Raw genomic sequence first — 72,089 nt, forward strand, 5'->3', positions numbered from 1 at the left:
TTATCATCCCTTTTTCTCTATTCCAATATGGATACTTATTTATTGGGAAATGTGATTAATATTCTAGCTAATGGTCATTTACAAATTCCCTCCCCATAAATAATCTTTGCTATTTTATAGATTCTCATGGGAAAGGGCAGTGCTCTTCAGGTAGAATAGAATAGAATAGAATAGAATAGAATAGAATAGAATAGAATAGAATAGAATAGAATAGAATAGAATAGAATAGAATTTTTTTATTGGCTAAGTGTGATTGGACACACAAGGAATTTTTCTTGGTGCATATGTTCTCAGTGTACATTAAAAAAAAAAGATATGTTATTTGATAACCCTTTTAGTCATCTCTGTTTTACTGCCCACAGCTTCTAACCGGAAAAATTCACACAAGGAGGAATTTAATAATTAAAGGGCATGACACAGTCTTTTTCTTGTTTCCTTATTGTCTATTTCTTGCCTATCCTCAGGGCAGTTGCAAAAAAGAAGAGAGGAGAATTAGGCTTTGCTTTGTTCCCAGTTCCCAACCCTCCCCCTGGCCTATTCTAGGTGAAGTGACACTGTGAATATGCCTCTTCTAACCTTCTCTATAACAATTAAAGAAGATATTTGAATACTGGGAAGACTCTTGCTGAATGTTTTAAATGATAAATAAAGGAGAGCCTTGATAATTTTAGAATGAGCAGAGGGACAATTGTAGCTGTAGAATGAGCAGAGGGACAATTGTAGCTGTACTTAATAAGGGAGTGTTTATGGCTTGTCAGCTTTTGACAAAGTTGTGGATAGAGAGAGACCAGGGTGAAATCCAGCAGGTTCTGACAGGTTCTGGAGAACCAGTAGCGGAAATTTTGAGTATTTTGGAGAACTGGCAAATGCCATCTCTGGCTGGCCCCAGATTGGGGTGGGAATGGAGATTTTGTAATATCCTTCTCCCAAGAGTGGGAAGGGAATGGAGATTTTACAGTATCCTTCCCCTGCTACGCCCACAAAGCCACGCCCACAGAACCGGTAGTAAAAAACACCACTGATAGAGACATACTATTCATTTTGTCTCACCATGCAAATTTTATTCTCTACTGGTGAATGAAATGTCCTATCTTCATTCATGATAAATCCGTGGTGGCTCAGGCTGTAAGGGCCGTGGTGGCTCAGGCTGTAAGATAGCCTGTTATTAAAACACAGCTGCCTGCAATTATTGCAGGTTCTAGTCCCACCAGGCCCAAGGTTGACTCAGCCTTCCATCCTTTATAAGGTAGGTAAAATGAGGACCCAGATTGTGGGGGGGGGCAATAAATTGACTTTGTAAATATACAAATAGAATGAGACTATTGCCTTACACACTGTAAGCCGCCCTGAGTCTTCGGAGAAGGGTGGGATATAAATGTAAACAAAAAAAAAATTGCACAGGAAGTGGTATTGCATTCTCAATACCAACAACAAAGGCACAATTACATCACAGATTTATGGCAGGAAGTAGGCTTCACTCCAACCTGCCTGTTGTTTCCCTTAAAGAAAATGAATAGAATATAGTATGGCTTGTTTCTTTCATTTGCACTAGGAAAAGTAGGCCTCACCATCTATTGTGCTCACATGGCTTACCTTCTTTGTATCTCCATCTGAAAATCTATATTGTTGCCTTGGCCATCTATAGCCCCAAATGTATGTCATCTTGCAGGATTAGTGGCTGATGAATTAAGATAAGACCCCACCTTTTCCCATGTACACTCTGCTCCCTTCCTCCTCGTTTTTTAAATTGTAAATTAATATATTTATGAGGTTTTATTGTTCAATGTTTTATCAGCTTTTAATGTTTGTAAGCAGCCCACAGTCGCTTCTAGGTGAGATGGGCAGCAAACAAGTTAAATAAACAAACAAGTAGTAAATAAACAAATTAGTCCTGATATCTAGGCTGGGTTTCTGAACTTAACCTGGAATCCAGTAAACTGGGCTTTGTAACACATCATGATTCCTGTTCACAACAGAGATCATTTTCAGCCATATCCCAAGGATTACAAAGTCTACTCTTCAGTTATAAGCAAAATGGAATAAAATTGTGTGTCCAATTTACATTTCTCTGAATATTATGAGAGTAATATGAAGGAGAATAGTGTTTCAGGGTCTTAGCTAAATATTTTGCTATGTTCAACATCATGACCATTATGGCCCTCATTTTGGAATATTTCAGTTCAAATGGTTACCCAAGCAGTTCAATTATATTCCTCCCATGTATGCATATGTACTAAAGACTATAGACCTATTGGCCTCTTACTGCTTTTTTCCTCCGTTTATAATTATGGGTGAGATGGACACATTTATGTCCTAGGCTAGTAGCCTCAAACAATTCTATTCTTTCTCCCCCTTATAAGGAAGGTTCTCTGACAAATACCTCTTTGGTATGTTACATTGTCTGAGCCCATGGCTTCCTCAAACGTTACGGAAATTAAAGGAGAATATTTGTAGCTCAGGGTTAAAATGAGGGATGCCTGATGCTCTCTGAACTTGATTGTGTTCTTGCAAATGTTTCATTACCCTAATTAGGTAAACATCAGTATTAGGACTAGCACTGATAATGTTACCTAGTTTGGGTAATGAAACGTCTGCAAGAAAACAACAAAACTTAGAGATCACCAAGGTCCCCTCATTATAGAAACTAGATTTGGGTTAAACATTATTGGAACATTTCAGAAACAAAAACTATCTGCAATGTGGAAGGAGTCAATGTTCTTCCTTTTGCTAGAAGCATTTCAACAGAGGCCAGACAGCCTTCTGTCACCAAGGAGGTTGTAGCAGCTCCCTGCATTGCAGTCCCTGCATGGAAAGGCCAATTGGCACTAGATGACTCTAGAATCTCTTTCAATGTTATCTTTCTGGGTATTATTTAAGCAGTGAATTGTGCTTGCTCTCCAACAATGCCTACTCTCAGAGACTTTGTGCTATCAGGGTGCACTGCATCCAAGCATTGTTGTGAGATTAGCATTTATTTGTTTGTTTTGCAACCTTTTAAAGCTGTTCCACTTTACCCAGATTCTGGTTGGCAAACAAGAAAATAATAACCACCCAATCAAAACAATGAATATAGTAAAGCTCCTACTTTGGTGGCGGGCAGGGTGGGGTGAGGGAAGAAACTCATAATGGCAACTCTATTCAAAAGCCCAATGAAATAAAATAATCTTAACTGTTTTATGAAAATTGTAGCGTGGGAGGAGGGAAAAAATATAATACTGAGGCCTACCAGATCTATCTCTTCCATAGCTAATGGGCCTCTGTAGGTGGGCAGGACTCTCAGTAGATGTTCTCACAATGATATGGTAAAACCACACTTGGAAACTTAAACCAGTTTTGGTCGCCATGATACAAAAAAGATACTGTGATTCTAGAAAGGGTTTCTAGAAAAGCAACAAAGATGATTAGGGGGCTGGAGGCTAAAACATACAATGAATGGTTGCAGGAACTGGGTGTGTCTAATCTAACAAAGAGAAAGAGTAAGGCTGACATGATAGCAGTGTTCTGATATTGCCACAAAGAGGGAGTCAAACTATTCTCCAAAGCATCTGAGGGCAGGATAAGAAGCAATGGATGGGAACTAATCAAAGAGAGAAGCAACCTAAAACTAAGGAAAATGTGTATATAGTGATTTTTACTTGGCTGTACACCGCCCTGAGTCCTTCGGGAGAAGGGCGGTATAAAAATCGAATAAAATAAAATAAATAAATAAAAAATTTCCTGACAATGAGAACAATTAATCAGTGGAATGGCTTGCCTCCAGAAGTTGTGAATATATCTTGCTTTACCTGCCTACCAGCAGGAAGTCAGAACCAATCAGCATGCAGGGTGCACATCTCTGCACAATGCAGAGTTGGAATCAGGAGGTGTGAGCATGCATCCCTCTGCAACCTCCACTTACCCATCAAGCTTTGCAGTGTAGGTATGTAGTGATGGCTAAAGGCAGTTGTAGGCATCTCTAAATCGGCTTTAAGACTGGAAGACTTAAGTCTCCCATTAGATTTTTATACAACATGTCTCAGTAACTATCTAGCAGCCTAATACAGAGGTTTGTAAACTATGGGTTGGGACACCAGGAGGAAGGGGGCCTTGCAAGCAACTTGGAGGGTATTTGCAATTAGTTTTTAAACCTATTCAGGTTTGCATAGGTAAACCGATTATGAACACTTTCTCTTGGCTTTGCTCTTCATTTGATCTGTACAAGCTCAGACTCCCTAAGTCTCAGCCTGTACAGTAAATGTAAATGATTTCTCTTTCTTTCTTTCTTTCTTTCTTTCTTTCTTTCTTTCTTTCTTTCTTTCTTTCTTTCTTTCTTTCTTTCTTTCTCTCCTCTCTCTCTCTCTCTTTCTCCTAATTCCAAAGAAATTTTTAATTTTATTTATGGTGCAAAAGGGGAATTGGCCACATTCTTTTATTATTTTAGGAGGTGGTTGTATGGCAGCCTCTGACCTATCCAATCTCACAAACCATTTAAATAAATAAAATGGAGGAGAGAAGATTAGTGTATCCTTTTTTGAAATCCTGGATTGTGTGAGAAGGAAGGATGCATTAAGCATGGAATGGATAAATGAATGACTAGAATAATATTCCTACAGGAAATTACATCTTCCTAAATGCTAGAGAAAGACAAGGACATGACCCAACATTATCAACTACATGAATTACTGACTAGGAACCAACAACAAACAGAAATAAACAAAAGGAACTCTGATAGTGTTTCCAGTATCAGAGCAAAGTAATGTATTCAAAATAAGTTCCTAAAAACATGGACACAAATGTTTACTCGTGATAACAAACATTTTTAAATCTTACAGAACTACCTTTATAGTTGATCTTCTTTACCGTCATTGCTCATGATAATCATCTACACAATATATTAGATTTTTAACCCTTTAACACCTTATTACACTCCAGGCAGCAAATGTACCTAATACTCCTTCCTGCTCTGATTTTTTCAAGGACAACAACCCTGTGAGGTGGGTTGCACTGAGAGAGAGACTGACCCAAAGTCACCAGGCTGGCTTTCAGGCTTAACGTGGGGCTAGAGCTCATGTTTTGAAGTTCTCAAGATTTTAGATAATCATTATTACAACCCAAGGTATATATATAGCATACATAAAATACTTCCCTTAAAATCTTGTAATTGATTTATTACAGAGAATGTGTAACATCTCTGTAACATCAAGGCCATCTCAAGATTTTACAACAAGCTAGACATTAAAAGAAGGGACTTCTCATTTTGTGCTTCATTTTTTAAGTTTTTCTACTGCTTCTCTCATAAGTTTTTTTTTATTTTAAAGTTTTAGAAAGATTACAAAACTCTGCAAAACCTGTTGATGTAGAGGCAAAAAAACAATGAAAACCGTATCCCTTGCTAAAGATGGAAATGTCCCACAGTAAATACTGGCAGAAGATGAAGACTGCCTGTAAAAAAAAAAGAGAGAGAGAAGAAGCTGTTGCTTATCTAAAAAAGCAAGGCCCCTCCCCTTTTCATGCGAGCTGAATGTGCTGTTTCCTTTTCCAGTGGTAAATGGTCAAGAACCATGCTGGAAGCATCTGAACAAGCGAGGCTTTCTCCCGTTTGCTTCCCCGGTCTTTACTGCAGCTTTGCTTCATTCATCTTTGGACGTGAATAGGAAAGCACAGTCAGTGCACAAAAAAAAAAAAAAAAAAGCAAAGGGGGAGCATTTCTGAATGCTTACAGGATGAATTTCCCTAACAGTACAACAACCTCTCCTCCGCGTGAGTACTCAAAACCCCTCTTTGTGAAAAATGACACACGTACAACTCTTACGTTTCGTGTGTTTAAAAAAGAAGGGGGGGATCGCTGCCTTGCTCTCTCTCTTTTCTCTGAAAAAACTTTCTAAAGTAAGTTCTGGAAACTTTACTCCTCTCTTGCCTGCATTTACGAGTGTTGGTGGGTGTGAAAAAGCAAGCAGGGCAAAAAAAAAATGAAAGTTGTGCATGCGTTCCTGGGACAAGGCAGGACTACAACGCTCGTTTGCGAAGATCAACCTTTTAATTATTATTTTTTCAACGGCGTAGCTGAAAGTGTAATTGAAAGGGGAGCTGAAAAGGAGCGATTAAGGGGTCGATTTCCCTTTTCACCAAAAGGTGGGGGAAATGCAGTTGTTTAACTGTGTTGTGCTTCTTTCTCTGCGCCCTCTTTGAGGTGTTAGCACCTTGCTCAAATACAGACAGCGAACTGTCTCTCGGTAACATGAGAACCAAGCCCCAAACTGACGGTCTATATTTAGCCACAATGCATTTTTGTTTCTCAGAACTGGTGTCGCAGCCACTGAATGACAGCCGATTGAGTGGGGGGGGGGAAGCGGGTGGGCGTGTTTCCTGTTTCCAGAAGGTTATGTATTTTGCTGAAAAGTTGTAGCGGGGACCGAGTTAGCCCAGGGAGATTCATTGTGGGCGGTGAACCAATACTTGATCCTCAACCCGACCCTGAGAACTGAGAAGTTAGGCCGAGATCATATTGCCAGCTAGAGAGGGACTGGGAACTGGTTTCACAATGTTCAACACCATTAATATTTTTACCTAGAATATCAGGGAATGTGGCTTGTACAGAAGTACCTTACATCAAAATTAGGCCCTGCCTCCCACTTTAAAACCAACAGAAAAAAAAAGATGTAGGGGAAGAGCAAATCCAGTACAGTGGAGACTGTCTGTATCTTTCGTTCCTGTCACATGTTCAGGCCACAGACGGTTATCAAAGGGTGTGAAGGTCTGTGAGCAGACATATTAACATAAACTAATTGTTGTTGACTAAGTTTAGACTTCTGAAGTTGTCAGATTTCCAAATGATGGGATGGCATTGAGACACACACATTCTGCTTTAATGGAAATATGTAAACATATTTTTTGGTTTGTTATGTGGAAGGAGGCAAGATATTTTGCTGTCTTTCCTCCTCGGCGATAAATATTTGCAAGTGCACCACTTTTGCAGTTATGCCTTTGATTTTTGGTAGCCCTCACTCAACGGCTTTTATTTTGACTTAACTAAAATAAAATGCAAGTAGTTGCTACTCTGATCCTATGGGGACATCCTAAATCAGTTTGCCTATAAGCAATGGCACCAACCTGTCCCATTTCTAGAACTGTGTTGGATTAAAAAAAAGGAGTAAAAGGTACAGATTGACAAAAAAGAAATGGGAGATTTAAAAGGTGTCAGACAAGGTGCACCTTTGGCTTTGAATCCATCCACTGCTCACTTAAAGCCCCACCTAAGGTTTCCCCAAGAAATTCTTTCCAAAGGAACGTAGCCAATGAGAGAAAGTAATTGATTCAGCTGTCTGCTGAAAATAGAGATTTTACTTGTTCTAGGGGAAATAAATTTTCTTTGTTAGGTGGGACTTTAATGGTAGTAGAGCTAATAACAAAGTTAGAGTCACCAGTGCTTAGGAGAGACCAGTGACCCAGTGACTTCTATTGGATTTCCTCTTATTTTGCAGTGTTTCATTATAGCTGATTGGAATCCAAAATAAATTGGATTGTACATTTATTGGAATCCAAAATAGATTGCACCTTTTCAATAATTGTCAGTGTAGCTATCAAAAGGTTATAGTATGTGTGCAAAATATTTCCCTAGGGGTTTGGATTGATTGAGAAAAAAGTACACAACACACAGGCTTCCTTTTATAATGTAAGAAGGCAGACAGCATCCCCCTTAACACTTGAATTTCAAAGCTTGCAGCTGATATCAGCTGATACCACCCCTCAGGCATAGCTTTTCTTGAAGCAGCTGTGTCAGCTCCAGGTTTGAAGAGATCCAAGCCAAGCTGCCTTGCTTCCCCTTCACCAGGTTTTCCTGATTTATGTGGGCTTCCTGAACTTTGAGCACAGAATAGGCCTGGCAGTGGGGGTTTACGGAGGTGTGTTATGCAGCTACCACAAAGGAACTGCCATTTGCCTTCCCCAATTCCTAAATAACAAATTGCTCCAGAAGAGAATTGGTCAAGTAGTCCTTGACTTAAGGCCAGTTACTTGGTGATCGAAGTTCTGCTGGATTCTGAAAAAGTTACGAACATCTGCCTCTCTCTGCCTGCAGTCAAATGGCCACATTTTGGGCCCTTGGCCGTTTGCAGTGCCCCATGATCACATGACATTTTTGCCAGAAACCAGTGTTTACTTGCAGTGTTCGGCAAAAACCACCTCATAGCAAACAATGGATTCGCTTAATGGCCGCCACATTTACTTTACAGCCAATTTGCTCGCTTAACAACTGCCCCCATAAGTTGTAAAATTGATTAGGGTCATGTGACCCACTTCATGGCCTTAATTGGGGTCTCAATTATAGTCCTAACTCGAGGACTGCCTGTGAAAAGATTTCTTCTTCAAGCTTTCTGATGGTTTGAGGAATTTTTGAGAGGAAGTGGGGAGGATCCTTGAAGTTATAACTTTTTGAACCCCCAAAACTCATTTCACTAGGACATATGGGGCCTTTCAAAATACTGTTTTCTCTTCTCCCTACCCCCATTTCTGATACAAGCTTCAGTATCTATAAAAAATCAAGATGCATCCCTTTGATCCTTCTATAGTGCCTTCTCTGCCTGCGTGGCATTAACATTCTTCTACTGTCTTGCTAAATACGGAATATTGGGAGGGTCAGGTTCCTGGCTTCCTTGCAAAAATGTGCCACTGATAGGAGAAAATATTTCAAGGGTCCCTCCCATAGATTATTAGGTAAATTAAATCTATCTATGCCAATATATAAAATATAAAGATGTTTCCCAGTATTTGTCAGGCCATGCCATGTACTGATGCTATTCATCTTTGGAATAATTATTCCAGCATCCATATGATTAGGTGCATCATAAAACTGCAAGCACAGAAAAGAAGAGCAGGTCATCTAATCCAACATTATCTAAAATCCAGCCCATTTCCATTTGAAGGTAACATTCACCCCAGAATACAAGTAGTCCTGGATTTACAACAGTTCGTTTAGTGACTGTTTGAAGTTACAACGGCACTGAAAAAAGTGACTTGAATGTTTTTCACACTTACAACTATTGCAGCCTTCCCGTGTTTGTATGATCAACATTCAGACACTTGGCAACTGGCTCGTATTTATAATGGTTGCAGTGTTCTAGGATCATGTGATCATCTTTTGCGACCTTCTGACAAGCAAAGTCAATGGGGAAGCCAGTTTCAGTTAATAACTGTGTTACTTGGGTTCAATTATGGTTGTAAGTCAAGGACTACCGGTAGTGTTTATAATCAAAGAGGGCCATGTACATTCATTTTGTTCAGTGTCAGAAATTTCACCATAACCGAAGGACTGCATTTAGAAAACAAATACAGAATTAATGCTCTGATATTGTGAAAAGCATATTAGAAAAAAAATTTCTCTTCTGGCGTCCATTTTTTAATGTCCTTGAGAGATTTTATGTCTTATCTTGCATTAAGGAAAAAAATAAAGAACGAACAAAAATGTTGACCTGGAGGCAATAAAGCTATATTTTTATGAAGTTTTTCATATGTTGGCTATCCCCAAAAGGCAATCCTTTAGGACATTTTTATTCCAGTGGGTTTTAATATGTGTTTAGCTGTTGGTTAGTTCTTTTTTAAAGCACAAATATACAAAACTACTGCTGGTAAAATTCTTTGGAAAGACCTCTTGCCTCACAGTTTGGTCCTAGCAGTGTGATAGCCTCCACCTCCCAACAGGGTACAAAAAAAATTCAAATCAGCAACACATTTTGTTGTGAATTGCTTTAAAAAAAAACATATTGCAAGTTGCCTTGGAACTTTCATTTTGAAGCCAAAGACAATATAGACATCTTTGAGAAATATATGAGAAATCATTAAAGAATTGCCTTCTTGGATGGGACTACAGGCCTATCCAAAAGGCCGCAGAGTGATGCGCACATAGGAAACCATGCCTGTTGCTGCCCCTCATTTGGTAAAAATAGGGGTGTTATGAGCCCCGCTTAGTGGTGACGCTATTTTGAAGGCAGTCATTATGAAATGTTCACTGAATAATAGCCTGCTGTCTCCCCCTCACTTCCCATTACTTAAAGGGAGAAAAAAACACACTCAATCATTTCCTGTCTCATGATAAACAGGAGAAGTCTGGATTCCTTTTGCTTCCTTTCACAAAAGGAAGGAAGGGAAGATACATTTTCTCCCTCCCTGCCTGCTTGTTTCCCCCCTTGAAAAATAAATAATTTTCTTGATCTTGTAGAAACAATGTCTGCCTTCTTGCCTGCCACCGTTTCTCCAAATTTCCTGCAGGCACTACAGAGAAATGGAGCCATTCCTCCAATGGAGAAAGCAAGCTGTTTCATAGGATGTTTTTATAAGGAGGGAGGAAAAAAAAACGAGAGGGAGAGAGAGAGAGAGAGGAGAGAGAGAGACAGAGAAAGAAAGAGAGAGAGAGAGAGAGAGAAAGAAAAGAAAGAAAGAAAGAAAGAAAGAAAGAAAGAAAGAAAGAAAGAAAGAAAGAAAGAAAGAAAGAAAGAAAGCAGTCCGATGTTATACTGTTGTTTGGAAGCCTTCTGGCTATGTGGACCTAATCCTGCAGCTTGTTATCTTGCCTCTGCAGTGCTATATTCTCAATCTCAGAAGAGCAGAGAAATCAAAACCATTGTTGATAACAATGGAATATAAATGTGGGTGTTTTATAACAAACAAAACAATTGCAGTGTTATTGAACTGATATTTCATTGTGATTAGACAGTGTCATATGTATGAAAATATCATGAATTTTTCATTTTAATTAACTATGTTTACATTAAAAGATGAGTCTTCTCAGCTAGACTTTTGATTAGGCCACTTACTGAATGCGTAAAGTTCATATGTATAAAGGTTACCTTAAAACAGCAAATAATTTCAAATTATTTTGTCATTCAACACAGATAAAATGCTGGATAATGTGATCTAGTACATGTGTGATCTAGGATCCACAACTATTCATTTTTTTAAATAAATACAACATATCAACAGATAGAAGAATCGCTCTGCAGGCTTTCTAAAAAAGGTTTCTGTATCCAGGTATTCCTTGTTTAGTAATCACAATTGGGAGTGGCAATTGGATTATTAAGCAAGATGGTTACTAAGTGAGACCACGATTTAGGATCTTACTTCAGCTTTCCTTTGGCTTTACAGACCTGAGATGGTTGTACATGAGAGGATTGGTAATAAAGTTACATTTTCATCGTGGCTTATAACTGCATGGTCGTTAAACAAGTGTTCCAAGTAACACCCCCAACAGAATCAAAACTCAAAACTCTGAGGCAGGCATTTTCCTCAATGCATGAATTTATTAGAGATGTCATATTGGAACATCTGAGAAAACCCAAATCTGAAAGCCCGGGTTTTCCCCACCCAAAGTAAAGTCAAAGTTCCTTCCCCTCCATCCACATATGCATCACATGGTCCAATCAGGTCACTGTCCCAACTTTGGTTGACTTCCAGCCACGCCTCCCTAGGCTGAATGTCTTTGGTGCAGGTGCAGGCTAAACGTCCTTGACTCCCAAGGGAAAAATGTTATGATTACACACACCCCACACTATTTTCACCTCCCCCCTCCCGTTCCCACAGCTTGCCCATCCACCACTGACTCCCATTAAAGATGGCTCTAGGACTGGCAACTACCTTTATAGATAACTTGAGTGAAATGTCCTAGTTCTCCTCTCTGCAAATCAAATAAAGATCAACTCAAATGCATTCATTATTTACCAATTGCAGTTTTAACAAGCTAATCAGGATATTTCAAGTCTGTGATATGTACCAAGTTGCCTTTTAAGCTTTTGACTTTTCAAACATACAATGGGAAAGAGAATTGATGAATTTTTTGTTGGTGCACAGCACTTGTAGCTTCATTGAGGGAGGTTTCCCGAAAAATCTGTATTTAGAAAGCTACATCCCTTTATATCCCTAAGTCAAAGTGTTCCAAATCCAGCCTGCTGCTTTTATTTAATTCTGTTTTCTGAAGATATTATAGAGCCAATCAGGAAGAGTACATAATACATGTTCACTTGCATAATTGGAATGCAATTATTCCTGATTAACATAGAACAGATATGAGTGGTTGGACACCAATTGGCTATGATTTGACGAATCATAGCTTTTCCCCAGAGAAGAACAGAAACACATCATCTAATTTAGATGACCATCAGCATAATTTTTAAAATCCAGGCAAATGTACAGTATTGTCTGGTGAAGGAATAACAAAGGCTTTCTTGTAGATTAGGACTCTGTGAGGGTGATAAGAGCTACAGAAGCATCTTTGGATAATTATTTATTTCCACACACCCCCAACCCAGATCATCTCTAGTGCCAACCACCTGGCATATAAAACCAGCAGAAAACAGTATGAGGAATCCATATTAATAAGCTGTCCCAAGACATTGCCATAATTACTGTCATTAAATCCGTTTCTGAAACAATGACTGCTTGTTTGCTGAATGAAGGTACATGGACAGCCAGATAAGCCAGTTGACTTTGCAAAATCTCTAAAGCAGGGCAGCCTCTCATATAATTTGTTCTGCAACATATGTTTCGCCGCAGGGATCTCTCCAAATTAAAATGACAAATTCTGCTGAAAATTACTGTCTGTAAAACTTTTCTGAAAAAAATACGCCATTACTGCTGAAAAGTGGATTTCTACCATAAACATCATTTCCCATTTCTTTTTCATGTTAAGCTTACTTAGAGAGAGCCTCATTCCTTGTCCTCCATCCCTTGAGCCCTAAACATGTTTTTAAATGTCCATTATTTTTTATGTATTATTTAACTTAGTTTTTAGTTATGTTTTAATTAATTTTTCTTTATATTATCTTCAACTGACCACCTTGAGTGTCCCTTTTGGATAAAAAGATAGAATGTTAAGTATTTAAAGGGGGAATATATACTAAGACGCTGAGCTTGTCAATCGAAAGGTCAGCAGTTCAGCAGTTCGAATCCCTAGTGCTGCGTAACGGGGTGAGCTCCTGTTACTTGTCCCAGCTTCTGCCAACTTAGCAGTTCAAAAGCATGTAAAAAATTCAAGTAGAAAAATAGGGACCACCTTTGGTGGGAAGATGACAGCGTTCTGCGATCCTTTGGCATTTAGTCATGCCGACTACATGACCATGGAGACATCTTCAGACAGTGCTGGCTCTTCCGCTTTGAAACGGAGATGACCACTGCCCGGGAACGACTAGCACATATGTAGAGGGGAACCTTTATCTTTACCTATATACTTAGAATAGAATAGAATAGAATTTTTATTGGCCAAGTGTGATTGGACACACAAGGAATTTGTCTTGGTGCATATGCTCTCAGTGTACATAAAAGAAAAGATACGTTCATCAAGGTACATTTACAACACAATTGATGATCAGTATATCAATATAAATCATAAGGATTGCCAGCAACAAGTTATAGTCATACAGTCATAAGTGGAAAGAGATTGGTGATGGGAACTATGAAACGATTAATAGTAGTGCAGATTCAGTAAATAGTCTGACAGTGTTGAGGGAATTATTTGTTTAGCAGAGTGATGGCCTTCGGGAAAAAACTGTTCTTGTGTCTAGTTGTTCTGGTGTACAGTGCTCTATAGCGTCGTTTTGAGGGTAGGAGTTGAAACAGTTTATGTCCAGGATGCGAGGGATCTGCAAATATTTTCACGGCCCTCTTCTTGATTCGTGCAGTATACAGGTCCTCAATGGAAGGCAGGTTGGTAGCAATTATTTTTTCTGCAGTTCTAATTATCCTCTGAAGTCTGTGTTTTTCTTGTTGGGTTGCAGAACCGAACCAGACAGTTATAGAGGTGCAAATGACAGACTCAATAATTCCTCTGTAGAATTGGATCAGCAGCTCCTTGGGCAGTTTGAGCTTACTGAGTTGGCGCAGAAAGAACATTCTTTGTTGTCCTTTTTAATGATGTTTTGATGTTAGCTGTCCATTTGAGATCTTGCGATATGATAGAACCCAGAAATTTGAAGGTTTCTACTGTTGATACTGTGTTGTCAAGTATTGTGAGAGGTGGAAGTATGGAAGGGTTTTTCCTAAAGTCTACCACCATTTCTACGGTTTTGAGTGTGTTCAGTTCCAGATTGTTTTGGTTGCACCACAAGGCTAGTCGTTCGACCTCTCGTCTATATGCGGATTCGTCATTGTCTCGAATGAGACCAATCACTGTTGTGTCATCTGCGAACTTCAGTAGCTTAACAGATGGATCATTGGAGATGCAGTCATTGGTATACAGAGAGAAGAGAAGTGGGGAGAGCACACAGCCTTGGGGGGCCCCTGTGCTAATTGTACAGGTATTTGATGTGATCTTGCTTAGCTTCACCTGCTGCTTCCTGTTTGTTAGGAAGCTTGTGATCCACTTACAAGCCTGTTCCGGTACCTGTAGCTGGTTTAGCTTAGTTAGAAGAATGTCTGGAATAATGGTATTGAATGCTGAACTAAAGTCTACAAAAAGGACCCTTGCATAGGTCTTTGGAGACTCAAGATGTTGTAGGATGTAGTGCAGAGCCATATTAACAGCATCATCTGTTGATCTATTTGCTCGGAATGCAAATTGCAAGGGGTGTAACAGCGGATCCGTGATGGTTTTCAGGTAGGAAAGCACTAGCCTTTCAAAGGTTTTCATGACTACAGATGTTAAAGCAACTGGTCTGTGTTACATTAACTTAATCAGGGAAACCTTTTTCTAATTGCTAATGTTTATTTATTATTTCTACACATGCAATTGAAAGTACACACACTTTTAATGCTTACACTGAATCCTCTAGATATTATCTTGAAACAGAAATAGATGAAATTATATTATGCACTAAAGTTCTGTTGGGATATCACAACATGAGCATGTAATATTTGTTTTTGCTAGAGTTCACACTTCCTTTGGAAAGAGGGCTGGGTTAATGATGTGAAGTAGTTGAGGGCATGTCTTATTGAGCAGTGTACGAGAAATAATGAAAATGCAAGGCAGGAAATTTCTCTTTTTTTCCTTTTTCCTCTGTTTGGGTGAACTGGGGATTTTCGATTTTATTATGTTTATTTTGTATTGGCTTAATTTGTTTAAATTTCAACTCCAGTGTTCATGTGCTTCTCACTCCACAATGGGAGAAAACTGAAATTCGGCAGTTTAGTCTTTCCAAAGCTACATTCAGCTAAAAGGCTGCAAGTTGCCCATCCTGGTTGAAGACAAACAGTACAGATTGATAAAATGAATGACATTCAGTTCAGTGCTCTTGTATGAAATAGCACATGTTGCATATCCAAGACCCTGATTTCCTTTCTAATTGACTTATTCTCTCCTGACTTCAAATGTAGATAGTTTTTCCAACTTGTGTATATGGCTGTCCAGAATCACTGAGGAAACTAGAGTAGAATATTAAGAGGCCATTCTTAACTTTTTGCTGAGAATAATCAATTGCCTGTTTCTGATATACAGTTTATGCCAGTAGATAAACAAAATCCTTCTCAAACCATGCTATCTCTAGTTTATGAAAGTATTTAATCCCATATGCTTCAGAAGGTGTATTATGCTAATACACCACTATGTACCTTTTTTTTTAGTTTATACAAATTGTTGAACTACAGTTCTGAAAAATGGCAATATTAGCCAGGAATAACAGGGCCTTGAAATAGCTAAGCAGGATTTGACCTGCTAGTACTTCAATGGAAGGTTGCTAGGAAATCCCAGGGCTTTGGTTTACACTGGAATGTTTTTTAAAAAAATCAGGAGAAAGTAAAAGTCACCACCATTTCCCATGCTGTAATTCTGCATGGATGTAAATTCTGTTATATCCATGCTGTCTCCAGACTTAAGGGGGATTTATTTTATTTTATTATTCCTACAAAATCTGAGGAACCAACACTGAGAACAGCTGAAACCTAATGCTGCAGGATCCAAACTGGCTCAGTTACTGGGACCAGAGGTTTTGTCTTCTGAGCTTTCAGAGTCTCATGCTGGAGCCCATCTTCAGGGAACTTCTCTTTGCTGGTGATCTACCCAGATTGGATCCTGCAACATTATCTTGGGACATGTATATTTGCAGTAGTTGGATTCAAATAATTTAATAACCGGTTCTCTGCCCTGATGACCAGCTGGGTAGGTGTGGCTCAGTGGTCATGTGACTGTGTGGGCGTGGCGAACTCAGCGTCACTCACATTGATGGGCGCTTCGCCTTAGCTGTTAATAAGGGTTAACCAGAGAGGCAGTTTCTGTAAGCAGGGCAATAAAGATTAGGCTAGAAACAGCACCAGAATGTTTCCTTCCTGCCTTCTTTACAGGATTAGCCCTGTAAAGTGGGGAAAAAACAAAATAAGATTTCTTCCAAAAACCGGTTCTCCGAACTGCTTAGAAAGTTAAGAACTGGTTCTCCCGAATAGGTGCAAACTGGCTGAATCCCATCACTATATATTTGTCTTCATTTGTAAAATCTAATGTTTCAACCATCTTCACAGCTTTAAGCAGACTTTTTCCCATTGCTTACTGGTTATTTGGTCAGTATTTTTTGACGATCGCAGCTCTTGAAACTGTGTTAAAGTCTGCAGCCACTCTTGTGGCTGGCTCCCCAGTCTCAAAGGCTCACATTTAACAAAGTTGGCATAAAGGCTGTGGTTCTCTTAACTTCCAAATAATGCCAAGCGGTTTTTCTCTTCCACTCACTTAACATTTTCAAAGATTGTCCAGACACATACCTTCAACATTGAGAGTCTGGGATTCTGTAAGGTTTTGAAATAGGAATATGCAACTTTTTATAGGCTGAGGTTTACTTTTGGCCTTTGAATGATATGCTGCAGGCTGCTTTCAGGAAACGAAATCCCTCACTTTTCAGCAGCTGTTGAAATTGCCCCTTCTTCCTTCAACTGAATTTTGGGGGAAAGAAGTGCTTTCAGGAAAGTATAGACAGTGTAGAAGTATAAAGAGTGTATTTACTTCTGTAACATAATTGAAAGTGATTTTTGAACTCCAAAATGAAACAATAAAAAGTACAAAAAGTATGGAACTACATACTTTTAATATGTTATAGAAAAACAAGCAAATAAGATTTTATGAACAGATATAATACAGGTCATAATCTGTATAGGTAAAAGTACAACTTGATCCCTGAAGAGTGATTTACCAGTTCAGAACTCCTCATGAGGAAATTCATCTTGGACAGTTCAGATGTTAACACAACCGAGTAAAGACTCAGTATGAAGCTGATCTTTGGATAAAGTGATCTTACTGAAAACATTGCATGATTGAATGATTGTAGGCTGCCTAGAGTCGCCTTTGGTGAGATGGGTGGCATGTAAGTTTAATAAATAAATAAATTCTGATACCCCAAGATCAGCCTAATCAACTGTATTTAAAAATCCAACCCAAATGACTCCATACATGTGTAGGCAAAGGTATGTTCATAATACTACAAATGTTAACATCTCTAGTATGTTAACATCAGGGTAGAACTGGCTCTATAAAACATACCTATATTTGCAGATTTATTAAGAGCTAGAAAAAAAAACCCAGTAGAAAACAGAAGGCAAATCTAAATCAAGAACCAAATGTTTAGATACTTCCCCAAATCACTAGGCACTACACTGCATAGAAGAATATCAAAAAGCAATCTCCAGACACAATTATCAACAAAATAAATGACCATAAAATCCAAAACATAAATCAGATGACTATCTTCCATCCTCATTAGATACTAAAATTGTCCAACGTTTGGCTAAAAAGAAAAGACAGTTTTCTGAAAGCCAGGAGCAAAGGGGTATAAAGCACTAAAGGTAAAGTTGTAAAACTCTGCGGAAAAGGAAGGAGTATTGATTTTGCTTGCTGCTTTGAGTTATTCATAAAAGTAATAAAAGTGGGGGAAATATATAAAAAAAGCATACCTTTGAGGGCAAAATATCCCATAATATAAGGCCTACTTCTGAGAAGGTCTGATTTCTAGTTTGTAGTCCCTTCACTTCATGGGGAGGTGGGATCTGTCTACTTCATTTGTCTCTGCTTGTGATAGGATAGGCAGAATCATTATGGACAAGATAGTTATTACACTGTCAGCATCCAAGGCAGGGGTGTTAAACTCAGGTCAGCACAGCAGCGTCACGTAACATATCAGGACTTTTTTCCCCTTCGCTAAACTGGGTGTGGCCAGCACATGACACATCCTGCAGGCAGGAAGTTTGACAGCCCTGATCAAAGGCATCTTCAAAAATCCTCTCAGGTAGAATTTATTGCAGTAGGCCAACTGTATGATTTCATTTTGCTTATGAATTTCACTTGTATACCACTAATAAGTCAACAATTCCCAGTGGCTGATGATAATTAAATAAAAGCCAGAGTTAAATCCGTGGCTAGTGTAGTCTTAAACTTGAAATCATCAACATGTCAAACTTGGTTTAAAATGTGTGTTTTTAGTTTTCTTGTGAAAGCCAGTTAAGAGATCTGGTTCATCAACTTAGCAAGTACATTCCTATAATTAAAATTGCTTATAGTTAATGGGGCTTTGCTTCAGAACCATTTGGGAAAGATGCCCCAAGGCACCTGGAAGTGTGAACCTAACACCTGTCTGTATTCTTTTCCCAGAATTGCACAGCTGGCCTATGCTGCTGCCAAGTGATCCCAAGAGCAGACATGACTGCTCTAAAGAGTTGCAAACAGTTTCTACATTCATGTCCTACATGTTCTGAAGCCCTTTTCAGACCCAAATCCAAAGCACTACACAACACTTAAAGCTAATGTAATTACTTTCTAGTTACATATCTAACATGATTTCTTCAAATTCACATTTTTGAAAATGTATCATTTAGCAACAACATATAGAAGTTTCTGGTTGTGCATTTGAACCTTTTAAGGGATACAAAGGTCCATGGACTTGTGCCATTTCCTTTTTAAAGGTAGCTTGTGGTTAAGCCATCCGTAGTAAAACAAGGTCATTATTGTTGTACAGCATTGTTATCTGTCTGGAGGTGGGGGTGGGGGAGAGTAGAACCCATTAAACATTCAAACTATAGCCTGAGCTTTGTGGGGCTTTCTCTCCATATCTCCTGTTTTATTCCATCAAATCCCCAGAGGGTTTATTTTGAACATTGTATGCACTTTTTAAAACTGCCTTTTCCTCCAAGGTACTCTAGAAGTACAGTAAACAATAAGAAAATTAAGGAAAGTATTGCCATTGGAGAGGAAGGCATAAATCTTTCCTTTTCAATTTAAGACCTGAAGTGAGAGTTTGTTTGTTTGTTAGTTTGGGTTTTTCTCAATCTGTTCAAAAATTGCTTGCTTTGTCCAAGCATCTTTGCTGTAGATATTTATGATCTCTTACTCCTAATTTGTGCAAGTGCTAGATATGGCATTTTCCCCCTTACGTATCCTTGACGTACGATCACTTAGCAAAATTTCTGTTGCTAAGTGGGTTAAATAAATTTTGCCCCATTTTATGACTTTTCTTGCCACAGTTAAGTAAATAATTGCACTTGTTAAGTTAGTAACATGGTTTTTAAGTGAATCTGGCTTCACTGCTTGTCAGAAGGTCACAAATGTTGATCACATGATCCCAGGACATTGCAATCATAAATATAAGATAGTTGCCAAGTGTCAGAATTTTGAACACATGACCATGGGGATGCTGCAACAGACTTAAGGTCATAAGTCACTTTTTTCAGTGCCATTGTAACTTCAAACAGTGACTAAACAAGTAGTAGTAAGTTGAGTACTACCAGTATTTCTATTGTAGGACACTAATCTAAAATAATCTAAAATAATAAAATAAAATCTCTTGTCCTTCCAAGATCATCAGAATTTATAACTCTTCTTTTAATTTTTTCCAAATTGTCTTAGTGGATTTACTTCCTGAATTGTAAATGATGACAAGACACTTCAACTGGAGCTTTTCTCTGTATCCTCCGAGTAGAAACTAGACAATGAATAGCATTTATACACTGCAACCAACATAACTATTTGTTGGGGAAAACCAGCTTGCAGTAGAAATCGACCTGACGTAGGAGCTGTGTGGAGTACAAATTAAAACAAAGCCATTTGTTGTGAAAAACAGCCTACTTCCTAGTCTGTTTTGAGGTCAATACAGGTTCCTGAGTGTCAAATCAGATAGCAGAGAGAGATACAAGTGACATAATTTCCTCTAATATCACATGCATCTTCAATTTCCACATCCAGTGGTGGTTCTTTTTTCCTGCTTGTGGAGGGATGAATGTTCAGCTCAGTCCCACAATACATAAATATGCGCAGTCACTTATTCTTTACTGTCCTGGATGGTTGCTTTTCGTTTTTCTTGGCTAGGAAATAACAACTAAATAGTTGCAGAATCCTCTCAAAAGCCATCCACATTCTGAAACTTCAGGTCTTTCAGCTAATGCAGAAATGTTGTAGTTCTTTGGGAATTCTTGAAGGCCTTTAGGCAGAAGTCTGTCTTCATGAGGAAGGTGACAAGAATGAAGATTTATTTTTGGAACAAGTATATTCTGGATGGCAGCACATCCCTGATTTTCAGAAGGAAATTACTTCTGAGGAAACACTCTTCTCCATAGCCACTTAATGTGTTACTCAGCCAGTGGACCCTGGCCAAAAAAACCCCAAACAAAACAAAAAAGTAAAAATCTCTGTTATGTCTCTTGAAGGTTTTCAGTAAACCTTCTTTGCTTTGGTAACTTCAGCTTTAAAATGTTGTGAAGATACTGAGGAGACACAATGCTGCCTGCTGTGAAGATTGGAAAATAAAGAGTTGTCTAAAAATGATTTCAGAATTAATGTAAATTATTCTGTCATGTTGATCCAGACTGCCCAATTGATTGTGCCTCTGTCTCTCAGTCAAGGATTAAAGGAAAACTAATGGCAGCTTCTTGTGGTCAAAAGGACCAACAGAGAATCGGAATCAAATGCTTTTCAGTCACTGATTAAAATAATATTTAGAGGGAAATCATGTGCTCCATTCATGGTTAAGGAAGGTCTGGCTAAGGAAGTATTTCTGATTCCTCATTTTCCAGGGTAATTTTGAACTGTTTTTCTTAGTTTGGATGGGAGGGATCTTTATGAGTAGGGATGAGAATAGTTTGCATCTCAGAGTAGTCCTACTTCCCTTAAATCTGTTGTTTCTGCCGATAAAATGTATCATCTTTGTATTTTGTGGGGGGAACCCCTTCCCATCACCTCTGTTCCCTGCAAAGAGTAACTGTTAGAGACATGTGGGAGTTGGCACAAAAGTGACGAGTTGAGCCAGTTTTTCCTTCTAGCCTGAATGACCAGTCACAAGCGCAAGTGAAGAGTAGGGGATGAGTTAAAAGAGAATGCCCGGATGTTCTTCATAAGCTCCCTACTATGGCTGGTGACATGTCTTTGGGTTAATTATGAACACAGTTTATTTATTTTATTTATTTATTATTCAAATTTTTATACCGCCCTTCTCCGAAGACTCAGGGCGGTGTCCTGTTATACTGTTTTTCTGGAAGACCAGTAAACCCATCTCTAAAAATAGCTCAGCTAACAGGACTGGTAGGACTGAAAGATGTAGGAAAAGGAGGCGGCTAACATGGTGCATTAAGAGACCTCTTTCTCACTTCATCCTTGGTACCTCTGTTTCAGTGGCCTGTCAGCTGAGCTAGATACAGATCAGGCCGTGAACCTGTGTCCAAAAATTGCCCAGCTAAGGAGTTAATAAGAAATACTAGGGTGCAAGACCTCCACACTGGTGACCCATCATTCAGATAAGATTGTCAAAGATTATTGAAGGTGCCATCCCCACACTTGCTTATATGTACCTCACATTAGCATAAAAAAGGGGATTGGTGGTGGTTTTCCATATTAACTACTAGATAGTAGGAGATACAGGTAGTCCTCAGCTTACAACAGTTCGTTCAGTGACCATTTGAATTTACAATAGAGCTGAAAAAAGTGATTTATGTTTTTCACACTTATGACTGTTGTGGCATCTTCATGGTCACATGATTAAAATTTGAGTGCTTGGCAACTGGGTCATATTTATGATGGTTGCAGGGATGATTTTCCCAGGATCAGGTGATCAATTTTTGTGACCTTTGACAAGCAAAGTCAGTGGGGAAGCCAGATTCACTTAACAGCCACACTTTAACTTAACAGCTGCACTGATTCACTTAACTGCGACAAGAAAAGGTCATAAAATGGGGCAAAAAATGGGGCAGTTATCCGATGTCTCAGTTAGCAACATAAATGGTGGTCGTAAGTCTAGGATTACCTATACTAGACAATAGGAGACGCAAAGCCAAGGAAATCCATCAATCACTCTTATTAAAACATTCTTCATTATAGTAGTGGCCAAAATTGTGGAAACCTTTTGTGAAAAGTGTATTTTTGAGATTTGATAACACCACTTTTTTTGGAGTAGTACCATAAAATTATATATCAATGGAAAGATAATTTAATCAAGAATGTAATGCAACAAAGTTTGTTCAATTATCTGTATTCTATGAAATGTTATAGCCAAATAAACAGAAAAATGGAGCATAACTTGCTTAGGTTGATATCAGGTAGCTTTCCTTCATCTGATTGTAGCCAATGAGCATGAGTGTTTAGAGAGCCAATAAGGTGTCATCTTGTTTTGGCAATGAGCCAATCAGATCACAGTAGGATTCAGATGTCATATATTGAAGCTAAGAGGAGGACATTTGTCAGTGTGTTATATGATTGCTATCAAGTTGGTTGGGGTTTTTTGTGTTCTTTCATTTAGTGAGCTTGTAAAATGTAATAAAATTAAAGTAATGGTGCAAAGAGTTGACTGGTTGCCCAGAAAGCGATGTAAAATAGTATTATTAAGTGAACAATGCTACAGTTATAAAGAATTAGAAGAAAAATTGGTGGAAACTTAACCAAAGGTGGCACTTCTAAGTTTTTGAAGAGATATAAAGGAGACTCAGTCACTACAAAACCACACTGGTAAAGGCAGGAAAAGGTGCACAACAACAAGTGATGATAGAAGAATTAAGAGACTGTGATAGAAGAAAATCATCTGGGTATATTCAAGATGAAATGGTGCAATGCAATGTGAAGTTGAGTGCAAGGACTGTTAGGTGCAGACTGCCAGAATTTGGGCTAAAATCTAGAATTCCACCAAAGAAACCACTTTTATCTCTCAAACAAAGATTGAAAAGCATTACATTCTTGATTAATTTATCTTTCCATTGATATATAATTTTATGGTACTACTCCCAAAAAAAAGTGATGTTATTAGCCATTAAACCTCAAAAATACACTTTTCCCAAAAGGTTTCCGCAATTTTGGTCACTTCTGTAAAGCTGTAAGATGTTGTTTTATTATTGAGGCAGATTAAAGTTTGGCATTTCAGGGCAATGAAAATTACACAATCTTAGTTTTCTGCTGGCTCAGAGATCTGTGGAATGTGCATTAGCGTGACCCTGAGGAACAACCCTAAGTTGATTTTAATTGCAGCTTCACTGTGCTCTCCAGGTATTTTTTTTAAGGATACCTAAACTCAAATACTTTCAGTCAGAAGTCAGTGTTGCCAAGGTTGATTAGGAATAATCTCTGGGATAATCTAGTTGGCCTGACCAATTTACTTCTCCCAGAAAAAAAGCAGAAAGGGCAACAATTGCTAATTTTGTTGCTGAGATTGGAGAATAGCTATTTCCACTTCAAAAATAAGTATTGATGATGCTTGTCTCTCAACTAAATTCTGTGTTTCTAGGTCTGGAGAATGTTGTTAATTGATGGCAAAAGGGTATTGTAAACCTTACTGGAATTTGTTTTGTGATTTTTTTTTTTCCAATTAGCCTTATTGCTCTTAATTGTCTGGGGGGGGGGGCGGAAATCAGGAATTCATCTTCAGCAATGTGGATTATATCAAGACTTCCTTCTTTAGTTCATCAGGAGAACCTATTGGCATTTCTCATGATGCCAAAGGGACTCCTTCTCAGATATGATCTATACATCTTCTCCTAATGTCCTTTTTGAAGAGTCATTGATCTTTATCCTGCCTTAAAGTTCTCTGCCTTTCCAATTTAAATCCCTCCTCGGTTAGTCCTTGCTTAGTAATCACCATTAGAAGTTAAGATGGCACTGAAAAAGGATACTTAAGACAGGTCCTCAAAATTGCAGCTGTCACAACCTCTGCATGTCACATGACCACAATTTGGGTGCTTGGCACATTTACAACAGTTGCAGGTCCCATACTCATGTGATTGCCATTTATGAGCCTTCACAGAGAGCTTCTGACAAGCAAAGTGAATGGCAAAGCTGACAGGAAGTTGCATGTCATGGTCACATGATGTTTCACTTAATGACTGCAGCTGTAATTGATGTCGTTAAGTCAGTATGATCATGTGATGTTTTACTTTATGGCTGCATTGCTTAGCAATGGTCACTGCTCCCACTTGAGGTTGTGAAGACTACTTACACTTCTGTTCATGTGGCTGCAGGATACAGGATGAGGTAATAATGGAAGAATGGAAATCTTTACTGAAAATCTATTGGAAACATGACTAGGACAAAATAGCACTAGAATCAGATGTACAAGATATTAAAGCTATACAACCCTTCAAAAGGCTGTTCTTTTTCACTGAGTTCCTCTTCAAAGGATGTTGCAAAGCAATGCCCTGCTTTTGAAAATAGGATGTGAAAGCTAGTTCAGGCAAGGTCAAGAGTAAACAGACTGAAACCAGACTAGAACATTATCGAAACAATGGACAGATAGAAAATAGACTTCCTTCCCACAGAAGAGAGTCACCTCACGGGCAGGAGAAAAAATGCAGGGATTTGAACCTCTATTTCACTATATTTCACTAAATGGGGATTGCACTTGGTTCATAACAGTCACTGGAATTCTCTTTCAGTATTTTTTCAATATTCAGTATTTAACACTTTCAGTATTTTTTCTCACAATAAAGTCTACTTATCGAAGTTTTGCATCTTTGAACGCCGCCACCAAGTTTTAGTTCTGATGCTAACTAAAATAAGCCTGGCATTGGAATTAATTTAACAACGAGACTGTAAGAATAGCTACTGTGTGGAATCCACTCTTATTGATCAAGGATGCTGATTTCTCAGAACTAATTGTATCAGTACCATGAGACGTCCAGTTGGATTCAGTTGGATTAGTTACAAAGTGAAGCATCTCCACACGAAAAAATAATTGAAAAACTTAGAGGTCTAGAAAATATATTTTAAGTTGCATAGAGTGCTGTTCATTCAGCTTAAAGATTGGAAAGCTAGGAACTTGGGCAGTAGACACATAGGTGCCTGTCTTTTATTAAATAAAGGTTCGTCTTCAGCTTTGGAGGTCTTCTTCAAGCTGTCCTTGGCCATTTTAAGATAAGAAAAAATAGCTTCTAAGGGACAGATGAGAATCATAACTGGTTTTACATGTATTCATGCCAGGGCTATCTGCAAAATGGTAGGCAGGACCAGATGGGTAAAGCCCTTTTAAGAGTGTATAGTGCATATGGTACATATTAAAAAGAGGTAGGTATTTGATTACCCAATCATATTCCCTATTGGAAGCCAAAGACCATCACTCTAGGCAGCTCTGATTCAGGCTTAAATCCATTCAATGCATTCATGCTACATTACAAGTAAGAAAAATAATCTCTAAATATGCAATTTTATGTATACACCTTTCTTTTTTGTATGCTTTTTTATTACAGCACTTCTTATTACTGATTTGTAATGGGCTTTAAATATCATTTTATTGTTCAGCTACATTGTAAAAACATGCCATGGTCCTTCATTTTATATAATTTTAATTGACTTGAGTTCTCGTGGCATATTGAGCCATGTTGTATGAACTCAGCCTCTGTGATTATTTATCATTTGGTATATTCTATGATCCTAGAAAAAGGTTTAATTGAGTAAAGCACAGTTAAATTACTAATGAAGAAGCATGTCAGGAAAACACATTTCATGAAATCCTAGCACTATACCGTTTTAATATTAAATGTGCACTTCCCAGAGGTTTTGTACTGAATCACAACGCTCAGCAGATTAAATCAATCTGGTGTGCACTGGGCATATTGAAACTGTAAGTCCAGACCATTATATGACCATATAGTGGCTACTGTCCAAAAATCATAGTCCCAATAAATCCAAATGGTATAAGAATGAATAAAGGCTTGTGTGTAAATATAGAGCATGACAATGCATAAATTTGTAAATGATTATCAATATGTGTATAATAATAATAATAATATCAGAGTTGGAAGGGACCTTGGAGGTCTTCTGGTCCAACCCCCTGCCCAGGCAGGAAAAACTACACCATTTCAGACAAATGGCTATCCAACATTTTCTTAAAAATTTCCAGTGTTGGAAATGAGGGTGGAGGTTCCTACGCCTCCACCCTCATTGCGTCGGCAGATAACCGCCCGGCCGCCCTGTTTCGGGTCACCCGCTCTCTCCTACATCAGGAGGTGCGGGATGACCCTTTGCAGGGACGAGCCGAGGAGTTTAGCGGTTATCTATACGATAAAATCGCTCAGCTGAGGGACGGTCTGGATCGAATTTGGGATGATCCAAGCGAGGGAGAGGAGGCACGTCTTGTTGAGTCCATTTGGGATGAGTTTGACCCTGTGGCTCCCGAGGACGTGGACAGGTTGTTGGGGAGGCTTCACGGCATGACATGTTTACTGGACCCGTGCCCTTCCTGGCTGGTACTGGCCACTCAGGAGGTGACACGAGGCTGGCTCCAGAGGATTATCAACGCTTCTTTGTTGGAAGGGGTTTTCCCTGCCGCCTTGAAAGAGGCGGTGGTGAGACCCCTCCTTAAGAAGCCTCCTGGACCCAGCTATTTTGGGTAATTATCGCCCAGTCTCCACCCTTGGCTTTGTGGGGAAGGTTGTAGAGAGTGCCGTGGCGCGACAGCTACCCCAATACCTGGATGAAGACGTCTATCTAGACCCGTTCCAGTCCGGCTTCCGACCCGGATACAGCACAGAGACAGCTTTGGTCGCATTGGTGGATGATCTCTGGAGGGCTCGGGACAGGGGTTATTCCTCTGCCCTGGTCCTATTAGACCTCTCAGCGGCTCGATACCATCGACCATGGTATCTTGCTGCGCCGGTTGGGGGATTGGGAGTGGGAGGCACCGTATATCGGTGGTTCTCCTCCTATCTCTCTGACCGTCGCAGACGGTGTTGACAGGGGCAGAGGTTGACCGCGAGGGGCCTCACTTGTGGGGTCCTCAGGGTCGATTCTCTCGCCCTTCTGTTCAACATCTACATGAAGCCGTTGGGTGAGATCATCAGTGGTTTCGGGTGAGATACCAGCAGTACGCTGATGACACCCAGCTGTACTTTTCCACCCGGACCACCCCAATGAAGTTGTTGAAGTGCTGTCCCGGTGTTTGGAAGCCGTCGGGTCTGGATGGGGAGAAACAGGCTCAAGCTTAATCCCTCCAAGACGGAGTGGCTGTGGATGCCGGCACCCCGATTCAGTCAGCTGCAGCCACGGCTGGCTGTTGGAGGCGAGTTATTGGCCCCAAAGGATAGGGTGCGCAACTTAGGTGTCCTCCTGGACGATCGGCTGTCGTTTGAAGATCATTTGACGGCCGTCTCCAGGGGGGCCTTCCACCAGGTCCGCCTGGTCCGGCAGTTGCGCCCCTTTCTTGATCGGGATGCCTTATGCACGGTCACTCATGCGCTCGTTACCTCTCGCTTGGATTACTGTAATGCTCTCTACATGGGGCTCCCCTTGAAGTGCGCTCGGAGGCTTCAGTTAGTCCAGAATGCAGCTGCGCGGGTTATAGAGGAGCTACATGTAGCTCCCATGTAACACTGATCCTGCGCAGGCTGCACTGGCTGCCTGTGGCGTTCCGAGTGCACTTTAAGGTGTTGGTTATGACCTTTAAAGCGCTCCATGGCTTAGGACCTGGGTACTTACGGGACCGCCTGCTGCTACCACACGCCTCCCACCGACCCGTACGCTCCCATAGAGAGGGACTTCTCAGGGTGCCGTCCGCCAAACAATGCCGGCTGGCGGCCCCCAGGGGAAGGGCCTTCTCTGTGGGGGCGCCCACACTCTGGAATGAGCTTCCCCCGGGTTTACGTCAAATACCTGACCTTCGGACATTTCGTCGCGAACTAAAAACACATCTTTTTATCCGCGCGGGGCTGGCTTAAATTAGTTTTAAGGGGAAATTTTATTAATTTTAAATGGGGTTTTTAGTATGGAAATTTTTAATCTCAGGCTAATTTAATAAGTTTTTAAATGGTATTTTAATCTGTATATTGTATTGTTTTATTTTTTTGCCTGTACACCGCCCTGAGTCCTTCGGGAGAAGGGCGGTATAAAAATTAAATAAATAAATAAATAAATAAATAAAACATTTTCTTAAAAATTTCCAGTGTTGGAGCATTCACAACTTCTGCAGGCAAGTTGTTCCACTGATTAATTGTTCTAACTGTCAGGAAATTTCTCCTTAGCTTTAGGTTGCTTCTCTCCTTGATTAGTTTCCACCCATTGCTTCTTGTTCTACCCTCAGATGCTTTGGAGAATAGTTTGACTCCCTCTTCTTTGTGGCAGCCCCTGAGATATTGGAACACTGCTATCATGTCTCCCCTAGTCCTTCTTTTCATTAAACTAGACATACCCAGTTCCTGCAACCGTTCTTCATATGTTTTAGCCTCCAGTCCCCTAATCATCTTTGTTGCTCTTCTCTGCACTCTTTCTAGAGTCTCAACATCTTTTTTACATCGTGGTGACCAAAACTGAATGCAATATTCCAAGTGTGGCCTTACCAAGGCATTATAAAGTGGTATTAACACTTCACGTGATCTTGATTCTATCCCTCTGTTTATGCAGCCCAGAACTGTGTTGGCTTTTTTGGCAGCTGCTGCACACTGCTGGCTCATATCTAAATGGTTGTCCACTAGGACTCCAAGATCCCTCTCACAGTTACTACTATTGAGCAAGGTACCACATATCCGGTACCTGTGCATTTTGTTTTTTGGGCCTAAATGTAGAACCTTACTTTTTTCACTGTTGAATTTCATTTTGTTAGATAGCGCCCAATGTTCAAGTCTGTCAAGATCCTTCTGTATCTTGAGCCTATCTTCTGGAGTGTTGGCTATTCCTGCCATTTATTTTATTTATTATTTATTTATTATTTAAATTTATATACCGCCCTATCTCCCAAAGGACTCAGGGCGGTTCACAGGCATATAAAACATCGATACACAAAATTAAAATAATCTTTAAAAAACTTATTCCAATGCCCTATCATTAAAAATAGAAATATAAATATTAAAATCAATTTAAAACCCCTATAAAATTTAAAATCTAAGCCAGTCCTGCACAGATGAATAAATGTGTCTTGAGCTCATGACGGAAGGTTCAAGGTCCGGAAGTTGACGGAGTCCTGGGGAGCTCGTTCCAGAGGCGGGAGCCCCACAGAGAAGGCCCTTCCCTGGGCGCCGCCAGACGACACTGCCTAGCTGACGGCACCCTGAGGAGTCCCTCCTGTGAGAGCGCACGGGTCGGTGAGAGGTATCTGGTCGCAGTAGGCGGTCCCAGATAACCCGGCCCTATGCCATGGAGCGCTTTAAAGGTGGTCACCAAAACCTTGAAGCGCACCGGAAGGCCACAGGTAGCCAGTGCAGCCTGCGCAGGATGGGTGTTATCACGGGGAGCCACGAGGGCTCCATCTATCACCCGCAGCCGCATTCTGACTAACTGTAGCCTCCGGATGCCCTTCAAGCGGAGCCCGATGTAGAGAGCGTTGCAGTAATCCAGGCGAGACGTCACGAGGGCGTGAGTGACCGTGCATAGGGCCTCCCGGTCCAGAAAGGGGCGCAACTGGCGCACCAGGCGAACCTGGTAGAACGCTCTCCTGGAGACGGCCGTCAAATGATCTTCTAGAGACAGCCGTTCATCCAGGAGGACGCCTAAGTTGCGCACCCTCTCCATCGGGGCCAGCTTGGTATCATCTGCAAATTTGATGAGTTCCCCATCTATCCCCTTGTCCAAGTCATTGATGAAGATGTTGAAGAGTACTGGGCCTAAAACAGAGCCTTGGGGTACTCCACTGCATACTTCCCTCCATGTGGATGTAGTTCCATTGAGGACTACACGTTGAGTGTGGTTGGTCAGCCAGTTATGAATCCATTTATCTGGTGGTGGTGCTGTCTAACCCACATTTTTCTACTTTATCTAGTAGTAGGTTATGGTCTACTTTATCAAATGCTTTACTGAAGTCCAAGTAAATTATATCGACAGCATTCCTCTGGTCCACTGAATGAATAGTGGTCCCATTTTGTAGTACAATAATGGCTTTTTATTGTAGTTCCAGAATTTAGTATCTGGACTAGCTTAACTGGTGGATCCATAATTAGAAACAAACTACATCTGAACGTTGAGGGGAAAATGGTTACCAGGAAAGGGACATGTTATAAGTCAGGGCAGAAGTGGGCTGCACTTACTTTAATAAAGGGTTCATGGTTGTGAGTGCGCACGGGCCCCTTTGGGAGAGAAAAGAGCTTCAAACATGCTCCTAATCAACTCAGGCAGCTCCAGTGAGTACAGCAGGGGCAGGACAGATCATAGCTGGGGCAGCCAGTGAGCCAGAAAGTTAATTATAAATGGAAAGCATAGCACAGGGACGGATGGGCAGGCCCAGCCAGCGATCAGAGCTAGGGGTTTGACTGAACCCTTGTGACCATGCAGCAGCCCACCATTGGGTCAGGGGTATCAAACTCAAGGTCCACAGGCCAAATTCGGCCCACAGGATACTTAGATCTGGCCCATGGAGCCAGCCAGGAAACAGCAAAGGACCGGCCCGCAGTGCCTTTGCCAGTTCGGGGTGGGGCACGTGAGATGGTCTCCTGTAGGCCTCTGCCAGCAAAAACAGAGCTTGGGAGAGCCACACGCACCTCCCCAGTTCCATTTTCCCTGATGGAGGGCTAGCAAAACAAACTAAAAACAAAACAAAAGGGGACATGTTTTCTCTTTTGCATTTGAGCATGCAAGAAGGGACAAGAAAGGAGAAAGAGAAAGAGAAAAGACAAAGAGAAAGAAAGAAAGATTGGAAGAGAGCAAGTAAGGAAAAATATGGAAGGAGGGGAAGGAAGAAGAAAAAATGAAGAGGGAAGGAAAAAGAAGGGGAGGGAATGAGGAAAATTATGAGAGTGAGGGAAGGTCTCAGGGAAGTCCTGCCTTAGCATTTGGCCACCATAGGTGCCCCCGATATGAATGATGTTGAGCTGGCTATGCCTGCCATGACCACACACACACACCCACACACCCAGCCACACACCTTAGCCCTCCGAGGTTAAACACAGCCCTGATGCGGCCCTCAATGAAATAGAGTTTGACACACCTGTTATAGGTGCATAAAACTATAAATGCCATATCTCCCCCTCTTGTAACACTAGAGAGAAGGAGAGCTTAAGGCCTCCAGTTGACACATTCTCCTCAAAATATCTTTATTGTTTTATTCCAAGAACTTTTAGTTCAGCATTCCTTCTTAACCATCTGAATTTCATTTCAGGGTCTTCTATTCCTTAAATATTGTTTAAGAATATATAAGAAAAAGAGCTCCTAGATCTTTAGTCTAACCAAGACTTGATTGGCAAGAAACTGTACATCATACCTGTTAAGGAAAATTCATAGTTCTACTTTAGTTATAGCAACTAATGTTTCCCAATTCAATCTACAGCACAAGCCTCTTGCCGATTTCCCTCTGCAGCTTCATCTAGGGTTCCTTGGTATCCTAGATTTTCCTGATGTAATCCTCTATTTATAGTTGCCCTCTGTTAGAAGAATTGTCTAGTCCATATCCAGGTAAAGATAAGCAGATATAAGAAGAAAATAGCAGAGCTCTAACATTGTTCATCAACAGCGTAGAGACACATATCAAACTGAACAACAACACAGGTCAGTCATAGTTTTTATGGCATTCATAGACTAGACTAGACTAGACTAGAATAGACTAGAATAGACTAGAATAGACTAGAATAGAATAGAATAGAATAGAATAGAATAGAATAGAATAGAATAGAATAGAATTTTATTGGCCAAGTGTGATTGGACACACAAGGAATTTGTCTTGGTGCATATGCTCTCAGTGTACATAAAAGAAAAGATACATTCATCAAGGTATACGTTCATCAAGGTATGATGCCATGTATATGGCATTTCTATTTTAAATTATATTAACAAATTAAAACTGCATTATATGCAAAAATTAGCATGTGCAACTATTTCTTTGGTTCTGTAACCTTGCTTTTCCCCATGCACTGCATTTTTTTTCCTTCTGTGACAGCTTCTTAATCTTTTCATTACAGAATTTGAGGATGGGTACAAGATGGGGGTGTAGGATGAGACAAGGATGATTGTAGGCTAAAACTATTATACTAGTTAGAAACAAATCAAGCCTTAAGGCTTCAGAAGTATCTGATTCTTCTGGTCACAGACTTGTGATTGACCCAAGGGCTTATAATGATCTTGAATGAATGCTTGTTTGGTGTGTTTCCTGTCTGAATAAAGGCATGATGGATGAGATGTCAGCAAATAAATCATCTAAGATCCGACAGAGAAAGGATATGTGAGGATGGTTTAAATGAGAAGTAGCCTGAGGGGAACATTTTTCCTTTTTACTTGGAGGCTTAGCCTTTCTAGAAAGAGAAGGACAGTGTTTTCTCTCTTAACAGCATTATCCAGACAGGGATTCAACCCCTATGTTATGTTTGCAAGCTCTCTGCTAACCAACCCTAGGCAGTAACTGAATGAATAAAATTAAGAATTCCACATGTCTGCTTAACGGTATTGCTTTTCAGCAAAGCCTGCTCTTAAATCAGTGATGTTGCATGCACTAAGCACATTCTGCCCTTGCACCTCTTTTTTTTTTAAAAAAAACCCAGTGCATAGACCGGTGCTGTGACTTACATATCCTGACAGCTGCCTGGAGGTGACCAATCGGCGTATATAGAGGTGAAACAGTAGCTTGCTTGTCTGAAGCGTGACATGACTATTTTTGTCAGATGGGTAATTGTTGCTATCACCAGGGCGCATCTGCTGCACATGTCCTGTAATTAAAGATCATGCTGGTTATTAATTCCACCAGAGCTCTTCCACACACAAAAAAAATTAACTTTTTGATTGTGCACGTTAAAAGAAAGAAATAAAACCAGCCATTGTTAAATTAGAACAAGGAGAGGGAAAATGGAAAGGCCATAGGAGTGTCTCAATAAATATGTCTGCTTTAAGGGAATAATATTTTCCAGAATATGCATTTCAGCAAAGTAATAGACTCTAATAAGAATGGTATTGACCAAGCATTGGTTTGCTGTGATGACACAGCTGTACATCTCTCATTGCTAGCATGAGGACATAAGGGTCAAGCAAAAAATCATATCTTAAATAGCTTGAGCTACTTTATTTGAACTGGCACAGTGGCACAACCACAGGCTTGTATTGCAACAAGCAGAAATATACCTTGGGCAATTTTTCTGGTCTGTTTTTGAGGGCTTTTTTTTTTTATGGATTAAGTGTGGAGACTGGGACAGGAACTTTCCCAAAAGCAAGCTTTTCCTCAGTTCTTTCCCTCCCTCTTCCCCCAAACCTCTTGTGGCTCAACAGACTAATGCAGTCTGTTATTAAACACAGCTGCCTGCAATTACTGCAGGTTCTAGTCCCACCAGGCCCAAGGTTGACTCAGCCTTCCATCCTTTATAAGGTAGGTAAAATGAGGACCCAGATTGTTGGGGGCAATAAAAGTTGACTTTGTATATAAATATACAAATAGGATGAAGACTATTGCTAACATAGTGTAAGCCGCCCTGAGTCTTCGGAGAAGGGCGGGATATAAATGCGAATAAAAACAAAACAAAACCATTTTCAGGCTGTTTGAAGCCTTGAGGGTGAATGGTGATAATGAGAATGAGAGACTCCCTCAAAATCACCCCAGAAACCTGATCAGATGAGATGTATCGAAACCTAAGATGGTGAATTAGATTTAGTTCAGAATTGCATGTAGTTAGGAGGAGGCAGCAGGTCTGAAAGATCCTTGAAAAGGCCTCCATTAAATGTTTAATGTCCCTATCTCTTACCTTATCCCAGCTTTGCTGGCTAGACAAGTTGATGATTGATTATACACCAATGACAGCACTGGATCTGAGTTGTTCATGACATTGTTCCTTATCAGCGGGGAAGTCTTGGTGCATATATCAGGGTTCCATGCCATAAAATAGCACAGAATTGGGAAGCTGCAATTTACTATTGTGCCATCAAAACATCAAGCAAGAAAGTCCACAGAGGAATCTTAATCACGAATGCCAACAAATAGAGAAAATAATAGTGGGAATTTGAAAGATCTTTTTAAGATTCTCAGAGGGATCTCAGAAGAATTTATAGCTAACTATATAATAAGAATAATCATGGAAGAGGCATGTGTTAGAGGTATTTGAAGTAAAAGGAAAAGGAAACTACTGTACTAAAATGGGATTATAATATCACAGAAACCTCTATAGACAAAATGTATTCCGGAGTTGGGTGCATTAGAAAATAAAGGACAACAAGCAATAAATCAACTGTGAAATAGGAAATAGTGCACCCGGTGCATTGAATTGTTTAAAGATGTAGGTAAAGATGCAACTACACATCAGCAGAAATCTGCATAAAAAACATGAGATGAGATACAAATTGCAGAATCACTGCGCAAATTCTTTTACACAAGCAAATTTTGTTTAAGAACTTTCGAAGAAGAATAGATCCCGACAATACAGGCAGGTTTCAGAAAAGGCAGAAGAATGCAGAGTTCAAATAGCTAATTTAAGGTCGATAAGCGAAAAAGTGTGGATATTTAAGAAGGAGGCTAACCTTTGTTTATTAACTATAGCAAGGTATGCTAATAGCTGATGCCATCATGTGTGAATGTGTGAATATTTTAAGGCTAATCGCTATGCTGTTTATTATTCTTTGTGATCAACAAGAAATTTCTGTAAGAACTATACGAATATTGAGAAACCAAGGGATTTTGAAGAGGAAAGGGAGTTAAACACGGATGTATGCTATTGTTTTATTTGTTTGACTTATAAGAATGACAGGATTTATATGAGATGAGAGTAGAATCAAAATCTGAGTTCAAAATATTAATACTTTGAAATATGTGGATGACACCTTTATTAGCTGGAAGTAAAGAGGATTTAGAGAGTTTATTATGAAAGTAAAAGTAGGATAGGTTAGAGAAAAGGGTTAAAGTTAAATATGAAGAAGACAAACATAATATCAACCTATATTATGATTATTGAACTTAAAACTGACAAAAAAGAAGTGAAAATTGTTAATAATTTGTGGTGGGGGCTCAAGAATAAATAGATACGGATAGGGCAATGGTATAGTAAAGAGAGTTAATCTAGGCAAGATAGCAATGACATTATTGAGAGAAGATAATGAATAATATTTTTATGATAAAAACAATAAAAAAAAGTGGTCTTCAGCTCTAAAAAGCTGAAGGTTAGAAAGAATAAGAAGAAAAAACACCCATACTTTCAAATGTGTTTAGCATGGAATATAAGAAAAATCAGTCCAGAAGCAAATATAAATTCACTGTTCCATGGAATAGGGAATAGAAACTCATGCATTCTGAGCATAAAACATGTGATGTGAGATGGAAAAGAGATCAGGTAGGTAAACATGATCAAAAAAGTGGTCTTAAGAGCTAGAAGCTATTGTGAGAGATGTCAAGATAGTAGGCATTAACATACATCCTTGTTTAACTACCTTTCCTCTTCAAAATCCCTTGGTTTGTCAATATTCTTACAGTTCTTACAGAAATACGATCCCTGATACTATTCAAACCCAATTTGATGTCTGTCAGTGGTTATAAATGCTGAACTTGTCAGCTGGAAAAGCTGACAGCCCGGGTTCAAGACCCAAGTGCTGCGTGACAGGGTGAGTTCCCATTACTTACCCAGCTCCTGCCTAAAAGCAGGCAAATGCAAGTAGATAAATAGGTCCCATTTCAGTGGGAAGGTTGAACAGCAATTCTGTACACTATACCTTGGTGTATACCTTGGTGTATACCTTGGTGTACAGTCTTGCTGGTCACATGATCATGGAAAGGTCTTTGGACAATTCTGGCTTCCTCAGCTAAGAAATGGAGTTGAGCTCTGCCCCCTAGAGTTGGACCTGACTGGATAGGGGAAACCTTTACCTTTAAGACCAATATCAATACCAAGTATGAAAAAAAAAAGATCTGGAAAACAAAATCAGGCAATGTCCTTTATCTGCCTATTTAACAAAAATCTAAAATTTATCAAGTTTAAGATGTGATTTGAAACACCTTGAAATTTGCCCAATATTTTTCCACTATTGCCCAATTCCAGAACTTTTATGGATGAACTGAGTTCTGAATATTTACAAAAACAAAACCCTAGGATTCAATCTATACAGCCATCATGAAGAGGCAAATGATCGTGATGATGATTTATTTTCCAAGTCAAGTATCATTTTTATTCTAATAATTAAAAAAATAACTTTAAAAACAGGGGAATTAATATACACTATTTATCCTTTGTATAGGTGCATGTGAGCTTCTGTTACTTTTTTCCTGCATTCAAACCCCCAAAGATTATGCTACCAACATTCAATGCAAAATTAAAATGTCAGAGGCTTGATTATTTTTGCTTTCATGTAATGTTTGTGTTCTTAAAATAAACCACAAATCTTTACCAAATTAAATTCTATCCATCAGAGCTCATCATTAACTTAGTCCAGAAATAATGGACTGTTAAATTCTAAATTAGAAAAGAAACCTGTTCTAAAAATAGCAGAAGCATCTATTAGTTTCTAAAACATAGTTCATAACTAGTGTTTTATTTCATGTTCTGTTTAAAGCAATAAGTACACACACAGAAATATATCCCAAAATAAAATATACCATGCCAAAGACATTCAATATTATGCTCCAAATAAGAAAATCATATAAAAGACTCTGTGAAACATGATTGATGAACAACTTTCCCTAACTCTAGAAAAACCAGAAAGAATATTTGTTTGTTAATGCCTACTCCATGAGGTTGGTACAATAGTAGTATAATCCAGAAGAAAGCAGTTTATGATCCAACAACACTAATTAAATTCAGTGGCCATTGTGGATTGTCCAGTACTGCAAATTCATATCTCAGATTGAAATTCAATAGATCTTGCATTGTCTCCCCCAATATAATGTGGGAATACTTTACTGGTAATGTGAAGATTAGCCTAATATGAATTTGCTTTCATTCTTGAATTGTGACTAGTGAACAATGAAAATATAAGAGAAATCTGTAATAGCATAAGGAAAACAGTAGGAGGTAGGTCACAGATGCTGAGATAGACTTTAAACGTTCAGGGTTTGTTGAACCCTTTTAGAATTTTTAGGAAGTAGTGCAGACTTGAAGATCCATTTCTACCTATCCATTACACTTGCTGACCATGGCCTGGCTCATTTGGAATTATCCCTACTGCTTTGGCTTTCACTATTTTAGTTTTCCGAGTTGATATTTGTAGTAAAATAAATGCAGTCTTTTAGCAAGAAGTTACACCACAGTAATTTTCATTGCTGCAAGTTTCAATCTTCTTGTCTATTTCCATGTGCTTGTGTATATCCAAGAAGCCACTCACAAACAATATATGGGTGATTGGTTACAAGTCTCCTTGGTATTAGAGGAATTCTTGGAGGGAGAGAAGCTTTGAAATAGTAATTCAGGATAAATATCTTCTATTGCTGAGCTCTATTTCATCAGTGAGGCAGGTATTCAGCAGGATGAGGAATATACACATCTCTTATCTGTTATTTTAATTTTATTTGGGGGGGGGGGTTAGTTTGAGAATCAGCTATTTTTCCACAGTAAAATTTTTTCCTGTCATATTGCAGTCACGCTTCTAGATATCTTTGCAAAGGAAATCTACTTCACTAACACTGGGAAACACACCATATAATTTCAGTTGAAGTAGATATAGGAGATAAAGAGGCTAGGAGAGCACAATCTATTCTTCCAGAAGCCTGGAATGAAGATATAGCCTTGCTGTTTTCTTTTATGATAATAAGGGTGTTTTTGTTTATACCTATCTTCAAAGGACAGGGAGACTAGAGAAAGATAAAATACTTCCTATTCAGTGCAACATTTCTCAGGGGATGTAAACCTACAAGCCTCCTCTGGATTGTAAGGTTTTGTTTTCCAGATGCAAATTATCCCATAGGATTAAGCAAAAGTTTAAAACTTCCCTAAGTATTCTTATGGTATTGAATAGTAAGTCGAGAAGGATGTGGTGCCATTCCACAGAGATGCTCGAGTTAGGGAGTGAATACTACAAGCAGTGCCGATTTTTAGAATATTTGTATCCATTTGTGTGTGTGTATGGTTGTGGCGACCAATCCAGTGACATTCTCCCCATTATGATTTTTAATATTTTCCAGTTCTTTCTACACTACTGCTCTACATCTAGTTTTTCTACTAATCATTTTGGTGTCATAAAGTATCATTTGGTAATCATTTTTAACAAGGCATGATTTACTTGTGGGAGATGAAGCCTGAGAGGCATCATCTCTTTGTATCATCTATTCCACTGATTAGGAATAGAGATAATAAAGCAAGTATCTGCACCACTTTTTTCTAATTGGAAGATTGATACTGTTCAAAAGAAAGAAAAGTGAGTATATTGCGCAGATGTGCAGGCTTTGCAAGGAAGCATATAACCTGACTAACACATTTTACTAGTTGTTTTGGAAATCAATCATTTCCTTCGACGCCCATTATTTGGGCTTGGTTCTATCCACTTCTATGTGTCCTGCTAAATATAGTCCCTAGTGAACGAATGAAAGAATTACAAGTAGGGTTGCCTCAACATTTTCTGAACAAGACAGTAAGGTGTTTGCAATAGGATGCAAAACCCCACTTCTAATTCATAATTTGTAATGACTTGAATTAGAAGTGAGTCAGAAAAAAGTCCTAGCAATTGGGGAATCTTACATGAGGAAGAATGAGCAGTAGTAACAGTATAGGAAAACATGGGAGAGAATGCTCCAAATGAATTTAGTAAAATGGTTAATGGCCCAAATAGTTGGAAGAAGTTAATAGCTGCTGGGGTTTCTATGTATACAGTAGATGCACCAAAATATTGTTAAGGAAACATGGTAATTGCAAATAGTTTTTCATTCCCTAGGAGAAATTGGATTGATGCCCTCTGCTGTAACCTCAGTTTGCATGTTTAAGTGTTTCTCCCCAATTATTTAATCAATTAGTTATAACTTTGTAAAGTTTTGCTTTTGTATTCTCAGATACGTAGGTTAGTAGCAGATGTGTAGGTTAGTAACTAGCAAGGTCTGTTTTTCATAACTGCAGGTTCCAGAAAGATTGTTCATTTTGAAGCATTGGGCAAAATGACTCCTAAAAAAAACCCTAGAAGCCACCATCAAAGAGATCTTATTGTATCCAGAGGGAGAGTCTCCATTTTTTTATGCTGCTGGAGATAAATTAATCCTACATTTTAGCTGAATAAAGTGAAAGGACATGTGAGTGCACGCATTTTGCATTTACAGCACATTTTCCATTAATGTCAAACAAATTTGTTTCTCTGATCTCCCAACAGAAAGCTAAAGCCATGTGGTTGGCACCAAAAGGCATCATTTGAAAATCCATGGTATACTGAAATCATGGTATTTCAAAAGAAGAGAAAATAAAATAAAAGCAAGATATCCAAATTTCCTGTTTGCATTTTGTTGCATAGTTCAAGGATATAGAAAGTATGATGTGATATCAAAGCAACTAAGTGAATTGCAGTCAAAGGAACAATTACATTTTTGCCTGATAGGTTTTCCTAAGTCATCAGAATACATCTAGAAATGAAATTAAGAAGAAAAAGGTAAGAAAGATGTTAGAAGTCAAATATTGTAAGTGCATTAAAAATACAGGCCATATTTCCAGGGTTTTTTTTGCTTACAGAAGGTACTTTATCACTGCATACATCAATTTTATTTACTGGAAGATAACAATCAAAAACAAGCCTTTGGCAATATATCAGAAGTCTTTTTTCCTGGGGTTTTTTTAAGGAATAAATTTCCCTCTATAGTCTTTGACACCTCTTTTTCCTCATACCAGGGGTGAAATCCAGCAGGTTCTGACAGGTTTTGGAGAACCGGTAGCAGAAATTTGGTGTAGTTCGGAGAACCGAACTACACCGAAATACCACCTCTGGCTGGTTCCAGAGTGGGGTGGGAATGGAGATTTTGCAGTATCCTTTCCCCAGGAGTGGGGAGGGAATGGGGATTTTGCAGTATCCTTCACCTGCCATGCCCACCAAGCCACACCACACCACGCCCACAGAACCGGTAGTAAAGAAAATTGGATTTCACCACTGCCCCATACCTATTAGTGTCTCCTGTTGTTGCTTTCATTTTATCCAAAGCATCCCATTTATCTACCACTGCCTTGCTGATTTGATTTAAAACTTGTAACATCTGAAAGAAGGGGTTCATAATGAGAATTGCATTTGAATTTAGCCATTTACACAGTGTCTTCCAAATCTTGGATTTGAACACCACTTGGGAACTCATGGAAAAACATCCTTGGACCTGTTTATAGCATCCAAAGGCCAATCAAAGAAGGAAGAGTATTGAAAGTCACTGGGTTTCATCAGGGTTGGCACGTATGAGATGTAAACAAGAAACCACTGTTTTGATGTTGTTTTCCTGACCTCAGTATTTTTCCCTATTGTCATCTAAACAAAAGAGCATCTGTGCTCTTGAACTATATGCCAAAGTGCATCCTCTCGCCTGGATCAGTAAGTAATGGTATTGCATGGAAAACAGTGCCACTGCAGAAAGCAAATACTGTTTTTTTTGTTTCTTTGATTTTAGAATGCATTAAGAAAACTCTTAATCCCTAGGTTAATTAACCTCCTCTTTTATTTTTAGACAAACCCATTGTTGTATTGCAGGCAGCAGGAATAAACCCGGGGCAATTTCAAAGTATTTTAATGCCAAAGGTGGGTTGCTTAGATTGTAGGAAGTGCATTAACTTAATGAATTTAATTCATCAAACTTCTCACAGTTTAACTGTGTTGCTTTTGTGGAGAAACAGTCCACAAATATTCAGGATCTATAATTTTACTTGGTACAAATGCAATTAAATATTTGCATCTGAATGCAATTTGAGATCTAATCTAAATGATGAATGCCAGGCCTTTAATGTTTTGATTATAGGGCAGCTAGGATATTTCACAGCTTTTTCCTCATCCCCTTTAATTTCATCTTTTTAAGAAAATACCCTTAAAGTCACCTAAATTATTGGTGTGGTTCAGTTGCCCCCTCTAAACTTCTCATTATTATAATAATTATAATTATTCCTATTATTTGGCATACATACAAACACTGTATTGTTCCGTTTACTATCCCAACTGACAGATAAGTAATTTTTTTAAAGAACCGTACAGGTAATCCTCAACTTATGGCCACAGTTGGGACCCAAATTTCCAATCAACATGTGACTAGATCTAGACATTTTTACCTCAGCCTGATTCAAGTCACACAGTCGCAGGTCTGAATCCAACTTCCCCAATAGCATTTTTTGAAACAAGCAAAAACACATTGCAAATCATGACTGTGACATGACACAACCAGTCATAAATGTAAACTGGTTGTCAAGCATCTGCATTGTGATCATATGATTGGAGATAATGTAATAGTTCTGAGTTCAAATTTAGATTGTAGGTATGTTCCTCCCCCACCCCCAGACAATTGGTAATTCAAACCATTGCTAAGAAAATGTTTGTAATCAAGGACTATTGTTAAGTATTAGTTTTGGAATCCCTAGGGCAGTGACTGAGTGCCCAGTACGCATGCACATGCGCAAATAAGCATGTGTATGCACGTGTGAATGCGCACACATGCCCCCGAACCCCCAAAATGCAATGTTTGTGCACCCCCGTGCATGCGCTCTGCTCCTGCACATGCGTGTGTGCCCCCCCACACACGCGTGCATGCCCCGCCTGCCCCCCACATGTGCAGCAGAGACCCGATGACCAGCTGGCCAGCGAGAGGCATGCTGGCATGTGCGACAGAGCCGAGCTTGGGATGACGGCGTGCCATAGGTTCGCCGTCACAGCCCTAGGGCAATGGGTTCTTCCAGGAGAATTGTGAAGTTGCTGGTATTGCTCCTATTATTAATGGTGGGATCAAATTCAGTAGAAGTATTCGAACAAGTACCATTAATTGATGAAGGTTTAACCTACTGAACTTAACAGGTAGTTTCAACAAATATCTGTAACACTGGTGGTAATATTACATAAATGTATAATAGAGGGTTTGCAGGCTTTCTCCTCTAAATAAACTTCCCTTAGGTCATTTCACACAAGATGCCAAGTCCAATCTGAGTTTGCCATTGACTGTGTAACCCTGCAGCCAATCATGTCTTTTAGCATCACAAACCAAATACCTCATGGTTATTATGTTTGTGAAGTATGTTTTTACCTCTTCATTTAAAACATCTTTGCTATGCTCCTGGAATGTAATTAGGAGAAGTGGTCCTTGGCACTAGAAGTGTATAGTTTGAGAATTAAAATTGTACAATGGAATTAAATTAGTGTTTTCTAATGAAGGTCAGATATTGAAAGAACAAAAGCATACAAAAAAGTGAAAGCAGATTGCAACAATGTAAGAAATGTATTTAATCACTTAAGCTTACATTTTTGAAATACAGACATACTACATTTACTTTAAGAAATTTACAGGGGTGTTTTGTTTTGCTTCCCACCGTCCTGTTTGGATTGGGCAGCTGTTATTGTAAAGGTAGCTGTGTTGCCAGAATTCAAAATCTAAGTGATCAATGGGTTGGATCAAAAGCTGGCCATTTGTTACACAAAACAAGTCAGTAGTTGGAAAACATACTTTCCATTATGGTACTACATGCAAAGCATAATTGATGGGCCAAATTCCATGCATGTTTTTACATGGACACATGTTATATAAACACCGGCCTCTACTCAGGGGAGAGAGAGAAGGAAGTGTTCTGCTATAATTCTCAGAAAAATCATCTCCCTGGACTCCTTTTCATCTCTCATAAAGCAACCAATTTAGCTGTCCAATAGGAGAGCCCATCATTCTATAATTTAAGTTCATCTAATCCATTTTCTGATAGCTCATAAGAAGCTTCAACTTTTAGTAGAAAACTGCCTCTCTGTCATTTCCATTTGTTGGATTTAGTCCTTTAGGCAACTACCAACTAGGAAGCTGCTTCCCATGTTAATCAGGGAGAACAGAATAATAGGAGAAAAAGAGTCCCTCTTTGAGGAAGATGAGCAGTTCAAAAATGTGAAAAATAAATAAAATTTTAAAAAGGGACACCAATAACTGCAGAAGAAATAGCTGCTTTATTTATTTAATGTATTTATTTATACCCTGCCTTTATTATTTTTATAAATAACTCAAGGCAGCAAACCTATTTAAATACTCCTTCCTCCTTTTTTTTCACCATAACAATAACCCTGTGAGGGGATTGGGTTAAGTTGAGAGGGAGGACTGACCCTAAGTCACCCAGCCAGCTTTCAGGACTAGAGGTGGGACTAGAAGTCACAGTCTCCTGGTTTCTAGGCCAGCACCTTAATCTGTCATGTACCCGTCAGAGCCTGAATCTGTGGGGCAGGATGAGCTGGAGCTGGAGCCGGCTTTGTTGGCTTTGGAGGAATGTGGGAGGAGCAGGACAAGGCAGCCCAGGGCCCCTCAGGATTCAGACGGCTTGTTAGCAGGGAGGAAAGGGGGCAGGATGACGGTGGAAATGAGGAGCGATGGAGCTCAGGCAATGAGCAAGGACTGCCCCTTCCTGATCTCCGATCACAGAGAGTGGAGAGAAGGTGGGAACAATGTAGGCCGACCCGACGACTTGGGAAGAGAGCACCCCATCCTGCTTTACAAGGCACACCTGGGGACTGAGATTTAAAGAGACGCTGTGGTGAGGGGCATTTGTCGGGGACAAACACTGAATTTGTAGAGTTTGGTGTGCCGGTAAAGACATTTGGAGTTCGCAGGATTGCTTGCTTCTTCCTTGCTTCGTGGACTCAGTGCCTTGTTCCTGACTTCGTGGACCCATTGTTTGTTCCTTGTTTCATGGATTCATTTCCCTGCTCCTTTGAGTTGCTGGACCGGGCACAGCCAGAAGCTGCCGTGTGTATATGTGTCTGCTTTGCTCTGGGACTTGCGAAGAATGTGGGATTGTTTGGGGGGAAAATTGGAGCATTAAAGGGAAGTTTGAACTCTCAGCTGGCTGTGTGACCTTTGTGCCTTGTCCCGGGTCATCACATAACCATTAGACCGAAACTGACTTTCTATTCAGACCGAATCCCAAGAAGATCTAAGGATTAATACTTTGGTTTGCTTTTTCCTCTCGTCTCCACTATCAATACCTCTAGAAAGTTAGCTTTCTAATAAATGGACATTTTGTGACTGGCCACGCTCACTATGACATCCGTTTTAGAATGAAAGTCTTTTGTGAGTGCACCAATGAGAGGCCTCTGGCCCTAGCAGATTGCTTGCCCTTGTTGCACAGGATTCAAGAAGCTTTCATCAAAAGGTAAGATATCTGTAGTTCTGGTTGCAACCGTGGCAGTGATCTCATTTTTCAAATACAGCTTTCTTCAAGTAAAGGAATTTTAATTGCAGCTATCACAGCAAAAAGAAAAGGGGAGGTCTAAGGGAAAGAAAGACTCTCAATTTACTGATGCATTAAGTATCCTATTACTGTGTGAGATAGGAAAGAAAAAGGGGTTTGTCTGAAATTTTCTCCCCTCCTTTGCTGCAAAGGCTTTTTTGCTTTTCATTCGTTTGATTTTTCCCCTTCCCCGAGAAAACTATAATTAAGGTTGAGATTTCATGCTTTATTTTTTTTTAGGCACTAATAACTCTCTCAAACCAATTTCTTATCACAGATTCTTAAAAGGTCCGTAGTTGGATTTTTCATATGCTTTGAAAATTGTGAAATTATCTACTCTGGCATTATTATTATAATCCACTAGAGAGTATAATTGGGGTTCTGAGAGCCAAATGCTCCTCTGGTGTAAAATGAAGACAAAGAAGAAGCTGAGCTTCTGGAGCTGCTTATATCAAATGACCCAGATATGCATCTTCTTCATTGCTTTTCCACAATCAATTGAGGGAGGATTGTTCAATTGAAGATGGCATATCTGCCGTTGGACGGTTTCATTTCAAACTGAGGGAATCTCACAAGTGTGAGTGTTCTACTAATAAGCAAAACCTGAATAGGGAATTGGAAAGCTGTGGTGAAGGAAAGGTCTCAAGAGGCTTCCGTAGCATACGCCCAATTCAGAAGTTGACCCTCATTCCAAGTGCCTAGAGGTATGCACAGGGGAATACAGAATGAACTCCCATTCAACCCTACTTTCTCTGCCACTTCTTCCTTGCCAGTCCTCACAGCCCTTCAGGAATTGTGCATTGTGGAAGCCGCCTCTTCTCTGTACTCAATATTCCTGTCATGATGTCATTATGTGAGAAATAAAGCTAGCGGTTTGATTGCTGTTAGAAATGCCTTCAGGAATTTGATGTGTGGGGCATGCCATCTTCTTTCTCAGATAAGTGCCTTCTTCCCTTTAGTGTATAGAATCTATAGATCCTATAAATCAATGAACCTTTTAGGCACTAGTGCTGAAAGGGTCATGCGGAAATGTGCGTGTGCGCCCTCATCAGGCCTGCGCTCCGGAAAAGCTGAAATTCCAGGTTTTGGCACACATGCACACCTGAAAATCAGCTGGCTGGTGCGCATGTGCAGGCTGGTTTTCGGCACTGCTGCATGTGCAAAGGACAGCTGATTGTTGTGTGCGCATGCGCGCCAGAAACCTGGAAGACAAACAGGCAAGGCCGCGTATGCTGGGTGACATGGCTTCACGTGCCACCTTGGGCTATGATTTATAGCCAGTATGGCTAAAAATAATAGAAAAAATAATTGCTACCAACCCGCCTTCCATTGAGGACCTGTATACTGCACGAATCAAGAAGAGGGCCATGAAAATATTTGCAGATCCCTCGCATCCTGGACATAAACTGTTTCAACTCCTACCCTCAAAACGCCGCTATAGAACACTGCACACCAGAACAACTAGACACAAGAACAGTTTTTTCCCGAAGGCCATCACTCTGCTAAACAAATAATTCCATCAACACTGTCAGACTATTTACTGAATCTGCACTACTATTAATCGTCTCATAGTTCCCATCACCAATCTCTTTCCACTTATGACTGTATGACTATAACTTGTTGCTGGCAATCCTTATGATTTATATTGATATATTGACCATCAATTGTGTTGTAAATGTTGTACCTTGATGAACGTATCTTTTCTTTTATGTACACTGAGAGCATATGCACCAAGACAAATTCCTTGTGTGTCCAATCACACTTGGCCAATAAAATTATATTCTATTCTAAAAATCATAGGTCAGCAAACCAGAGACCAAGGACCATATACCATTTCCCACCACTGTGTTTCAGCCCTCCAAAATTACAATAGAAAAGGGGGGCTCAAAATGCCAAAAACTAAAGTTATCAGGAAAATCTTGGTATTAAAATGCTGTCTCTCTTAGATTGTATTCCGTTTCAGACATAATTGCCCGCACATTTTTTTTCCTGCAAAGTTTTGTAATATTTCATAGGGGTCTTCTTGAGTTGCAAAGCGATTGTTCAAAAATGTTTTCTTGGGTTGCAGAGTTACTGCTTAATATTGTAGAACTTCAATGTTTTTAATAAGGTTTTTTTAAGAAAAAAAAAATCCTGCTCTTTGCCTTCCAATCCTTTGCATTCTTAGGTTCTCAGGAAAAACCTGAAAGGAAGGGGTAAAGAAATCCTTGCTCTGTTCTGTGTAGAGCAGCTGTGATTATTTATTACCTGAAATCTCATGTCAAATTAAATTTTGTGTATTTTATTTCTAGGAGCAAATATTGGAAGCTCTCCAACAGGCACAGATATTGCAGTCATTGGAGGTAAGAATATAATATTACTCGAACAAAGACTATATTTCATCAAACAGTTCTTTGGAAGAAGTGAAACAAGATTTTCCATCCTTAACCAAAACAAAAAGTATTTCCATTGAATGAGGGCTTTTTTCCCTAAGAAAAATTAATGGTGTGTTGCTATGTAGTTCTATCAGTAGAGTGGGGGATAAGTTCACTGGCACACCCATGTCTATAACCTTATCACCCAACCCTGCTACTGTCTCCACATTATAGGAAAAAGGGTAAAATAGACACCTGGTTCCACAAAACTATCTCCTAGTATGATATTGGGAGCTTCCACATAAAGCAGAAAGCAGGTATGGAGGTGAAAGATATATTCTCTAGTGTTCTGTTACATCTATATGAACATTTAAGTTTTTCCAATGTACAGGCCACAGTTAAATTCATGAAGACATGAAAAAGAGAGAGGAGCAAAAATTCAGGTTTCAGACTACTACAGAACAAATTGAGAAATGCTACTATAAAACAGAAGCACATCTAAGACCCCATGATACATTTTATATTCCAAAATATTGCCAAACTACCCCCTTGAAAAATGGAATGTTTCAGGTGCCATATCCATCTGTCTGTCTGTTTGTCTGTCTGCCTGTCGATCATATATCAGTAGAAATATTAGGAAACAAAGATCCTTTGAAATTATTTATTGCAAGTAATGGAATGAACAAGAGAGAAAACGTTGTTGGAAACATAATCAGAATGCTATATACAGCCTTTCTTAAACTCTCAGAAAGATACAGGTATTATGTCATGCTCTGTGTATGGGGCTTTACATGGCTTCCACAGGATATTTATTTTTACACAGTGTATATCCTGTGTGCTACTTTCTGTTACATTCACAACCAGGAGACACCATATAGAATAACAGTTGGCTACTAGTGTTTGAAGAGTCCTGTAAGGATGAAGGTGATCACATGATGGGTTTCTTATGATCAATGTAACCAAATGGTTGTTTGAATGTAGATGTAAGAGATCCTCAATGCACACCATTTATTATAGGAAGGAACAATGTGATTCTTAATATATATGCTTCTGCCCTCACCAGAGAATGAACAGCCACAAAGAGATTTGGAAAATATTTTGATAATTACATCCCTGAATCTCACTAAGAAACACAGGTTATGTGAAAAAGACAAGGGAGCTGGAGAAAACCAGCCAGTAGTGTAAAATAAATTAAGATTGTTGATTTAAACAAAAATGCTTGTAGATGGGGCAGCTGAAAAGCAAAGCTAATAAAAGAAGGACAACAAGACACTGTAGACAAACAATTGGCTGGAGAAAAAAAATTTTTTTAAAGGCAAGATGGTCTAGAGAAGATGGAGGTGGCAATGAAACAAATCAATCATTTTGCTGAAAAGCATTCAGTCTAGTAGTTGTATGAAAACCTCAGTGGTTCAGGAACAGGATGTGCTAATATCCTCCAGTGTTTTCTTCCCCTCCCCTGAAATGTACCAATCCAGCCACTATAGAATTGATTAACTTTTTTCTGGAAGTTCTTCTTTGAGAAAAGGAAGTGGTTTGTCTTGTTCTGGTTGTTTTCTGGCTCTCAGATTATATATAATATCCCTTATATAATAATCTCGAAACAGAGAGAGAACTGTTACTGGAAGAGTATTTTGGTTAAAATGTGACTAAAGAGTTGATTAGCCACTTTCCTATATGGGATATAAAAGCCATAAAACTAAGGAAACGAAAGGAGGAGTTAAGAAGAAAGATAAATATACATATTTATAGATATATAGATAAATATCTATATAATGATCAATGATCCATCTGTTAAGCTACTGAAGTTCACAGATGACACAACAGTGATTGGTCTCATTCGAGACAATGACAAATCCGCATATAGACGAGAGGTCGAACGACTAGCCTTGTGGTGCAACCAAAACAATCTGGAACTGAACACACTCAAAACCGTAGAAATGGTGGTAGACTTTAGGAGAAACCCTTCCATACTTCCACCTCTCACAATACTAGACAACACAGTATCAACAGTAGAAACCTTCAAATTTCTAGGTTCTATCATATCGCAAGATCTAAAATGGACAGCTAACATCAAAAACATCATCAAAAAAGGACAACAAAGAATGTTCTTTCTGCGCCAACTCAGTAAGCTCAAACTGCCCAAGGAGCTGCTGATTCAGTTCTACAGAGGAATTATTGAGTCTGTCATTTGCACCTCTATAACTGTCTGGTTCGGTTCTGCAACCCAACAAGAAAAACACAGACTTCAGAGGATAATTAGAACTGCAGAAAAAATAATTGCTACCAACCTGCCTTCCATTGAGGACCTGTATACTGCACGAATCAAGAAGAGGGCCGTGAAAATATTTACAGACCCCTCGCATCCTGGACATAAACTGTTTCAACTCCTACCCTCAAAACGACGCTATAGAGCACTGCACACCAGAACAACTAGACACAAGAACAGTTTTTTCCCGAAGGCCATCACTCTGCTAAACAAATAATTCCATCAACACTGTCAAACTATTTACTGAATCTGCACTACTATTAATCTTCTCATCGTTCCCATCACCAATCTCTTTCCACTTATGACTGTATGACTATAACTTGTTGCTGGCAATCCTTATGATTTATATTGATATATTGACCATCAATTGTGTTGTAAATGTTGTACCTTGATGAACGTATCTTTTCTTTTATGTACACTGAGAGTATATGCACCAAGACAAATTCCTTGTGTGTCCAATCACACTTGGCCAATAAAAAATTCTATTCTATTCTATTCTATTCTATAAATATATATATAAATTCTATATATAAATATCTATAGAAATATAGAAATAAGAAAGAGGAACAAGAAAAGGAAATTACAATATATGTCAAACAAAAGAGAAAACACGTATCTGATAACCTCTTCCAACAGGATAAATAGTCATGTTATAAGGCAGAAGGAATTTTTCTGATGTGCCTCTTTAGTAGTAACAGTGAAATCATTAAAAATATTTTTGTCACAGTCAGTTTTCCATCTCAACAATCAGGAGACATAATACAATATGCACCACATCTCAGACAGCTATGCTGCCAAGGAAGAGAAACAAGAAAGAGGCAACAGTGTCGTAACAATATGTAAACTTCTAGCTTATTTATGTTGAGGTGCTAGCAGCAGTATTTTAAAGGATATTTATCTGTACCACAAATAAAGTAGGAATAAATTTTCTCTCCAAATCAAACCTGGCATAAATAATTACATATTACTTCGATGTGTGTATGGCCCTGTGCAGGTTACTTTGGGGCAGATGTGCAGTAGTTTATGTTTAAGAAAATTGGAATTGGAGATCAATAATTCAATCGTTTGTTGAGCCCATCTGATGAACAGAAAAGTAGCGTGTAATCGTTTCTTCCAGTCTTCCCCAATCCTTAAAACTCCCTACCTATTCTTTGACAAGCTCTCCTGCTACTGCTGAGTTGCTAAAAAGGGATGCATCAGTCAATTTTTGGTCTATTTTGTTTCTGGTTTTACAGGACCCCAAATGTTATTATCCCAAAGCTTTACAATGTTAAGCCACCACTTCTTCCTCCAGCTATTTCCTTCTCCCCACAAGTCACAGGAGACAAAGATGAACAACTGTCTATGAAAAAACTTGTTCCCTGGTGAAAACTGCCAAGACAGAAATACAGTTATAGCAATTGAGTTCTAATCCCATTAGCACCTTGTCATGATAACTGAAGTTGATTGCTCAAATTACTCCCAAAAGGAGTATTTGATGTGTTAATGTGAACGATTTGATTCTTTTTGTTTCAAATGCAAATGCTGACTTTTATCCTTGTTGTTTGCAGCAATTGATTGCCTATGGTAGTTCACTTGAATGTAGTTCTATGTACAGGTAGTCCTTGACTTACAATAGTTCATTTAGTAGCCATTCGAAGTTACAATAGCACTGAAAAAAGTGACTTATGGCCATTTTTCACACTTATGACCATTGCAGCATCCCCATGGTCACATGATTTACATTCAGATGCTTGACCACTGGTTCATATTTATGATGGTTGCAGTGTCCTGGGATCACATGCCTTTTTGTGACTGTCTGACAAGCAAAGCCAAAGGGGAAGCCAGATTCACTTAACTATTACTAGTTAATAATAATATTACTAGTTAATAATAACTAGTATTACTAATTTAACAATTGGAGTGACTGATTTAACCAATATAGCAAGAAAAGTCATAAAATGGGGCAAAACTCACTTAACAGATTTCTTACTTAGCAATGTTAATTCTGGGGTCAATTGTGGTTGTAAGTTGAGGAATACTGGTATTTCCCTTTTGTTCTATCCTCTGAAATATTAATTTCAACATTCTACAGGTGACTCGGGGTGGGGGGGGACTGAATTGTTCTAACATTCCTGTGCAGGATCTAAGAGCATTGCAGCCTATTGTGTTTGGGGAGTCTACCATAAGCCTTAAGAAAAACGATGAATTCTATGTGAATTGAACAACATTGTTTTAATGTAGTCAATAACTTAACAGAGGTTCTCATGTTAATTATTGTCAGCTTGTTTTGAGATCTCAGGAAAAAGAGATGGTCTTAGAACCCAACATTTGAAAAAGTGTTTCACTCCAGTGATGCTTTGAGCAAAGCACACTTCAGAGCACACTGCAAAGCAATGCGTCCCCTGCTTCTAAAACGTGAAGTGAAGCTGCCATGATGCTTAGATTCACATTGCTTCTGTGGGTTGAATGTGCCAGAAGAGATTTCTAAACAACACAGTGTTAAGCAATGAAGCACACTGCATAATTGCTCCACCTTGTGAAGAAGAAACATGGCCACTTTGCACAGGCCTATTATTTCTAGGCTGATACTACGCTTGCTTCAAAAATTGAACTGCCCACATGTGGGAACCACATCACAACCAGTGAACCTAATAAAACGTGCTAGATCAATTTGTATGCAGGTTAGTTGCCAGGTAGGCAGAAGTAAAATAACATGGTTGCTGAGCAACATCTGAGGGGGAAGGCCATCTTTGCCTTTTGTGCCACAGTGCGGGAACACAGTGGTTAGAATGCAGTACCTGCCGACTGCCTGCAATGTGGGAGTTCAAATCTCACCAGGCTCAGGGCTGACTCCGCCTTCCATCCTTCCGATGTGGGTAAAATGAGGACCCAGATCAGTGGGGGGTTGCCCCCAGTTCGGACCAGTTCTATAGAATTGGTAGTAAAACTGCCGGGAGGCTCCGCCTACTGACCCAAACGTCATTAAAAGTGATCTGCGCATGCACGCGGGCACGATGCGAATCGGTAGTAAAGGTAAGTAGAACCCACCCCGACCCAGATTGTTGGGGGCAATATGCTGACTCCTTAAATTGCTTCGAGAGAGCTGTAAAGCATTATGAAGCGGTATATAAGTTTAAGTGCTATTGCTGTTGTAACATGGCTTATTTCACTAAGTGTTTTTTAAGTTCTCAACCAGCCTCTGATTTTCCACCAGGATTTTTTTTTAAGATCCTCTGATTCAGTCCATAAGCTGTTGTGTATTTAGTCAGAATTATGAAATAAACCATTGGCAGGAATGGTGAAGAAATAAAATTGTATCAAATGCCCACTACATAGCAGCAAAATTCACAAGGCCCTCCTCCTCGTCTTCTACAAACTGAACTGGATTTACTCTCAATTAAAACTTGCATTGATCAGTTTTAACAATTTATGAATTTAATTCTTGAAATGAGTCTAAATTCTGGCTAGACAATGCTTGGATTTGTTCATACAGCAAAGTAGTTAGAACTTGCATCAGATTATCTAATCCTTACACAAATCTAGAGCCAGTTCTCATTTTGATTTTTTTAAAGGCTCAATATCATACTGTAGTGGCTCAGTGTCTAAAACACTGAGCTTGTCGATCAAAAGGTCGGCAGTTCAGTGGTTCGAATCCCTAGTGCTGCGTAATGGGGTGAGCTCCCGTTACTTTTCCCAACTTCTGCCAACCTAGCAGTTCGAAAGCAGGTAAAAAATGCAAGTAGAAAAATTGGGATCGCCTTTGGAGGGAAGGTACAGCGTTCCGTATGCCTTTGGCATTTAGTCATACTGGCCACATGACCATGGAGACGTCTTTGGTCAGCGCTGGCTCTTTGGCTTTGAAACGGAGATGAGCATTGCCCCCTAGAGTGGGGAACGACTAGCACATATGTGCGAGGGGAACCTTTACCTGTACCTATTATACTGTAGCCTTCCTCAAACTGAATGTCTATGGAGATTCTCAGTCATCCAGGTTATGGTTGTCCCAAAGGTGTTTTTTTCTGGACTTTCTGGTTTTTCTTTGAAGACGTTTCGCTTCTTGGATGAGAAGAGAAACGTCTTCAAAGAAAAACTTGAAACTCCAGTTGCCTCTTGAAAAATGCACCTTTGGGACTTCCTCAAGCTGGTCTTCTCTTGATAGAATAGGATAGAATAGAATTTTTTATTGGCCAAGTGATTGGACACACAAGGAATTTGTCTTGGTGCATATGCTCTCAGTGTGCATAAAAGAAAAGATACGTTCGTCAAGGTACAACATTTACAACACAACTGATGGTCGATATATCAATATAAATCATAAGGATTGCCAGCAACAAAGTTACAGTCATACAGTCATAAGTGGAAAGAGATTGGTGATGGGAACGATGAGAAGATTAATAGTAGTGCATTAATAGTTGATGTCTTGGATAAAACAGAAAATATCACCTGTTGGCCCAAATTAGGATCAATAAGTTAACTAGAATGAAAACCAGGGCATCTTTCTGCTCCCTTGTTTTGTTTTTCCTTTTGCAAGCGCTATTTCTCTCAACCCGTCCTTATCATTACAATTTCAGGGCCCTTTGTTGATGTGGGGTTTCTTTGACAGTCATAACGGAAGGCTTCCATGTGGAATAAATCAAAACCAGAGCCAATGTGTACGTGTGTGTGTGTGTCGGGGGAGGGGGGATTACTTAGCATACTTGAAATCATTAATGGAAAAAAATTCAAATGTTTCTCCCTCCCTGTAGGTGTCATTGCAGCTGTGGTCTTAGTCTTGATTTGCCTCTTGGTGTTGATGCTGAGATACATGTACCGGCACAAGGGCACCTACCATACCAATGAAGCAAAGGGAACTGAATTTGCCGAAAGCGCAGATGCTGCTCTGAAAAATGACCCTGCCCTTCAAGATGCCATGGATGAGAACCGTAAAGAATATTTCATCTGAAAGCAAAAGCAGCACCCTTGAGATACCCCTTTGTTTTTCTCTCCTTCGCAAGGGGCAATGCATAAAAAAAGAAAAAGCCAGCAGGATATGGAGATTACACAAAAGAGAACAAGGCGACTAATTGAAATATTCTTGTTTAACAAAAGCAAGAACTGGATGCCAGATCTATAGCTGTTTATTTGATTAACCACACCACTTGTTCAATATCAGATGAATAGAAAGAAAAGTCTCAGGATGAACGATTTAACTGATAGCGGATAAAAGCATCAAATGTCAAATCCTGACATTTGGCAAAAAAATATCTGGGTTGATGGAAAGCTCCTTCATGGATACACTTATTCATCCGTATTGATATAATACCTTGAAATGAATTTATAGCAGCCAAAAAAAACCATAAAAAAGGAAGCTGGCCCAAGAATGTTGGTCCTCATTCATGTATCTAGGTTTTTCTTAACATGCATAAGCTTATCAATGTGAAAATGCATATTTTCTTAATCTTCTTTTTTTTTTGAATACCCTGAAGTTGTTTCTGCTTTCTTATGTTTTTTAAAAACTATGACCTAGCAACTCGATTCTCACAGGGAAAAAAAAACTGCAGAAAAACACAGAAAAGTTTTTAATATGAAAGAATGTCATTTCTGGATATTTCTTATAGTGGACATATATAAGAGATGGGTTTATTGGCTTCTCAGCTTTTAATGCCATATCAATTATTTTGAACTTGTTCTTTTGTTTTAAATAGTAGATCTCCCTACCACCATTGGGTACTACTTGCTTAATTTTGAGAGTGATCTCAGATTTATAGTAGCAGTTTAAATTGATTGAGGTAGTTCTACCTCAGCCGAGGGTGAGAATTGTAGAAGCAGATGCAGAACCAATCATTTAAGTTCATATAGGGGAATTTTTTCTTCTATGTTGGCTGAAGATAGAATGAGATGCAGGAAAAAAAAGTGCTTGGTTAGTCTTAGCACCACCGAACCCAAAATATATCTCTTTCCCCCTTCCCCCAGCAAACTTGTTTTAAATTATGCCCTGTTTCTGTGACTGATATAAAGTACTAGTCATGTTAGCTGTTTGATAATTTCCCCATGATTACATTTTGGATGGAGCTGCAGTTATAATACTAGAGGGGATTAGCAATGTAGTTTTTGTAGAAACAATAGTACAATGGCAGTAATATTAGTACAGTGTTTTACTTCATTGCTCAAATTATAAGAAAGTCAGAGAGCTTTTATCCTTGAATTTACTGATTGCCTCTTTACTGTTGTTCTTCAAGAGTACAGGAGAATCATAAATTGGCAAAACAATGAAAGAACTTTGAAGTTGGGACTCCCTCTGGAGGGGATTGTGCATTTCAATAAATTTCTTTCTATATTTTGCCTCTGCTAACCGTCAAGTACAGTCAGGACTGACTGCTATAGAAATTACTTTGGCAGGCCAATCCCCCCCCCCTCTCCCCCCCCCAAACCCCAACAAAAAGTTCTAATTTTCACATCATGGACCATCCTAATCTCATTTTAAAAATCCTGTACTAAATTATTACCTTCAGAAATATTTAGGTGCAGGTGGACAAATATACTGTGTGACCAGGAAACTATCTGGCAAGCAAATGAGATACGTCTCTTCAAATTCATTTGAATTCAGTGAGTCATGTGGTAACAGATTTGGGATAGCACTGATGTGCGGATGGAGTTTAGGTGTACATCAGGGTGAGTTCTACTCATCTTTACTACCGGTTCACATCGTGCCTGCGTGCGCTCCTCTGCGCATGCGCAGATCACTTTTGATGACGTTCGGGTCAGTGGGCGGAGCTGGTTTTACTACCGGTTCTATAGAATCGGTCCGAACCGGGGGCAACCCACCACTGATCTACATTCAGAACCCTTGTGAGCTACAGTATTGCTTTGGCTATGGTGAGAAAACCATCCAACAAGCTCAATTCCTGGTAATGTCAAGATCATATCCATGTAACTTGCCTACTGCTCCTCCTTCTTCTGAGGTCTGTTTTCATCTTCCTGACCTAATCCCATGTTAGGATTTCATAATGATCGCCCATCTTCTCTCTAGGCTTATATATAACTCTAGGAAAATCAGTTTCTGAATGTGTATGATTTTTCACTGTCCAACATTATTATTTTTTTTAATCATAGCCTCATCATTTATAATACATTGCTGTTTTGTTGACAACTCCAACCCAGGGTCTGCATCTTTCTGGTGACTGGAATCATATTTAATTCCTGGGAGTGGCGGGAGTAATTAAGTATATAAGCCAAGATGGAAAACAGGCGAAATGATGTTACTCACTTCAGGAAGCTGTCATTTTCCAGATTTATTGTTCTACTTCCCTCCTGATTTTGGTTTCTTTCTTTGTTTTTCTTAGCAATTTTTCCTAAAGAAAAATTAAGTTTATTCTAGAGCTTATACGATGTTTCTTTGTGTTTTCTGTCTTAATATAATGAGAAGCTATGTTGGCAATTTTAATAATTGTGCCATCAAATTATAACAGGGCAGTTCAAGGAATTTCAGGTCTGCCGAAAGGTGCCTTAGGTAGCCTACCTCTATTTTAACCAAAGAAGAAGTTCAAATGGCTTCACTCTCCTGTCTCTCTTTTTGGGATATTAAAATATAGGTAAATAATTTAATTTCCATTGGTTTCTTTCAGAAATGTTTTCAAAAACTTTTTGTGCCAGTGTTTGTTTCCATTCATGGTGAACAGTAGCTTGGGAGGGGAATCTTTCTCATTCCTTATTTTCAGGACTAAACCACAAAAGACTAACCTCTAAGGACATATTAAACACAAGAAATATCAAAACACAGAATTGAATTACGCCCATATAATAATCACATTTACTTATCCAACAGGAAAATCACAGGATTTTTTTTTTCTTTTTTAGCATTTGATAGAACATGGTTAAAATTCCATGCGATTGGTTCAAGAACTTCACTTGCACATCACTTTCTTCAGCACTTGTTTTATTTTTAAAATAGTTACATGCACTGTTTTAAGCATCCTCCTCAATGGGTTGAGCCAATTCTGGTTAGATCCTACAGGTATCCACATACCACGATATGAAGAATTTTATAGATCAAAATCATAGCAATAGCACTTAGACTTATATACCGCTTCACAGTGCTTTACAGCGCTCTCTTGGTGGTTTACAGAGTCAGCATATTGACCCCAACAATCTGGGTCCTCATTTTACCCACCTTGGAAGGATGAAAGGCTGAGTCAACCTTGAGCCTGATGAGATTTGAACTGCAAATTGCAGGCAGCAAGAAGTCAGCAGAAGTAGCCCGCGGTAGTGCACTCTTAACCACTGTGCCACCGCAGTTTTTTCTTTAAAAGCCCTTGCAAACCAGCTGAAAGCACTTGTAGGAACTATAGCCTAAGTGCAACATACTCTTAGCATTAAATGCTGTAGCACAGAAGTTGCAGAAGAAGCACATTTTGGACTAATCTTTAAAGACAACCTCATACAGGTAGTCTTAACAATTGTTCATTTAGTGATCGTTGAAAGTTAAAACCACTGAAAAAAGTGCTGACCTTTGCAGCATCCCCATGATCATGTGATCAAAATTCAGATGCTTGGCAACTGGTTCATATTTATGACTGTTGCCATGTCCCAAGGACATGTGATCACCTTTTGTGACCTGACAAGCAAAGTCAATGAAGCTAGATTGACTTAACAACTGGGTTACTAATTTATCAACTGCAGTGATTCACTTAACGACTGAGGCAAAAAAGATCGTAGAACAGGACAAAACTCGCTTAACAGTCTCAGTTAACAACAGAAATCTTGGGCTCAATTGTGGTTGTAAGTCTAGGACTACCTGTAGAGTAGTCCAGCAGGGTTGTAATAAGGGCATGGGACAAAGTCTTTCACCAGATAAGGTCACAAATGTGAAATTCAACATATTAACAGAATTGGAAGGGACCTTGTAAGTCTTCTAGTCCAACCCCCCTTGTGTGGCCTTTGAGTGCTTTGGAAAATAGCTTGACCCTCTCCTCTCTGTGGCAGCCCCTCAAATATTGGAACACTGCTATCATGTCTCCCCTGGTCCTAGATTAACCATCCCGAGTACATGCAACTGTTCATTGTATATTTTAGCCTCCTACTCAAGCAGAGCTATAAGTTCAGAAGGACCCTCAAATTGTGAGCCTATTTCTGGATGGATGCCTACCCATCCAGAAATAATACTGATTACATGAAAGAATTCCAAAGTGCAAGCAAGATTAAGGTCTTGCTTCATTTCAGCATCAGGATAGGAATTTGAAGGATCTCCCATACAATCAGCAGTACCATTGTTAGACTGGGTAACGTGGAGTGTATGACACCACACTTCAAGTTTTGTGATGACTTCTAGCAGAGTTGTATATAATTGCTGGGAGTTGGACAGCAGATACAGTGTTGTTGCTATTTGGAGGAATAGAAGACAAAGGGCTGATCGCTGTAGTATTCAACAAGATAGATGCTACCAAGCTACCTTATCTTCCCACACCAATTGAAATAGTCTACTGAGGAAAGAGAAAACAGTTCCTCCAGTCTCCCTCCCTGTAGGCAATCTAGGAAGATAGCATTGAATACCACAGAAAACAGCATGAGAGGCACACTACCTATCTAGCTCCTGATAAAGGTAATCGATTACAGCAGCCAGTGCCATCTCAGTCCCACACTAAGGGTTGAACCGGGGTGAAATTCAGCAGGTTCTGACAGGTTCTGGAGAACCGGTTGCGGAAATTTTGAGCAATTTGGAGAACTAGCAAATACCACCTCTGGCTGGCCAAAATGGAAATTTTGCAATATCCTTCCCCCAGGAGTGGGGTGGGAATGGAGATTTTGCAGTATCCTTCTCCTGCCACGCCCGCCACACCCACCAAGCCACGCCCACAGAGCCAGTAGTAAAAAAATTTGAATTCCACCACTGGGTTGAACCCTGCCTGAATGTGTCCAAGACAATCCACAAACTAGAGTGCTCTTTTGCAACTACCACCTCAACTTTCCTACAAGATAGCCCATTCCGATGCTGATTCTGGGACATACTCCTATACTTTAACTTGGAGAACAGTGCAAACACGTCATAAACCACCTACACCATTGTGAAAAGGCAAGTGATGAGACTGCCATTTCAAATTGCTTATCTTGAAGTGCATCTATGCAAGAATTTAAAAAAAAAAATACCAATCTTGCAATGATTGACAGCTGCATATTTAGCAAAGATGCACATTAAAAATGCTTTTGAAAAAGCCAACATATTTGAGTTCCTTATAAATCCCTTTCCACAAGCAGAGGCCGAAGAAAACATGATACAGTTTTAAAAGCAGTTTTATCATTAGACTAGAAAAACTAGCTCATCATTACAACGCAGCTGCAAAATCTGAAGAACCATGATATAAAATAGGAGGAAGGGGGATTAGGTTCACCTCCTTGAGTTATTTAAAAATTGAATAAAGGTGAGATATAAATAGAAGATGGAATATAGCTGGTGAAATAGTGCCTGGAGAATAACAGGAATGCATCAAGTGGGTATGAAGTCCCATTTCCAAATAAAATGGTATTGATAAAATGCATGCCCGTTGATAAAACACATACCTAATGGTAAATTGGCATGCCCTATTCTTGGAGCTGTTAAGAGACAGTTTGAGTAACTCATTCTTTACCTTGAAACTGGGGCAGGACTGAACAACCTTCAGTTGGAGGGCTGGTTAATATGAATTGTCCTTTTTCAGTCCTTCAGATATCTTCTCTAAAGCAAGAGACATGGCCAGCCTAAAACAGGTTAGCCATGGTTTCTCTACCCATTAATCTGGTTCCATTTGAAAGCCAAAGGTTCTATTTTTCTTCATAGAATTTGCGACCTGCTTGGTTTCAAAAGTATGTCATTTGAAATATGATTGGATTGAGCAATACAGTGAATCCTTGGCTTGAAGTCATTTGAGCCATGTGGGTCGTATATTTTTGAGGTTCCGTTTATCTTCATTTCCTCTTCCCGTCATAGTGAACTGACATGTTTGAGGGTTGTGAGCCTCAACAGAAGATACCTAATTGGTTTTTAAGAAGGTAAGAAGTCCCCTGGTGGTTAAGCTCTTCCATTATTCTGCAGCTGCTTGATGAAGGAGGAAGATATACAACCCCGTGCCAAGGGCATTTCTGGTCCAGATGTTTCCCAACCTGAGAGAATATTATAATTGAATATTTAGGTATAAGTTTAGGACTAATGTGTATACAGAAAGCAATCTGGCTGGATTTTTTTTGCAATGGATTGTTTTCCCAATGTTCACTTTCATTGAACTAAAGGGGAAAAAATCTTGTATCAGAGGCTCAAGATTCCTAGTGTAGTGAAAATGAAAAAAAAAAAAAATTAGACCTATTGGGATTTTATTTCAATACGGCAAAGCATTTTTAGACCTTCAGCTAATCAGAGAGCATTGTTAACTGAATCATGGAGGTCTGTGATTATTTCCTATGATTCTTTTTATGTTGCTTTCGTTTAATCCAAACTAACCAAATAGGCTGTGGAACTGAAGTTTGCTCTACCATAATTAGGAAGTAAAATAGAAGCTAATACTGTGAATACCAGGCAATGATCAAATTCCTGTAGATTTTTCTAAACCAGAAATTCCTGCAAATAGAAAACAAAAGGAAAAAACTGGGCAATACAACTCTCTGATATACTTACTTTTTTACTTGCAGGGAAATATTTGAACAAGGAAAATATTTAAAAACAGTATCTGCCACCCAGAGGATGAAGTGATCTTACCTATCTTGTCACCTTGTGATCCTGTCACTCAGAATAAAACATTGCAATCTCTGAGGAAAGAAGCCCAACATTTCCCCTTTTGGTTAAAATGTTTTGTGTTGTTTTTTTTTTACTTCAAAAAACAGAGAGAAAACAAAGATTTTAAAGTCAGTAGTAACTCTTTCTAAAGTTGTTTTTAAGTTCCTTGTAAATATTTTTCTTTCATATAACCAAGGATTTTAAAGTCAGTAGTAACTCTTTCTAAAGTTGTTTTTAAGTTCCTTGTAAATATTTTTCTTTCATATAACCAAGGATTGTAACTGACTACTGTATAAATGGCTAACGGTCATTTGAAAATACAACAGGGTGCTGAATATTTATATCGAGCAGCTCTGAAAAAGTCTCATATTTGCAGAAAACTAGAATTAAGGGCTAAATGCGGCCTAAAATGAACGGTCTGCTATCCACCTACCCAGCAATCTCTCTTCCCACTGCTGAGATGAAGTGCTAACATGTTGTAGAAATCATTGTCAGTGTGAGCTTTATTTATTTATTCTATTTGTGCATGGTCAAATCAATAAAGAATCGTAACATTTTACCGCAATCCAGTAAAAACGTGCAACCAGTTAAAAAAATCTGCAGTAAACATTGCTAAAATCAAAATTGTAACCAGTAGAAAATGCTGATGTTCGTCCATCATGTTCGAAGAGGACTTTGACATCTAACAGATTTTGGGCTGTCCACGATGTATCCGCAAGTGGCTGGTAAGGCCTATACAGGCATGAAATGTTCTGCCACATGTTGGGCAGATGTATGGGCACCATTGTTGCAGCATTTGCAGCTCTGGTTTTGCAGAGTGTGTTGTGACTTGTCCTCCCACCTCTCCTCAGCCTCAGCCCTCCCGTCTCCAACCGGGCCTTTTATCAGACTCCAAGTCTGATAATGAAGATGAACTGCCTGTCATGACTTCAGCCCCTGGCTCTGGCCCCATGCCCAGAGAGGATTCAAGGAGTGAAAGGAGAAGTCCAATAAAACTCACTCATACAGCATGTGTTCCTTTGGCTCAGCCTTCAGAGCAGGAAGCCAGCCAGGTAGTGGAATTACCCGGGCCTACTCCTTCTGACCCCTCCCTTTCCCAGACGCTGACAGCAGATCCAGCTGAAGACAATTCAGAGTGGGTGGACCCTCGCTTCCAGAGATCTGAGAGGCGACGCCAGCAGAAGGATGGGTGGGGCAGGCCTGGATAAATGCTGAGTCATGGAGCCACACCCCACAGCCTATATAAAGGATCTGCTTTTGGCATTCCAACCTTGAGTCAAGCAAAGTCTTATCTAGTTTGCTGATATTGGACCCTATTGCTGAAGTCACAACTTGGACTCCTGCTTGTCTTGATAACCTTGAAGGAACTTGGCAAGCTTCAGAGGCTTCGTTGCCAAGTTTGTTACGGACTTCCTTGACTCGTTCGTCGGAGTGGGGGTGGGACACGACAGAGTGCTCGCTTCTCTTGTGCTATGGTTGTTCTTTGGTCCTCAGATGTCTGGCAGTCTTGGTGGATCAGCATGTGCCATGTGATCGAACTTGTGCCAGGGTTTCCCAGGAGGTGGTGTCGCTATCCAGGGACTTGAAGGAGTCTTTCAATGTGTCTTTGTATCACTTCCTTTGTCCCCCATGCAATCACTTTCCTTGAGACAGCTCACCATAGAGGAGCTGTTTAGGAATGCGGTGGTCTGGCATCCTTGCAACATGGCCTGCCCAGCGTGTCTGGGCTTTCATCACCACGATGTGAACTGATGGCAGACCTTCTCTGGAGAGGACTTCTGTGTCTGGCATCTTGTCCTGCCACTGGATCCTCAGAATTCTACGGAGGAAGGTTGTGTGGAATTGTTCAATTGCCTAGCATGCCTCCTGTATACAGTCCAAGTCTCACTGGTATACATCAGGGTAGTTAGCACTACGGCTCGATAGACTTTGAGGTTTTTATTTATTTATATTGTCGAGTAAATATTAGATAATATATATAAGTATAAGCATGAATTGAATACATAAAGTGTAGCAAGGCTTATTCCACAGCGGTCCCACACATTGGTTAGGAGTCTGCCAAATTGTCAACAGCAGTGGCATCTCCCCTTCATTTCCTAGTCGTACCTCATCCAATTGCAATGATCTAATCCACATTGATTTTACTGAAGATACTATCATAAGGGCACTACAAAAACTGAAGCCATCTTTATCTGTTGGTCCTGATTGAATATGTGCCTTCTTTCTTAAAAAGCTTTCCTCTGCCATAGCTGAACCTCTAAGCACCATCTATGACGTATCTTTTAGAATGGGCTACTTTCCTGGCATATGGTCATTAGCAACAGTCAAACCTATCTTCAAAAAAGGTGACCCTGGCCTTGTTGAGAATTATAGACCACTCTCTCTTTGTTGTGTCATGTGTAAAGTCATGGAATCCATTATAAACCAATCCATCACCCTCGACTTAGTGACAAATAACCTACTCTCTGATAAACAATTTGGTTTCAGGAAAAATTTGTCATGTAATCTGCAACTCATACACTGCAAAAACATCTGGACTTCTCAACTCAACCAGGGCAAAGCAATAGATGCAATTTACGTAGACTTCTGTAAAGCCTTTGATTCAGTAGTGCATGACAAATTACTTCTGAAACTCAAATCTTATGGCATTTCTGGACCCCTACATAATTGGATAGCTGTGTTCCTGTCAAACAGGCAACAAGTGGTCAAAATAGGCAACACCCTATCAAATCCTGCACCTGTTAACAGTGATGTTCCCCAAGGCAGCATTCTAAGTCCAACACTCTGCTTTATATCAATGACCTTTTTGATCAAATTATAAGCAGCGGTGTCCTCTTTGCTGATGATGTTAAACTATTCAACACCACAGACAACTCTGCTCCCCTTCAAAATGACCTTGAATGGTCAAACAACTGGCAACTCCAAATCTCTGCTAACAAATTGGCAATAGAAATAAGAACATCAAATATTTGCTGTCTGGAAACGATCTAAAAGTTGACCCACACTGTTACGGACCTAGGAGTACTCATTTCAAAAGATCTAAGTCCCAGAGCTCACTGTAATAACATTGCAAAAAAGGCATTAAGAGTTGTAAATCTTATTTTACGAAGTCTTCTCTTTGGTAACGCTATACTCCAAACTAGGCATATAAAACCTTTGCCAGATCTATACTTGAATACTGCTCACCTGCCTGGAACCCTCACTGTATGTCAGACATCATTACATTAGCGGGGGGTCCAGAGATATTTTACTAGAAGAGTACTCAAATGATTCAGTAGTGCATGACACTCAGCTGTACTTTTCCACCCCGGACCACCCCAGTGAAGCTGTCGAAGTGCTGTCCCGGTGTCTGGAGGCCGTACGGGTCTGGATGGGGAGAAACAGACTCAAGCTCAATCCCTCCAAGACGGAGTGGCTGTGGATGCCGGCACCCCGGTACAGTCAGCTGCAGCCGCAGCTGGCTGTGGGGGGCGAGTTATTGGCCCCAACGGAGAGGGTGCGCAATTTGGGTGTCCTCTTGGATGGGCGGCTGTCATTTGACGACCATTTGGCGGCCGTCTCCAAGAGGGCCTTCCACCAAGTACGCTTGGTGCGCCAGTTGCGCCCCTTCCTTGACCGGGATGCCTTATGCACAGTCACTCATGCCCTTGTCACTTCCCACTTGGACTATTGCAATGCTCTCTACATGGGGCTGCCCTTGAAGTGCACCCGGAGGCTGCAGTTAGTCCAGAATGCAGCTGCTGGTAATAGTGGAGCAACTTGTTGCTCCCATGTAACACCAATCCTGCGCAGTTTGCACTGGCTTCCTGTGGTCTTCGGTGCGCTTCAAGATTTTGGTTACCACCTTTAAAGCGCTCCATGGCTTAGGACCCGGTACTTACGGGACCGCCTGCTGTTACCTTATGCCTCCCATCGACCAGACGCTCACACAGAGAGGGCCTTCTCCGGTGCCGTCCGCCAAGCAATGTCGGTTGGCGGCCCCAGGAAGGGCCTTCTCTGTTGGAGCTCCTACGCTTTGGAATGAACTTCCCCCTGGCTTACGTCAAGTGCCTGATCTTCGGACCTTTCGCCGTGAGCTGAAAATGCACCTATTTATTCAAGCGGGACTGGACTGAAATTTTACTGGGGTTATTTATATTTTAAGATTTAAATTTGTTTTAAAATTTGGGCCACATTATAATATGTTTTTTTAACTTTCTCTTAATGTTTATATATTGAATTTTATTTGGCTGTACACCGCCCTGAGTCCTTCGGGAGAAGGGCGGTATAAAAATCGAAATAAATAAATAAATCTTCTGCTCGAAATAAAATTCCCATACCACCAGGCTTGAAATTTTAGATCTAAGATAGCCTCGAACTACATCGTCTATATTCTGACCTATGCTTAGTTCATAAGACTATTTACCAAAACGTTCTACCTGTAAATGAGTACTTTAATTTCAATCATAATACACAAGGGCCATCAATAGATTTAAACTCAATGTAATTCGCTCTAATCTTAATTTTAGGAAATATGACTTCTGCAATAGAGTAGTAAATGTCTCGAACACTCTACCTGATCCTGTTGTTAGTCTCTCTAATCCCCATACCTTTCACCGTAAACTGTCTACTGTGGACCTTTCATGTTTCTTAAGAAGTCCCTAAGGGGGCATGCATAAGCACACCAGCATGCCTACAGTCCCTGTCCTACTGTTCCCAATTATATGTAATCGCTCTGTGTTTATGGCTATGTTTTGCCTATTTATATCCATTTTTTGTGCCCAATTTTTTCATGTGTCCATGTCTATGTCTATACTGTTAGTTGTTTCCTTGTTCTTCCTTGTTGACAAATAAATAATACATAAATACATAAATAAATGTAGAGCTTGCCTTGGCAATTCTGCAGTTGACCTCAGTGTCAATTGTCACTGCACAGGAAAGGGTGCTGCCAAGGTATGTAAATTTGGCTCCTTGGTTCTCCGAGGAGCTGAGGGAGATGAAACGCCGGAGAAGACGCCTAGAGAGCACCTGGAGGTCTAGTTGTTCCGAGGCTGATCGAACACTAGTGAAGTCTTTTACTAAGACCTATCTAGTGGCAATGAGGGAGGCGAAGCGTTTTTATGTTTCCACCCTCATTGCATCGGCAGATAACCGCCCGGCCGCCCTGTTTCGGGTAGTCCGTTCTCTCCTTCATCAGGAGGGACGGGATGACCCCTTACAGGGACGTGCCGAGGAGTTTAACGGTTATCTATACGATAAAATCGTTCAGCTCCGGAATAGTCTGGACCAAAATTGCGATGATCCAAGCGGGATGACGGAGCCTCATCTTGTTGAGGTTATTTGGGATGAGTTTGATTCTGTGGCTCCCGAGGACGTGGACAGGTTGCTGGGGAGGTTGCATGCAACCACATGTTTACTGGACCCATGTCCCTCCTGGTTAGTACTGGCTACTCAGGAGGTGACACGAGGCTGGCTCCAGGGAATTATAAATGCTTCTTTGATGGAAGGGGTTTTCCCCGCCGCCTTGAAAGAGGCGGTGGTGAGACCCCTCCTCAAGAAGCCTTCCCTGGATCCAGCTATTTTGGGTAATTACCGTCCAGTCTCCAACCTTCGCTTTGTGGCGAAGGTTGTAGAGAGTGTGGTTGCATGGCAGCTTCCCCAGTACCTGGAGGAAACCGCCTATCTAGACCTGCTCCAGTCCGGTTTCCGCCCAGGCATAGTACAGAGCCAGCTTTGGCCGGGTTGGTGGATGACTTCTGGAGGGCCAGGGATAGGGGTTATTCCTCTACCCTGGTCCTATTAGATCTCTCAGCGGCGTTCGATACCATCGACCATGGTATCTTGCTGCACTGGTTGGAGGGCTTGGGAGTGGGAGGCACCGCTTATCGGTGGTTCTCTCCCATCTCTCCGATCGGTCGAGACGGTGTTGACAGGGGGCAGAGATCGACCGAGGCGCCTCACTTGTGGGTGCCGCAGGGGTCGATTCTCTCGCCTCCTGTTCAACATCTACATGAAGCCGCTGGGTGAGGTCATCAGTGGTTTCGGGTGAGTTATCATCTGTACGCTGATGATACGCAGCTGTACTTTTCCACCCCGGATCACCCCAACGGCTGTCAAGTGCTGTCCCGGTGTCTGGAAGCCGACGGGCCTGGATGGGGAGAAACAGACCCAGGCTCAATACCTCCAAGACGGAGTGGCTGTGGATGCCGGCACCCCGGTACAGCCAGCTGCAGCCGCAGCTGGCTGTTGGGGGCGAGTTATTGGCCCCAATGGAAAGGGGGCGCAACTTGGGCGTCCTCCTGGGTGGGGGGGTGGCGTTTGGCGGTCATTTGGGGGCCGGCTCCAGGAGGGCTTTTACCACGCTTGGTCCGCCAGTTGCGCCCCTTCCTTGACCGGGATGCCTTATGCACGGTCACTCACGCTCTTGTCACTTCCCGTTTGGATTATTGCAATGCTCTCTACATGGGGCTGCCCTTGAAGTGCACCCGGAGGCTGCAGTTAGTCCAGAATGCAGCTGCGTGGGTAATAGTGGGAGCAACTCGTTGCTCCCATGTAACACCAATCCTGCGCGGCTTGCACTGGCTGCCTGTAGTCTTTCGGGTGCGCTTTAAGATTTTGGTCACCACCTTTAAAGCGCTCCATGGCTTAGGGCCCGGGTACTTACGGGACCGCCTGCTGTTACCTTATGCCGCCCACCGACCCGTACGCTCACACAGAGAGGGTCTTCTCAGGGTGCCGTCCGCCAAGCAATGTCGGTTGGCGGCCCCCAGGGGCAGGGCCTTCTCTGTGGGAGCTCCTACACTCTGGAACGAACTTCCCCCTGGATTACGTCAAGTTCCTGATCTTCGGACCTTCCGCCGTGAGCTGAAAACACACTTATTTATTCAAGCGGGACTGGCCTAATATTTTTTAAATTTTTTAATTGGGGTTTTATCATTTTGGGGTTTGAAATTTTAAATTTTAATTTTTTTAATATTGGCCATTTCTTCTAATTTGCTCGGTTTTAAATTGTTGTCTTAACTGTATTTTTTCATGTTTTTTACCTTTTGGCTGTACACCGCCCTGAGTCCTTCGGGAGAAGGGCGGTATAAAAATTTAATAAAACTAAAACTAAACTAAACTAAATTGGTCCACTGCTTGCAGTTTTGTCCCTTCACTGTGATGGTGGCCTCTTGATGTTGGGCTTTTGGAGTTGGCTGATGCATCACTTCTGTCTTCTTTATGTTACTGAGGAGGCAAGTTGTCACATGCTGCTGTGAATTTGTCCAAACTGGCTTGCATTTCCTGCCCTGATCCAGCATTCAGGGCACAGTCGTCAGCAAAGAGGAGGTCACGTAGCACAGTCTCCTTTATCTTGGTAACAGCCTGGAGTCTTCTCAGGTTGAACAATTTCCCTTCGGTCCTGTATCTCCGGCTAATTCCCAAGGAACTGTTCTGGAAGCCATCTGACAGCATGGCTGAAAACATTATGTTGAAAAAGGTCAGTGCCAACACGCATTCTTGCTTGACACTGTTTGTAACAGGAAAGGCCTCTGAAGCTTCTCCATCATCCAGAATACGAGCCATCATACCATTGTGGAACTAACATACCATCAGGATGAATCTATCAGGCACCCAAACTTCAACATGATGTGCCACAGACTTTTGCAACTTAGAGTGTCAAAAGCCTTAGTGAGATCCATGAAGGTGGTATACAATTAACAATTCTGCTCTTGACACTTCTCTTGGAGCTGTTGGGCTGCAAAAATCATGTCCACAGTGCCACGCTCTTTACGGAAACCACACTGTGTCTCGGGTAATAAACCCTGTTCCAGGTGCTCAGGCGGTTCAGCAACACTCGTGCAAGGATCTTGCCTGTGATGGAAAGCAATGATATTCCTCTATGATTATCACAGACTTGTCGATTCTCTTTTCTCTTGTAGAGGTGTATGTTGGATGCATCTTTCAGTTCCTGAGGAATGGATCCTTGATTCCAGAAAGACTGGAACAGCTGAGTTAGTTTATCGACAAGCACTGCACTGCCATCCTTATAAACTTCGTCTGGGATCACATCAGATCCTGGGGTTTTGCCACTGGACAGCTGGCTGATGGCCTATAGGGTTTCAGTCTTTGATGGTGGGGCGTCGAGGCTGTGGTTGATATCCACCTAGGGCATTCTGTCAATTGCCTCATTATTGATGGAAGATGGGCGGTTCAATATGGGTTGGAAGTGCTCATAACAACAGCAAATAACATGTCAGAATTACAAAATACAAGTCAACCCCAACTGTTAAGGGGGAATTTTAAAATGGCAGCAATTCGCAGTCTGCAAAAAAGGCCCATCTTAAACAGCTGCTGGAACGTAGCATAGTGTGAGTTTTAGGTCCAAGGGGAGGCTAATTATTTAAATTTACCAGTCACCCAACTCCAATGGACTCTATTCTATCGATCTGGTAAAGCAATTGAGAAACAGCATCCCTTGCCTTGTAAAAGTTGAGGCAGATGTTTAGCCCAGAAAGGGCTGGTTTAGAGGAGAATTTATGCAGAGGCTACAATAGGAATGGAAGAAAAAGCAGACATAAACAATAAAGAAACAAGAGGAGATCAATTTGAAGCTTGCATCATAAATAGTGATGCAGCTCAGTTGGCAAGAAACCTGGGGGAAAATCTTATAAATTAATTTAATTAGATGCCACTATAATGAATACATTAAGTGAGGAATTTCTCTGATGGTTTCCAAGATTCTGTTCTAATCCCAGACTAGCATGAAAGATACTTTCCTGAAATCAGGGTCTTGCTTCCTTGATCTGGCCCAGCAACATAGAGTTTCACATCAGGTGGGTGAATTGCCAGTCTAACTTGTTCTTATGGATTTTGCCTCCAAATGCTGCCAGTTACTTGACTTCTGACCAAACAAAGGAGCGATAAAGCATTGGGAAGCGTATATCCAATTGCATTACACTGAGCTGCAAGAGAAATAATAACTGTAACCCTGGTATAGCCATGGATGACTTAAAGTTGACCCACCTATGGATTGGGAATGAGATGAAAACACGGTCATGACACCAAGGCAGAAAATATTACCAGTGTATGTTAGTGCCATGATCAGAAAAGCCCTATATACATTTGGTGATTTGTCTGAAGGAACACCCAAGTTACAAAAAATTATCCTATTGTGAGACAAGAACAGTTAACTAGTAGGTCCTCAGAACAGAATGGGACAACTTGCCGCAGCCAACTCACCATGGTCAACTCGCCACGGCCAATTCACCATGGAACAACTCACCATGGATAACTCGCTGCAGGACAATTCAACAATCCAATTTAATTATTTAAAGCAATTAAAACATGATTTTAATTTTGGTCATTCACATTTCATTTTGTCCCTCCTTTGGCATCCTTTCTTTAATTATTTTATTCTACTATTTCTTCAATATTAACCCTTGTCCCATGGGGACTTGTCCCATAGCAAATTGGCAGGGGCAAATTGTAGAAGATTACTATTAGGTGAGCAGTAATAGTAAGCAACTATATTTAATGGTTAAGTTTTGATTGCGTCATCATTCAAAATTTATTGGCCAAATGACAAGGTAATTGCTTCTATGTGTGAAGCTTTTGAAAAGTCCTGCAGCAAAGCCTTGATTAGAAGTCGAAAAACGCTTTTACTTCTTTTCTTCCTGTTAAAATTGTCGGCCATCAGAAAACAACGCAAAAGGAGGGATTATGCTTTGCAAATGGCTCCACCCATTTCCTTCATTATTTCACACTTTGCTAATGCTTTCATGGAATGATTTATTATGCTCAGCAGGAATTAAAGCCATGTTTCTTGATTTTTAAAATCTCTAAGGAGATTTTTAAATAGTTAATTGTATTGGAGGTATTGGGTGAGAAATAGTATAAATAAACTGCGGCACCTAATTGGCAGAGTGCAATTCAGAGATATTAAAGCATTAAATAACCCCCTCCCTCTTCAATTGGAAGGAACGGCTTGGCATGAAATCAGAGTTATCTGAAGCATTATTTGTTCCCTGATTTTGAAATTCTGGCAGGCATCCTGCCCTGTTTCCCCAAGACTGCTTCTGAAATCACTCTCTTTATGTTTCTCCACAGGAGATAACCATGAATCACTATTCAAAGCTGCTTCATGGTATTTATCACATTATGTACATCTGTAATTTCATCAGGGTATTATGAATGCCATAAGGCTGCCAAAAGCAGAGAGAGGGACACACCTTAAATGCCATCCTGTCACTCACATTAGAGCAAAACGACAGCCAACACTTTAATTCTATCATCTCTGATTGCTGAATCTGGATTTGATTTACATCATTGTAGGCACTTTCACTCTGTTTACTAACAGTTCATTTCCAAGCATCAACCAGGCCATTCCAACACCCTGCCATCTAAGATTAAGTGTATTCAGCTCTATCTTGATATGCAGAAACAACAGGCTGGATTATATTCTCAACCCACAGCTGGGTTGCAAATGTTAAATACTGTGCCTCTGTGGAAAGAATTATCAAGAAAGAATGTTTTGTTGGAGAGAGAAAAATAAGCACACCCTTGATATTAGTCATTTCTGATCTACTCAACCTAGACCTTGTTACATGGTGCAGTCTGCTATGTCTAGTAGAAGATAGTGATAATCTCATCTCCAAGACAAATGGCATTAAATGCTGACAAAGGTGAGTTTGTGTTGGGCTGCGTAACTTATGCCATGTCAAATGTTGCTGAACATCTCCCAGGAGAGCTAGGAGGCATAGCAATAGTGAGGGATTGTGGGAGCTGTAATGGAACAACATAATGCAAACACCTGTCAGTTTAACAAATAAATGTTCAGACAAAATGAAATTGGGCATAAGGAGGGAAACAGAGTTATCTCTAAAGCAGTGAAGAGCCAGATATGTATGTTTGCAGGAGGAGCATATGGAAGCTAGTACCTGATTGGCAGAGAGTGGCCGGTGGAGGGAAGACTGGGCAATGGGCAGGATAGCATTTGGCTGAATGGCTGGGATCACAGCAAAACAAGCAGCAGGCATAGGGAGAGGAAGAGCAGGGTTTGTGTGTAAAATCCACTTCATATGTGTGTGACATGAAATCAAGTTGAAAAGCTGTTTTTTGTGGATTTGCTCACAGATAAGAGATGAATACAGGATGAAGAGATATCTCTTTAGTCCTATAGAAAAGTGATGGTGAACCTTTTCACACGGAAACATCACATGCACGCTTATTAGGGCTGCGCTCGGGAAAAGCCAATCTT

General features: G+C 40.1%; 1 protein-coding gene across 1 annotated transcript; it reads left to right on the forward strand.

Annotated features, from left to right (window-relative positions):
- The first annotated feature begins 5,508 nt into the window (after positions 1-5,508).
- GYPC (glycophorin C (Gerbich blood group)) lies at positions 5,509-54,170 on the forward strand. Its single transcript, XM_058195734.1, has 3 exons — positions 5,509-5,739; positions 46,839-46,889; positions 53,898-54,170. Exons 1-3 carry the CDS (start codon positions 5,703-5,705, stop codon positions 54,092-54,094), a joined length of 285 nt encoding a protein of 94 aa, XP_058051717.1. The 5' UTR covers positions 5,509-5,702; the 3' UTR covers positions 54,095-54,170.
- The last annotated feature ends 17,919 nt before the right edge of the window (positions 54,171-72,089 follow it).

This window comes from Ahaetulla prasina, chromosome 1, assembly GCF_028640845.1.
Source record: "Ahaetulla prasina isolate Xishuangbanna chromosome 1, ASM2864084v1, whole genome shotgun sequence".
In the NCBI taxonomy this organism is placed as follows: Eukaryota; Metazoa; Chordata; class Lepidosauria; order Squamata; family Colubridae; genus Ahaetulla; species Ahaetulla prasina.

What these genes read in the sequence shown, in the direction of transcription:
- GYPC (XM_058195734.1), top strand. Translation starts at nt 5,703, where the DNA reads ATGAATTTCCCTAACAGTACAACAACCTCTCCTCCGC. An exon ending in TACAACAACCTCTCCTCCGC is followed by an intron (nt 5,740 to 46,838) that starts GTGAGTACTCAA and finishes TTTTATTTCTAG; the next exon opens with GAGCAAATATTGGAAGCTCT. An exon ending in AGATATTGCAGTCATTGGAG is followed by an intron (nt 46,890 to 53,897) that starts GTAAGAATATAA and finishes CCCTCCCTGTAG; the next exon opens with GTGTCATTGCAGCTGTGGTC.